Source organism: Marmota marmota, unplaced genomic scaffold (genome assembly GCF_001458135.2).
Source record: "Marmota marmota marmota unplaced genomic scaffold, marMar, whole genome shotgun sequence".
NCBI classification, from domain to species: Eukaryota; Metazoa; Chordata; class Mammalia; order Rodentia; family Sciuridae; genus Marmota; species Marmota marmota.
Window position 1 is genome coordinate 896,252 of NW_025999929.1, and position 72,089 is coordinate 968,340.

Genomic DNA, 72,089 nt, shown 5'->3' on the forward strand with positions numbered 1-72,089 from the left:
AGAGAAAGAGATTAATTTAAGTCTAATATTTTAAAATGCAGGCACCAAGAGGAGACAGGGATGTATCCATCTGAGAATCCCTTGAGCCCCTTTGAAAGTAGGTGCTTTAGAGTATTTGTTAGTTGAATAAATGAACAAATGACAAAAATGACAAAGCATATTTTAATGAAGCTCAGGGTAAGAGACTCACAGAAGAAAAGGAATGATTCCTGGGGGTAAGACAGAGCATGTGAACTCTTCTGCAGTCCTTCCTGAATTTAGAGAAGACTTGGATCCAGACATGTCCAGCTCTTGCATGGTAACAGGACACACTGAGTTGTGCCAGCTCTGGTGTGCACTCATCTTACAGTGCTATTTACTCCCAGGTGCCGGCACACCCGTGAAAGAACACCCTTCTTCCAGGACTGAGGTTCTGGGAAAATTCCACTCCAAAACGCAGCCGTCTTCCTTTAAAGACACAGCTGTTTTCATCCGTCCACCACCCAGTCCCAAGGAATGCTCATCCTGGGCAACTCATTAAGTAAAGATTTCCTCCTTATTATCTGCTCTTTGGAAAACTGAGCTCAATTTCTGCAGGAGCTTTTAGAGCATGAGGAGGGTGGGCTGGAAGCTTTTGTTTCTGCCTAAATTGATTTAAAAACCAAAAGCACATCATCTGCCAGGCCACAAGAGGACAGCAGTGGTTTGAGATCCAGGTTGCTTCTACCTACTCTGGCTTCTTCCCAGAATCAGAACGACTGTGCTGTCTTCATGATTTAAGATTTATTTTCTCACCAGATTCCAGGACTCTAATTGGAAGAGATCTTTATTAATGAATATGCTGGGAAAAAAAGTCACAGAATGATATTAGTGTGCCAAGCTAAAACTGCCCTGTTGGCTCATTATTCTAGAATATTCTGATATCACTGTGATCTCTATTACTACAAAGTTTCACTGAGAAAATACGTGAAGTGATTTACTGAAAGGGAAAAGCAGAAGCAAGTCTTAATGTGTCTCATGGCCTGAATGGTCAGAACTGGGGTTGTATTTAAGGGATCTGAAAAGGAATATGCCCCCTATTGCAGAGTTGTTATTTCTGTATATTATTCCATAGCTCTTAATCAGTGATTCAAGAAAACTTTATGAATTATAACTTCTTTGTTAAATCAATATTTTTGTCAAAAAATTATTAGCACTTGCTCAATATATATATATATATTGAGCAAGTGCTAATAATTTTTTGACAAAAATATTGATTTAACAAANATATGTAACATACGCTAGAAATTCACATATGTACCCTCCACAGTCTGGTTAAAGCACAGGCAGGAGACAGACATGGTTTGGTGAGTGCTTCATGTTGGTTGTGCAAATAGTGGGAGAGAACCAGCAAATGGGGGCTGTGCCAAAGAGCCCTGGTGGAGGTGATATCTAATTAACTAACAATTAACAGATAAAATGTTCCCTTGAGATAAAAAGTATTTAACTTTTTCCCATCTCAAAAATTTGCTCTACATGGTCTGGGGATGTAGCTTAGTGTAGATTGCTTGACTAGCATGCATGAGGCTCTGAGTTCAATTCTCAGCACTGTTAAAAAAAGAAAAAAGTACTTGCAATAATAACAATTAACATTTAAAGAAATCTTTTTGTGTGCCAGGAACTGTGTTAGTTGCTTTCTGCACATGATCTCATTTAGTTCACATAGAAGATATTATCATTCTACTGTCTTATACCTTGGACATCTAAGTGTTGGGAAAGTAAAGTGAAGTGCTCAAAGTCTCACAACTAGGAAACATGAGAGCTGAAGATGCAGTAGGGTCCTTCCCTCTGGTTTCTGGTCTGGACTCTGTGCTCCCTGATATCACTTTCTGGGCCTCTCTGGACCCAGGGTCCACTCCATCTTCTGCTTTTCCCAGTTTAGACACTAGGAACTTCCTGCCAATGAAGTTGCAGAAAGCTGCACAGATAGGAGAGAGCTTCTGGCCTCTGGTGGGGATAGATGTTGGCACACTTGGGGTTAGGTGGGTCTGAATTGAGTCCCTTTCCACTGGCTTTGTCCAGGTTAGTGGATTGTTTGGCCCTGTCTGCCACAACATCTCTTGTTACACCTGCTCTAAGCTAAGGCAGAAGCAGAGAATCACAGGTTGAAATACTATTGTGCCAAGCATGGTGCCTGGCATTTTCAACAAGAATTAATTATGAATAAATAAATAAGTAAATGAGTAACCAGGAGAATACAAGTTCTATTCATTAAAGAGCAAAACTTCTGGTCCTGCTGCTGACCTCCTAAATACCTTTCTGTAGGTGAGCCATCTATGATCCCGATCCCCCCAGATCTAGCATCTTATAAGATTAGATGTGGTTTAAAGATTCTTGGTTGCTTGTCTTTTATAGACCCACAACAAGGCTTTGTGCTTCTTGACCTAAAAAAATACAGCATTTTGATGTGTGTGTGTGTGTTTGTGTGTGTGTGGTGCTGGGGATCAAAGCTGGGGCTTCATGCATGCTACCAAGTTCTCTACCACTGAATTATACCCTAAGCCCCTCTTATTTTCTTGTGTTCCCTGCTTTTTTGATTGAATTCAATAAAACACAATTATAGACTGCAGTAACTATTTCATGGGAACTCTTTGTCTTAAAACCATTCTATTTTATGCTCACTCTTGAAATGAAAAAAAAAATCAATTCTAATTTAAATTAAAAATTCCCATTAACCTCTATAAATTTAGGCGAGCAAAAAGAGTTCCACATTTGGACACCTCCAGCCAATGCTCTCTCCTGAGGCCATGATGGGTGCCCATGAGCGTGGGCAACACAGCAGAGGCATCTATTTAATTTCCCTTATCTTGTGCCCTTTTGGCAACCAGAGTCTTTGTGGACTTTCTTGAGAAAATAGAATTGTGGATTCACCTATAGGAAATGTTGTGGGTTTGGTGGCCACGCCCTGCTGCTTTGGCCTTAGGAACTTAGGAACCTGCAAGGCCAGAAATTAACCATGTCTGAGAAGCGCAGACCAAACCCCAGCCTTTCTAGGTAAGCTAAAGGTCACGGTCGTGATAATATCACAGGGTTTTAAAAGCATAAATAATTTGTAAAGAACATTCTTTAAAAAAATATTGGAGTATTATTGTTATACAAAATAGTTGGGTCCATTTTTACAAAATCATATATGTATGGAATTTGATTTATTCCATTTCAGCCCCTGGTGCTCCTCCTTTCCTTCCCCTCATTTCTCCTCTTTACTCCTTCCTCTACGGATCTTCCTTTCCATTCATTTCTCTCCATTTATTTTTGATTGGTGCTTTATACATATACATTAAGGTGGAATTCCCTGTGGTATATTTGTATATGCCTATCAAGCAATTTTGTTAAATTCATTCCATATTTCCTCTCCTTTCCTGTCTCTTCTCCCTCCCTATCTCTTTCTTCTACTCTACTAATCATCCTATATCTTAATGATACCTGATCCTCAACCCTCTTTTCCCCTTATTTTGACCCAGTTTCTATATACGAGAGAAAACATGTAAATCTTAATTTTCTGAATTTCTGGCTTCTTTCACTTAACATGATATTCTCCAGTTCCATCCATTTACTATAATACTATAATTTCATTCTTCTTTATAGCTGAGTAAAACTCTACTGTGTCTACATACCACATGTTCTTAATCCATTCATCTATTGACAAGTAATCTGGGCTGGTTCCATAATTTGGCTATTGTGAATTACAATGCAATAAACATTGATGTGGCTGTATCACTATAGTATGTTGATTTTAGTTCTTTTGGATAAATACCAAGAAGTGGGATAGCTCTTGTTTTGAGGAATCTCTGTACTGCTTTCCAGAGTGGTTGTACTAATTTGCACTCCCACCAACAATGTATGAGCTACCTAAAGAGAGAGATTTTTAAAAGCTGCAATTGAGCTCCCGTCTGGCACAGGCTTCTGGGAAGTGTAGGGAAAAATAAATATTTCTAGTAGAAAACATGTGCTAGATTACTGTGTACTGACAAGTAAAAATCAACCACTTCTGATGTGTTCTTTTTTTTTTTTTCCTTTGTAGTAACTCAAAGAAAAAAAAATGACTTCTAATAAAGTATTATTGAAAAAAGTACCAGATAGCAACTGAAAACCTGTGCTCTATATTTGAGGTGTAGCTCAGCTGTAGAGCACATGTTTAGCATGAATGAGGCCTTGGGTTCCATCTATCTTGGGTACCAACTATCCTCTGCAAACAACCACAAAGGCACCTTCATTCTTAATGTACCAATAGGATGGATGAACCTGCAGTCTTAAACCTCTAGATCCACAGTTTTACTCTCTACTGGGCATACTGTGTGCTTTGTCCACCTTATTACGAGGAGGAAAAGATGTTATTTTTAAATACTAATTAATGAAATTTTATTTTTAAGATCTTTTCCTAAAATTCAGTTGTGTAGTTTAAGCAGTTGTATTTTTGCTACTTTGGAATATGCTTATAAAATGACATTGAAGTCCTTGATGAACAATTGCACAGGCGTTATCTCATGTGTTCTCTGCCAGGACCATGAAGCAGGATAAATATTATTTTCCTTTTCTGAGGATGAAAGGATTCATAGAGATCATCTGGCTGATTTGGGCTTCTTCTACACTGGGCTGTTTCCAACAGTTACAATTTGACATCGAATTGTCACTGACAATAAAATAAATATTATTTTCAGCATTGTATATTCATTTCATAGCATCTTCCAAGAGTCAAGTGATTCTGATGAAATCTGGTTCCCTAAAGAAAGGTATCAAGAGGCACCCAAATCTTGCTTGCATTGGCCAATCACAATTGCTGAGTAAATGTAGTTGTAATTGATCTTTCCAAATACACACAGTTAATTGATGTACACTGGCGGACATTGATAAATCTGCTAACATTCTGTAGGATCTTCATACTGTCATCTGTGGGTGTTTTGGGATGATCGTCATGGATGTTAAAGATGTTGATATTCAGGGCTGGGAATGTGGCTCAGTGGTAGAGTGATTGCCTGCTATGCACGAGGACTTGGGTTCAATTCCCAGCACAGAACAGAGTTTGCAAAATGCAAAAATCCTGGGAAAGAAAATTGTGTTCTGATTGTCATATCTTGAGCTGCTTTCATGTGCCATACCCTCCCAACACGATGTTTGTCCCACCTTGAACCTAAAGCAATGGAGCTGACCCTCTAGGCACTGAGATATATGAAACCCACTGGATAAATACAGAACAAAATAACAAGAGTTCCCAGCAAAGGAGCCAGGGTTTCTTATTAAGATTCCAGCTCTTCTGACAGCTTTATCCTCTGTCTTCTGCTTCTAGTTAATAATGCAATTTTCTGTCCCAGGGAAAAGTCATTTTAACTATAGTATTCAACACAAATATCCATATTGAAAATTGTGATCTACTTACTTCCCCGATGCTCTTCATTTCCCAGGTATTGTCTACTTTATATATATATATTTAACCAGGAGCTGATAATATTGCCTGGAAGTTTCTTTGCTCCTTATTATCAAGAATTGGATCCTGTTTTCTGTCTTGCCCATTTCCTTTCTTTAACAAATACTTATATATCTACCTTTTGTCAAGAACTCTGGTAGCTCCTGGGGAAACACCTGTCACACAGTGACTGTTAAAAAGAGGAGACAGACAACTGTTGCCCTTCTGCTCATCAAGGTGATGGAGGGTCATGGGTCTCCATCAGGGACACTTCTCCACAGGGGCTGAGAGCGCTACCCTGGGAGGGTCTGGGCAGATATTTGTGAAAAGATGGTACTTAAAATGATGCTTAAAGATGGGTAGAGTTAGGCAAGTATAGAAGAAGATGAAATGAATTCCAGATGGGGGAAAAACCTGTGCACAGGTGGCCTGAAAATAGGGAGCTCTGTGGACACATCTAAGAGCACCTGCTTAGCCTTGAGGGATAACAACATTTAGTGGCCATGTCAAGGGTAACAGACTTGCCAAAGAAACAGAGATGTAGCAGCCAGGGGGAGAACAAAAACAGAAAATATAAAAATAACCAGAATTAGGGTGTGGCAGATACTAAGGAAAAAGAGAGAGGTGGGTAGAAACAAGGAAAATGAGGACTTCATCTATCGGCCCTAAGTTATTCATGCCCCAGAGGGCTTTTTTTAATCAGAAAGTTGGTTTATTTAAAAAAAAAACCCAACTTTCAACAAAGATTAGAAGTTCAAGACTCAAATATTTTGGCCTAGTTTTTTTTTTTTTTTTAGAAATGATATGCTTTGTAAGAATTTCAGGTGAGCTTGCAGGGGACATTGGAGATGAAGTCAGGAAAGTGGGTTCTAGAATGAAAACAAGTCACATTTGCCCACTTCAAAGACAGTGTCTGGCTGTCTGTTCCTGGGGCCCTATTGGCCTGTGGGTATACCAGAAGATTAATCATGGGCCTAATGCTAATAATTTGCTTGGTGATAAGTTCCCCAAATATGAAGTTTTTGTATCTTAGTCATGGAACTTTATATTGTCTTTTGTACCTGAAGGTTGAAAGAAATCACTTTGCAGGCCCAATTCACTTATTCACTTCACTCAGGCTGTATTTACAGTTTCTATAGGGTGCATTGCTGTGAGATTCATTACTGTGGTAAAGGCAGGTGTGAGAGGAGCTATCTTCTATGGCTGTCTGTGTTCCAACTTTATTGTATGCATATTATTTTTATTATGTGGCTAAGGCATTATTAAATTGTGCACCTGGAATGGGTAGACTTTGCGAATCTCTCTGTGTGTGTTGGTGGGTGGGGGTGAGGCTTGCATTTATGAGTCATCTAGGAGCACCAGAGGGGAGGCAGAGCTCACAACCCAAGCTAGAACAAACTGTGCTGCTTAGTAAGATTCACCACTAGAAAAAAAAAATGCAAAGTTTATTCCAGAAGAGAGATGGGAAATAAATGTGAAATGGAGTTCCCATCTCAGACACAAGAAAATGTTGTGTTTCAGGCAATCAGAGTATGTCTTGGAATGGAGTCAGAAATTTAAGGTAGACCACTTAGTTACCCTGCTCCTGGAAAACAAGATAGCATTGAAAATACTGGGAGAGAGGAACTTCACAGGACATATTCATGTTAACATTTTAGACATAACATAAATGAACTTGAAGAGGATCATGGGACCCCTGTTCCCTTTGCCTAAGAAAATTCATGATTTGCTTAAAATCAGAAAACTCTTATGCTGTTTTTTATGTGTTTTTTCTTTCTTCCATCATTTACTTCTTATTAAAGTTCACTTGTGAAATGTCAGACTAAAGGAAAATATTTAGATCCATGTGTGGCCTCAGAGTCAGACAGAGGGAAGGTAGAGGAATTGAGGAAAGTTGGCTACTGGTCCATTAGTACCTCTGTTGGTTGGTTTCTCTCAAGAGCTACTTTCTCTTTGAAGAACAACTTCTTACATGGAATACATTTTATTGTTCTATGGCAAGTTCTCCAAACAAAAATAAAACTAAATATTCTATATGTTGCAGGGCATTTGGGTGAAAGTTATCACCCTGAAATAAGCCATTGCATCACGAGACCCAGAAGACCCTAAACTCCCAGGGTCAAGATTCTTTCTTACTTTTCAGGCTACTCCCAGGGCTCTGTAGGGAAAGGAATTCATTGACTCACAGTCTCTCAGAGGACATAGTATGTTCTCTCTCAACATGCCTATGGTAGAGAAGGCATAGAGAAAATAATAAGCAGTTCCTTCACCAACCTGCCACATCTTCATACAAATCTCTTCTATTTTCTAAGGAGGTGATCACATTGAAAAACTGTGCAAGAACAAGGTAAGAAATGATAAGTGAATAAAAATAATCCTTAACCTTTTTCTAAATAAAAATATACTAGGGAATATTTGCAATGATAACAGAAAAACATAAGTGGATTGAAGTACTGAACCTGTGAACTTAAAGTTTGATTATGGATAAGAGTAATTTAGTAAACACAGAGCAATTCTGTGGAACATTTTCTGTAACATGGTTTTGTACCTTAATGGACAGGGGATCATTGCATGGTTATAGAATTACTTTCAGGGCCCCTGGCTAGACTTTTTAAAATGCATGATCATGAAGTGAAATTTCATTATGATGAAGTTGTTTAAATGTTATCAGTTGCTTAAAGGGCACCAATCCCAGTGGAATTTTTCCAGGTACTTAGCAGTGTTTTCTAGTTCTAATTTTCTTCATAAGAAAGTCACAGAGAAACTGATATTTTAAGCTGTTCATAAAGAGTATGCTTAGCTTAAACAACAACAACTAACAAATATAGGGATATTTTCAAGACAAATTTTCATAAATTTCAAATATTTACAAAGTATATCCTAGCCACAGTCTATGGCTTGGTATGATGCAGTCAAATTGTAAGAGTCTTTATTAATTATTATTCCCTCCTTTTCTTATACTCAATGACAGCTGCCTGGAATTGGGATCATAATAGATTCAGAGCCAGAACTAGTCATGGGGAGATTTCACATTGGACCTTGGGGGTGAGAAAGCCCAGCTCAGTGAATGCTCCCACAGAGGATTCTGAATTCTCAGAGGCACTGGCCTCACCACCAGCCAGATGTCAGTTTCAGACTCTCCTCTGCTTCTACAGAATGGATTTTATTAATTAGCATAAAGATGCTTATTGAATGTGCACAGCACTGTGCTAGCCATGAGGAAGTTGTCAAGAATTAACACATTCTCAACCTCCAAGAAATTCCCCTTCTGTTGGTTGGAAGCAAGGCTAGAGGAATTCCCATTAAAACAAGTTAAATAAACCAGAGAATGTCTGCCATGACCAGGCGATCAAGTTCAGCATCAACAGTGATAAGTCATGCTGATAGCATGCATCCGTGACATGACGTGATAGGAAGGGCCCTTCACCTCTGTGACCTTCCTCCCAGGAACATACACCCCAACCTAGTCATTGGACCTGCAGACAAACTGCAGTTACAAAGAGAAGCAAAACCCCCAACTGAGGGAGGTTCTAAAAAAAAAATACCTGAGCAGCCTTTCTTGAAACTGGGAAGGTCACTGAAAACAAGGAAAGTTGGAGAAATTGTCACAGCCAGAATGAACTTAGTGACTACTAAAGGAATGTGGTATCCTGGATAGAATCCTAGCACAAAGTAAATGAAACAAAACAAAACAACATTCAAATAAACAAACAACAACAAAAATCCCACAGAGCCCAAGAAATGGAGGCACAGAGCAATGAAGTAACAGAAAAAGGGTCTCAGAGGTATTGAAGGTAAAGGAGGCCTAGAGCCTGGGAGGGCAGGCCCTTAGCCATGTCTTAATTCTGCTTCTCAGCATGGGAGTGAGTGCTGCAAATATGCTGCCCAGACAAGGAATAGTCAGAGGTTGGAGACATCCTACGGCATAGCTATTAGATATCCAAGCCTCTACTTCCAACCATGATGGAATCACTGTGACCAGCCAGACATACAGTAAGAAGCTAGAAAAATGGGCAAAATATATGAGCCACTGGATAGAAGGTAGTGCAGGACTGTGATCCTTAAAAGATGGAGAAAATCTACTAAGCCACACTTTCCTCCTGACCTTCTGCTTCAGTCAGCTTCCCATTAGTACAATGAAATACCTGAGTCAGCTAGTTTTATAAAGAAAAAAGGTTTATTTAATGCATAGATTTGAAGGTTCAAGTCCAAGATGGGGTGGCCCTATTGCTTAGGTCTCTGGTAAGGGAGGTAAATGGCAACGTTGAGAGTATGTTGGAGCAAGGGGTCACATTTTTGATCACAGCAGAGAGAGATGGTGAGATGGGTCTTACAATCCTCTTTGAGGCAAACCTCTTATACTCAAGGACCTCTTAATAGATACCACTTCCAAAAGAAGTTTCATTCCATCACCTCCCAATAGAGGCTTCTGATAGACCAAGCCTTTAATGCATGAACTTTGGGGGGCCACCCAATATCCAAACAACAGCACTGTCTGCCTGGGCTACTTTCTGGATTGACCCAGTGAGATGAGCACAAATAGAGCATGCCTGCTGAACTTGGAGGCAGGATGAGCTGCAAGAGGACCTGGGAAACTAGCAGCAGGTACCAAAGAAGAACTGCTAAATAGGGGTCTAGAGATCTATGCAGTTAACTGTGTGCCACTGATCCAGGGTTAGTCTGTGCTTTACACAGGTGGGACTTCAAGCAGCCTGCCAACCCAAAAGTAAGCAGCTGTTGTGAGGTCAAGGGGCTCATAGGCCCACACCATTTTCCCACAGGCAGGGAAATTCAGAGCCCAGGACCAGATGGAGGAGAGAGTGCAGAGAGCACACTAAACATTTAGCTGAGACCCCAGAGCAAGGACCTGGCCCCAGAGAAAAGTTTATAACGCAGACTAAGCACACACAACTGAATCAGGCAATGCCAGAATAAAACAAATCCATGGGGGAAGGGTTGCCAGAAATTTACCTACCATCTCCCAGAATGAAGTTTAGTACTCACTGTTATAATTTAGATATTAGGTGTTCCCCAAAAGCTCATATGTGAAACAGTGAGAGAAGGTGGAGAGGTGAAATGATTGGTTTACAAAAACCTTAATCCAATCAGTGAATTCATCCCCTGATAGAGATTAACAAAGGGGTAACTGTAGGCAGGAAGGATGTGGCTAGAGGAGGTGGGTCATTGGGGATATGCCTTTGGGATAATATTTGGTGAGCTGAGCTTAGTCTCTCTCTGCGTCCTAATGTGATGTCTTGAGCTGCTTCTCTTTACCACACCCTTCTGCTATGATGTTCTGCCTAACCCCCAGCCCCAAAGAATGGAGCTGGCTACCTGTAGACTGAGAACTCTGATACTGTGATCACCAAAATAAACTTTTCCTTCTCTAAAATTGTTGTTGTCAGGTCTTTGGTCACAGCAGTGAAAAACCAGACTAAAACACTCACCAAAGGAAGACAACATAATCCAGAATCCTCACAAAACATTGCCTACTCTACCCAGTGTTTATACACCCGTACACAAATAGACATTAGAACCAGAGTGGAAAATCTGGAACTGAAAAGTACATCTGAAATTTAAAAAGCCCTTAGGTACTTAACAGCAAATGAGAAAGAGTTGAGAAGGGGTTAACAAACTTGAAGACAATTAATACAAATGATCTCATGTGAAGAACATTGGGGAAATATATTAAAATCAACAAGGCCCATTGATAGTGGAGATCTATCATGAATATAACATAGGTCCACAGAAGACAGGCAGGGGTAGAAAAGCACTTCAAGAAATAATGACTATACACAATAGAATTTTACTCAGCATTAAAAATAAAAAAAAAAATCATGGCATTTGCAGGTAAATGGATGGCATTGGAGAAGATAATGCTAAGTGAAGTTAGCCAATCCCCAAAAAACAAATGTGGAATGTTTCCTCTGATATAAGGGGGGTGACTCATAGTGGGATAGGGAGGGAGAGCATGGGAGGATTAGATTAATTCTAGATAGGGAAGAGGGGTGGGAGGGAAAGGGAGGGGGCAGGGGATTAGCAAGAATGGTGGAATGTGATGGTCATCATTATACAAAGTACATGTATGAAGACTTGAATTGGGTGTCAACATACCTTATATACAAACAGAGATAAGAAAAATTGTGGTATATATGTGTATTAATAATTGTAATGCAAACAAAAACAAACAAAACAAAACAAAAACAAAGTACATGTATAATGGCATAAATTGGCATGAACATACTTTGTTATATACAGAGATAGGAAAAATGTGCTCTATATGTGTAATAAGAATTGTAATGCATTCCACTGTTGTCATGTATTTTAAAAATAATAATTAAAAAAAGAAATAACAACTAAAACTATCCCAAATTTATTTAAACAACATTAACTTTTCTAGGTTAAAAAGCTCATCAAAAATCACATAGGGTAAAAGCAAACAAACAAAAACTATTCAGGCACACAAACAGTCAAATTCTGAAAATGTACTATAAAAAGAAAATATCAAAGAAAGCCAGAGAAAAGCATACATTTCCTACAGGGAAAGAATGACCCAAGTGATGAATAATGTCTTATCAACATCAGTGGAGTCTAGGAAATAGTGGAATAATATCATTATGGTGCTCAAAATAAAAACAGCTAACTCAAAATCAAAACATATTCAAATATATATATATATATATATATATATATATATATATATACACACATATGTATATATAGGTGCATATATATATATACACACACACATATGTATAGTGCAACATGATTAAATTGGGTTAAATCTAGGAATATAAATTTAGTTCATTATTCAAAAGTTTATTAAAAGAGTTCAAGCCATTACAGAATAAAGGAGAAAACCAAATAATTGCATTAACGCACACAAGGAAAAATGATAGAATTAGAAACTTGTTCATATAATAAACTCTGGGCAAACCAGGGATCTAGGATAATTTCTACAACTACCATCATACTTAATGTAGATATTGAATGCTTCCTCACTGAAACCAAGAACAAGCAATTATGTCCATCTCATCAGTCAATTCAACAGTGTTCTAGAGACACTAGTTAGTGCAATAAAGCAGAAAAAAGATATAAAAGCCACAAAGTTCAGAAGGGAAGGACAAAATTATGTACATAAGGATTCATAAAAATGACTGTTCTAATACTGGATTTAGAAGACTCATAGGAAACTGACATGGATGTCAATCTATAAAACTCATTGAATTTCTATATTTTAGTAACACACAAGAAGAAAATTAAATTTAGTTGCAATAGCCTCTAAAATCTAAGAATAACAAAAGATAAGATGAGAAATAACAAGTGCTGTTGCTAGAAATTATACAAAACCTATCTGAGTGATGAAATATGCATTTGCTTTGGAAAACTCAGTGCTATTTATGTTAAGCTCCCTATATTAATCTGTAGATGCAGTATAATCCTCAATCAAGTTACTAACTTTTTTCTAAAGACAGTAGGGAGCAGATACTCAAATATATTTGGAAATGAAAAAGAATAAGCAAAACTGGTGCTCTATATGTATAATATGTATTTTAATGCATTATGCTGTCATATATAAATAAAAAATAAAAAGAATAGAAAATAGCAAATGTAACATTAATCTAAATAAATTAGAGAATGCATAAAATAAAAATGAAACTTCTTTTCTCAATTATACTGGATATCCCGACAATCCAACTGAAAACTAGGGAAAACGTGAGGAAACAATGCATTTTATAATGTTTAAACATGTATCAGTGAACTGTGAAGAATCTCACTGGCCAAAACAAAACAAGGAAGTAAAGAGAGAAAGAGTGAAAGGGGAACATAGCTTCTTGATCAGGAATTTGCAAGCTGTGTGCCCAATGGTCTGCATCGCACATATCAAGGGCTAAGTTTAGTTTTGTCTGGTTTTAAAGAATTATGACAAATTAAGAAACAAAAGAGGCATAGTCAACAGAAACCATGTGCCCTGCAGGTCTATTATCTGCAAATAAGAAATTATTTACTATGTAGACCTTGAAAGAAAAGGATCGCCATGCTTTACCCCCATAGAGTCCAGAACATAAATGAAGCCATAAATTTAGTATTCCCTCTATGGACAGTCGCCCAACTCAATACCCACGACTTGCTTTTTCAGAACCTTTCACTGCCTAGAGATGAGAAGACAAGTCCATATCTTACCCAAATTGTAGTATCAGGTGGGAGAATTCCCCAATCCAAAAGATGATGACATCAGAGTAAAGGAGTCTTAGAAACACAGATGCATATTGTACTATTGTACTGCAAGGGAATTGATCTGCCTTGAAACCTGTCAATAACCAAAGAAGGAAAAAAAAAATCCACCTAAGTATTTTAGATATTAAGTTGGCTCTCAGGTAAGTTCTCATCCTGAATCCACATAATCTGAGAATTTGAAAAATCTCAAGTTGAGAATTTGATGCAAAGGGGCCCTATTAAAGAAGAGAGATAGCAATATCCAAGCCAAAGAGACTTAAGATAGTAGAATTGTCACACAAAATATAAAATAAGTATGCTTTCTATGTTTAAATAAAGGTATGAAAAATACTACATAGAGGAAGAAGTTTAAAAGATGGCTCAGTGTAATTAATGTCGATTGACTGCTGGAAGTACCTCTGGGACTCATCTCTACTGATGTATTCCATCCTACTTGCAGAATTTGGAGCTGTATACAAATAAAATATGGAGTTGAACACACACACACACAAAAGAATGATCAAAACTTATAAATAAAATATAAGTTAGAACAGCAGATTCCTCAGGGGCAGGGAGATGGGAATGGACTAGGAAGAGGTATGATGAAATCTTCTGCAGCCCTGAAATCTTCTGTTTGTGATATAATTTGGATTAAAAGTGTTCCCCAAAGGTTCATGTGCTCAAGGTTTTGTCATCAGTGGTGCTATTGGGAGATGGTGGAATCTTTAGTAACTGGGGTCTAGTGGGAGAAAGTTAGGTCATTGGGGACGTAGCCTCAAAGTGGATATTGGGATGCTGGCCTCTTCCTACTTTTCTTTTTTTTTCTCCTGGATGCCATGAGATGAGCAATATCCTTTGCACACATCACATCAGAATGTGCTACCTTACATAGGCTGAAAGCCATCAAGCCAGTCAACTATGGGTTGAAATCTCTAGAACTGTGAGTCCAATGAAGTTTTCATCCTTAAAAATTGATTATTTCAGGTATTTTGTCACAGTCACAGAAACCTACTAACACATCATATAATTTGATGATTGGTACACAGGCATATGAGTAAACAAAAATCCATTGATTGTTACAACTAAAATAATGAACATATTTATATAAAACTCAAGACAAAACCAAACATTATTTAAATTATAATGTGATTTAAAAACATTTAGATATGTTCTACAATGAATATACTGCATAACAATACTGTGATATAAACCTAAATTAGCAATAACTAAAAGGATATTTATCATCTTAAATAGTAATGTTACAAATATTAATGAGCTCACATTCCTGTTCCATAAATTAGGGTAAGAACAACCTAATCAATCTAAAGAAATCAGAAAGAAAGAAATCACATAACAGAAATCATTGAAATAAAAAAGGAAAAAATAACATAAAGGATTAACAACTAAAAATCTGTTGCTTTAAATAAGCTTAAGATATAAATAGATCCCTGGAAAATATAATCAAGACAGAAAGATAAAGATCCATATAAAATGGGTAAGAGATGTGTAAACTCAACAGGAGATTGAAATCATGAGCAAATATAAATGAATCTTAAGCAAGTTAATTAGTTAATAGAGACCAAATGAGAAATTTCCATGGAAGAAAATAACCAGCACATTTTATAAAAAGTGAACTAGAAAGTACAAGAAGCCTGGCACTTCACTATGAAACTTGAAATGTCCCTTTTAAAATCAAGAATGAGATGTGGCTGCCCAATATGATGTTTCATATCTTAAACTATATGGTCTTGCCAATGTGAGCAAGACAAGAGAAGAAACAAGTGCTGTAAGAACTAGAAAAGAAAAAATGTGACATTGTTTCCTGAGTGCTTACAAGATAGTTCACCAAAATTGTTAAATAAAATATCAAAATTCAAAACAATAAAAAAATCCCCATATACCATCAATATCAATTTACAAATCATGGAAGAGCTAACAGGAGAAAAATCTCATTCACAATCATACCAGAATTATAACATACCAGGAAATATATAACACCTCTCTGACAGTGGGTGAAGTTATGTATAATAAATAAATCTGACAAATATCAAAAATATTTTTTTAAAATTTCTCTTCCCTATGGAAAAAAAATCCCAAAGGCCAATAGAAAAATGGGTAAAAGATATAAAAAGGAATTCAAAGGGGAAAAATTCAAACAGCCAATGAATACGAGAAGATGTCTTAAGTGAGCACAGATTAAAATGAAGCACTATCCACATCCTGTAATCAGCCAGTTAGCTTCTGATGTGGGTGTGGGCAGTGGGGGTAGGGGCGGGGCTGGGCAGTGGGGGTAGGGGCGGGGCTGGGCAGTGGGGTAGGGGTGGGGCCAGAGCTCTTGGACTTATCTAGTCTTCCTGTCCATTGTTACCATTCTGAAATCACTTGGACATTATCTAGCAAAGCTGCATTGCATATTATGCACAGCTTAGGCATTGCAATCCTGGGCATATACCTTACAGAAACCCTTGCAACCATGTACCAGGAACTTAGTGCACAAAGGTGCATATTGATGATGTTTTAATGCAATCGGTAAACTAGTTTTAAAACAATACAGCAGTTAAAAACCAATAGACTGGATCTCTATATCAACGTGGAGAAATTTTAAGGCTTAAATTAAAAAAAAAACCCACAGTTATAAAACATTATATGTCATGTTGTTTGTGTAGTATTTAAATACATAGTTTGAAGAAGAATACAGTTTTTTAACACATGCAGACACTGTAAGTCTAAAACAGATGTGGACTAACTAGTGCATGCCAACTTGAGTGGGGAAGTTATATCAGGGAGGAAAGGAAGTGGAGTTAGGTTTATCTGGATATACCTGTATTTGTGGAGCCTTATTTAAAACAAAACGTTTGCAATCATGTAATAAATTGTCAGTTACTGTTCAATCTCAGTTGAAGGTAGAGGTTGTCATGATGTTATTCTGCTTTTCTGTATGTTTGAAATGTTTCAATATAAAGAAGACTGTAATCAGGCATCATATGGGCATCATATCACCACTGTTTCATTTATCTTTGTGTTGCAGTAACCAAAAGACCTGACAAGAAAAATTAGAGGAGGAACAGTTTATTTGGGTTTACAGTTCCAGAGGTTCAGTCCAAGGTTGGTCAACTCTATAGCTGTGGGCCCAATGTGAGTCAGAATATCACGGCAGAAGGCTGTAGTGGAGAAAAGGAGCTCAAGACGTGACAGGACAGAAAGCAGAGAGAGCTCTTCTCAACAGGGACAAAATGTAAATCCCAAATTCACCCCCCCACCTACTTCCTCCAGCCACATCACACCTGCCTACAGTTACTGCCCAGTTAACCCATCAGTGAATTAATCTACTAATTAGGTTACACCTCTCATAATCTAATCTTTTCACTTCTGAAAATTCTTGTACTGTGTCACACATGAGCTTTTGGGGATTATCTGCTATCTAAACCAAAACAACAATCATCATCATCATCATTAATTAAGGAAGTGAAAGATCCTCAGGAAAAAAAGGCATAGAGACTCTTGATCACTGGAGACATATTTCTCTGCAGTCTAAATGTTTATTAATCATATATATTTTGGGGTAATAATTAAGATTGGTAATATAAATGATCCTTTTATTAACAGGATTGACAAAAGAATAATGGTCAGGATAATTTCCTATGAAATTGTGCTGTGGCTGAAAGTACTACAGTTCCTGTATATTTGGAATTTGATGCTCATCCTAATTAGAGAGCAGAATGTACAGCCAGGATTAATGTTGCCAAGATAAAATTTATTCCTGCTTCATGTTAATTTTTTGTGATGGAATGCACTAGTGGGAAGCCCTGAAAACACATTTCTCTGCACAGGGTATTGAAGCCACAAAATGATGACACTGTCCTTGTCCTTGGAACTTGGACAGGATATAAATGGACCCCACACAGAGGCAGCTGCACAGACATGCATGTCAGATCCTAAAGAGCCTTGTTTAGACAGTGCAGGGAAGGTTTTCCCAAGGAGGATGACAAATGGTTAAATTCTACAGGAAGCAGAATTGCTGGATCAGGTGTGCAAGGGAAGAGAAGGGTGTGTAGGGCTCCTTCAGATGACTGGGTGTCAGAGCCGCTCTCACCTACGTCCCACATGGGTAATGGGAATGGGGTTCCCCTCTGTGGAATGGGCTGAATGAGAAATAAAAGCTGTAAATGAAATAAAATGGCAAAAAACCCATAGAACACAAAAAGTAGTTTTAAAAGCGGGGGCAGGATGGGCAAGCTGATCAGATGGATTGAGCTTCTGGACAAAATGGAGCCTGCGCCTGTTTTATTTATATCTGGAAACATCAAAGAGATTCTATAGACTATTCTTCTCCAAAAAAAGGTTAAAGGTGGGCTGTGCAGTTCCTAATGGGTTATGCCTATCTCTGGAGCTACTATGAGGAACTTTCCTAGAAGAGCAAAGGGAAAGGTCACATGCATTGGACAATCTATTGCTGTGGGAGAGCCACAGAAAGTTCCCAATGCCAGGCCTATCTCTCCCTGGCTTCCATGCTGAGAGAAGATCCTCCTGTATCTCATGGATGGCTTCCTGAAAACCACTCAGGAAGCACTGGTACAGCACTCAGTATGCTGTGTCAGTGGCCCTGTTGGGAAGTTGGTCATGCAGGGAGTATTCTCAACTACAGACATCCTGACTTAAGATGCTAGATTTACAAATTCAACTCTACAATGGTCTGAAACCAATACCATTCAGTAGAAATGGGCTGTGAATTTTGCATTGGATCTTTTCCCAGACTAATGACCAGGAGGAGAAACAACCAGCATCCCGGAAGTGTGATATGATGCTAAGCTAGGATGTGTAGTAGATTAATTAGATATGCTAAGTGCATGATGTTTTCACCTTATGATGTTTTTACTGGGACATGATCCCACCATAGTTCAAGGAATACCTGAAGTTCTAAGACTGTCTCAGAGTAAGTTTAAAGCCAGCCTCAGCCACTTAGTGAGGTCCTAAGAAGCTTAGTAAGATCCTATCTCAAAATTTAAATAAATAAGTCTTGGAATATGACTCAGTGGTTAAGGGCCCCTAGGTTCACTCCATGGTAGCAAAGGGTGGGGGGGAATGTAATGTATACTTAACTCTGTCACTGTGCTTCTGCATTGTGGTGACTGATCAGTGGAAGGTGTGGGAGAGACTGCGACACATAGAACATCTGTGTGGCTTTTCGTTGAGGGCCTTGACTGGGGTGGTGGGTAGAAAAATATATGAGAGAATGTTTGAGGCAGAGGTAAAAAGACAGTTTTGTGTGAATTTAAAAAATGAGTCCTATCTGCATGGAAGAAGGAGGGAAACATGCCACTGTCAAATTACAAAGTACAAGATTAAACTTCAGCCTTGTTTCTTTGCTCAGTGCAAATAATGTGCAACTGTACATGACAGCCTGGAGCCAAGGCTCCTTAAACCATGCTAAGAAAATACAGTTGAATATCACATTTGTTGTCTCTCTGTGTGTGCAGTAGCTGCATAGAACCCAGAGGGACTTCCCTCAAGATTCTTGATTCTCAGACAGCCTGGATGCCCTTGAATCTTGTCCTACTGTGAGTTCTAGTGTATGACCGTCAGGAGGCCCCTTATAGGAGCTTCTGCTCCACCTCCTGGGAAGGGAGGGAGCGTGATAAGTTTATTTGCTGTCTCTGGGAGAACTATGGGAATCTGAAAAAACAAAGAAGAGAATATAAGTTTGACCTAGAGTCATTAAAAGTTGTAAAGGTGAAGAAGAATTTGACCCCTCTCTCCTTTCTCCTTTTATATAAAGCACCAAAGGAATGGGGTTCAAGGGCCTGAAAAGCAATGAATTTAGTGGATTCAGAGAGGGATCCATGTGAACAAGGTTGCTGGGTGTGAGCACAATCACATTATGTAGACTTCTGTGTGGTTCAGATTCACAAGATAACCCACTTGAAGTGTGGTCTATGGTTATTGGAAGGGGTAGCCACGCACAGCTTTGGAGAGTATATGAGGATTGGAATCAGAGGAGATGGCCATGTCTAGGGCAATTCATTCATTCACTGGAAATGATTATTTTCCCACTGAGCATCTGCTGAGTCTCAGAATCTACCCCTTGAGGGCTTGTCCGAATCCCAACATAAGAAGATCTGCCACAAAACATAATGCAGTGGTTGACAAACAACACATTGTGTCTGTGTGAGGGGAGTCTCTTTCTCTGCTAAATCTTGAGCTTCTTTCCTTCATTATACACTTCTAATATGATGTTCTGCCTCAACTCTGGCCCTGAGGAATGGAGTTGGCAGTTTATGGACTGAGACTTCTAAAAGTGTGAACCCCAAATAACTGTTTCTCTTCTACATTGTTCTTGTCAGGTCTTTTGGTCACAGCAGTGAAAAAGCTGACCAAAATAGAAATTGGTGCTAAGAAATGGGGACATTGCCATGACTAAACTGACCATGTGGTTCAGAAGCCTTTGGAGTTTTTTGGAGTTTGTGGGAGGAATTCTGGACAGTTTAGAAATTCAAAACTGGAAAAACTTTGGAATGTTATAAGTGGAGCTTAATGAGCAATTCTGATGGAAGCTCAGAAACCCAGAATGCTAATAGGACTGTGGACAGTAAAGATGGGGTTCATGAGGTTTCAGAGAAAAAAAGAGGACTCTTTTGGAAATTGGAATAGAGGTCATTCATGTTACACTCTAGTTAAGAAGTTGTCTATATTTTGCCCATGTCCTGAGATTTTCTATGAGGCTGAATTTAAAGATGGTGAACTAATTAATCTTACAGCAGATATTTCAAGACAATGCAGCCTCAGGTAGTGGCATGGATATTGCTAGAGGCTTTTAGTCAAATTTATTGTGACCATCAGGAGAAGAAAGCACAGCAAAAAAGATTTGAAAAACTTGCAGTTTGGCCAGAAAAATGTGAGTAAAACTGGGGCTAAGGGAATTGTGGTTGTTAAAGATATCATAGCCACTAAAGATATGCTGCCAAATACTTCACCCAGAAACAGTACAAAAGATGGCTTGAGGGCAACTTAGGAAATGGTAAGACCATACCCATCTCAGGCTCAAGGATATAAAAGTAAAAAATCCTTTTATAAGAGACCATAAGAGCACCCTGATTGCACAGGAAGACCTAAGGAGTTGTTTCACCATAGTTGGCTGCCCAGCCACTTAGAGGCGGCTGCAGTCCCAGTCTTGGGAGACTTGGCTGCTGCTCAAGATGATGCCTGAACTTGGTTTGAGCCACATGATGCTGGCTTTGCAGGAATGCAGGATGCTTGAGTTAGGGGGTTATGGAGGTTTCCACCAAGAGTTCAAAGGAAGGCCTGGGAGGCCACACAAAGTGCAGCAGGGTTGGAGTCCCTGTGGCTGCCCTTGAAAAGAAATCTGAAGTCTCAGTGGGGACCCCCAAGATTAAGAAAAGCCAGTAACGAATGAGGAATAACTGCTGAGGAAATCTACAGGTATTGAGCACAGACCAGCCAAGAGAGAGACTATGTGGGCTACAACCAACAAAGCCAGAGGAGTGGAGCTACACAAGCCCTTCGGAGAGACCATCACCATGCCATGTAGCCCAGATGTGGGACACGGAGCTATAAGACTGTTTGCCCAGCTGGATTTCAATCTTGCTTTGTCCTCATCCCTTCTTTCTGTGCTCCAAATTCTCCATTTTGGAGTAGAAATGTTTACTATGTGCTTTTACATACTGAATCTATAGTTTGCTTTTGATTTTTAACCAGGCCTCACACTGAGATTTTGCCTTAAGTCTCAATGGAGACTTTGGACTTCAACTTTTGGGCAGTCCTGTAACTGTTAAGACTATGAGGACTCTTGGAAATGGACTAAATATACTTTTGCATTGTGAAGATGAGCATGAGCTTTTAGGGGCCAGGGGTGACATGTTATGGTTTAGATGGGTTGTGTCCGCCAGAAGCTCATTTGTGAGACAATAGAAGAAAACTTAGAGGTGAAATGATTGGGCTCTGAGGAAAGGAGTCAGTGATTTATGGTGTGAGATCTCTGAAACCATGAGCCCCCAAATAAACTTTTTTCTTCCTTTACGTTGCTCTTGTCAGGTCTTTGGGTCACAGAAGTGAAAAAAAAAACTGACTAAAACAATGGGTTTGGACAAATGTCCACAGACATATACCCACCATTATGGTATCAGACCTTAAAAAGAATTTCAATGCCCTGAAAGTCCTCTCTGCTCTGCCTATTTATTCTCCTCTCCCCCCAATTCCCTGCAACCACTGATATTTTTAAGTGTCTTCATGGTTTTACCTTTTCCAGAGGCAAATAAAATTTCAAAAGGCAGCAAAAATAAGAAATGGAACATGGAGGGTAAGAAACGGAAGATATTTTTAGGTCTGAGAAAGGGAGAAAGGAATCACCAGAATCATCCTATGGGCAGATGAGTCCCCACTGTCATGTCCTCCTTTTCCTATTTTCTTGATCTTTTTTCTGCTTCTGGACTGTGAAGTTTGGAGATGTTGTTGTAGTGTTCTGGCACAGTGGCTGCAGGGCCACTGTAGTGTCTGACCCATGGGCCAAGGGAGTAGGTAAATGTTCAGAGATCAGTGAGACTTACACCAGAATCCCAGTTCAAAACTTTTGATGTCAACTGAGATTCCATTAGAGTTCTCTAAATTCATAGACCTCTCCTGGGTATGGATCAGCCTCCTCCCGAATGTGCACAAAATTCTCTCTCAGCTGATTTCCTGAAAACTGTTGTGGAAAAGATAGCAGGCGGAGGCCTCTGGACAGAATCCAAAGCCCATGTCTCAGCTCCAGCTTCACCGCTGCCCAGGAAATGCAAGTTACAGGTGAGAAGTTTTCTCACCTGTAAATGTGTTAATGTCTTTCTAGCTCTCCAAAGACTTTATTCACTGAAAATTCACATTTTTTTTCTCATATAGCAATCATCAAGAGTCATTCACTGAACTAGATTGGAGATAAAAATCTGAAAACAAAACAAAACAAAAAAACCCAAAAAGCAAAAAGTTCTGGCCCAAGAGCAAAGGGGACCAGATCTCTGCTGGTGTTGAGTAGGAGGTTTCTGGAAGTGAAGTATCTGTCTCATAGAGAAAACCCTTCTAGGTACATTTCTCTTGCATTCTCTTGGATTTTTAAAACACTTTTTCTTACCCTGCTCCTGTGCTCAGGTCCTATCATATTAATTTGTAACCATGGCTTTTTTTTCCCCAGTATGGATACATGTATAAAACACAGTGTGTTGACAACTGAGAAGAATCACACAAAAGGGATAGTACCTGAACCTGGGAGACATTTGAAAAAAAAATGCAATTTTAACAATGAAAGAGGCAATAGACTTGTAGTTAAAATCAATTCTTCAGGAAAAGCATGCTGGTGTGTAGAAGAATAAAAATACTCCAAACCATTTAGCTTCTCAAGCAGAAGAAGAATATCTTAAAGCCTTTTCTGTGTCTTTCTAAACATCTTTTTGGACAGGCTGTGTTCTGTGTTTATTCAGAGATAAATTAGTTCATAAGCTTATATGAAATTTATACATTGTTTAAAAATAGCTATTTATATCTGAGAACCATGGTGTCTACCTGCAAGCCCAGTGACACAGGAGGATCACAAGTTCTAGACCAGCCTGGGCAATTTAGTAAGACCCTCTCTCAAAGTAAAAAATATAAAGGGCTGGGGATGTATCTCAGTTGTACAGGACCTCCGGTTTCATTCCTAGTACCACACACACACACATACATACACACACACACAATTTATATAGTGACCATGAGTGACTATTTTATATGGGCTGTCTTCTAAGAGGATGTCACTGTGATACAATTGTGACATTTGAATTTAATCTAACAGATTGCGGGGAGGCCATACATTTTCCTGCAACCTTTTTGTTATGAAAATTTCTAAAATAGAAAATTATTGTTGAAAGCATGGGATAAGGAAAAACAATTTAACTTAAGTCTAGATTCAATAATTGTTAGTATTTTGCTATATATGTATATATACAGATATGTATATAGAGATACATGTAAATGTATCAATGTGTAACTATATAAACATAAAAATGATTATATGCATATATTCTGTGACAAATAAATCAAATATTTAAACATAATATTATTATTATAAAATATTAAATTGTAAACATATATTGACACATATTTGAAAATAAATTTAGCCACACTTTACCTTTATTTCCTTTAACATGTTTGTCTTAAGAACAATCTCCTATAAAACTAAAATATTATTATCAAACTAAGAAAATTAACAATAATTCCATAATTTCTCATGCCTTACCCATATTAAAATTTCTCCAATTGGTTCAAGAATATTTTTTAATATATTTTTTAGTTGTCAATTGACCTTTATTTTATTTATTTATATGCAGTGCAGAGGATCGAACCCAGTGCCTCACACATGCTAGGCAAGTGCTCTACCACTGAGCCACAACCCCAGCCCGAAGAATATTTTGAAATAATTCTTTGCTATTTCTTAAGCCAGGATTCAATCTAGTGCCACACATCACAATTTTCTGTCTATCTAGTCTTTTATCAGCTAAACTAGTATTGTTTAAATATGTGATTTAAAATAATCTATGCATTAATGAGTAAAAACATAAAACAGTCAAAGTCAATTTATTTAACCAAGCATATCCCAATCATGATCACAACACATAACCAATATAAGCACATACATACATAATTATATATTCCTTTCTTTTCTATGCTGTCTTTAAAATCTGGTCTGTGTTTTACATTGACTGAAGCTCTCAGTAAGAACCAGCCACATTTAGGTGCTCAATATGCATTGGAAAGTAAAGATCTTCCCACCTCTTTATTTTCATGGTAGAATCCTTGAATTTTTGACTGATGTTAATATTCTGCACTTTACTTTTTAAGGCACATCCAAGGAATAAAAGCAGTGTTCCCTTTAGTGAGATCATTGAAATCATACTTTAATTTCAAGATATGAGAAAGTTTTATGCTGGCTGTAGTTACTAATAACAGTGCATTCTGTGCAGCATTCTAAATCTTCAAATCACCAGGACTTTTCATTATACATGTACTATTTTAGGTTGAGATCATGGCAAACAAAATATGAGCCCTAAATAGGCATAATAAACAGACAGAAATTTTACTAAGCAATTGATAGTTTTTAAATGAATGCAAATTAGGAAACTTGAGGTCTCTTAGAATCAACTAAATAAAACATTTTTTTAAATTGGAATACTCTGACCTGTCAATGTTCTAATGAAAAAGGCACATTTACATGATGTCCCTGGCATTCATTTATTCAACATATAATTATTGAGAATAGGAGACTATTTAAGACACTGGAGATAAATCAGTGAATACACAAAAATCCCCGTTGCCATTTAGCTTATGTTTCAGTGGAGTGAGATGAAGGATAGAGTATGAATGAACAATTTAATAATAGGAATTTATGTGGCATGTGATATAGAGAAAGTTATGACATGTGAAAGATATACCAAGATGTGAGACAGGTGGTGTTATAATTCCAAGTAAGATGTCAAGGAAGAACTCATTGAGAATGTGACATTTCAGCAAAAATTTGAAGTAAAGAGAAAGGCTATAAACATCTGGGGGAGGAGTTCCAGGTGATGGAGCCCACATGTGCAAGGGCCCTGGGGCAGAGGTGTGCCTGGTTTGTGGCAGGAACATAAAGGTAACTGGGGCTGTGGGGATGAAGGACGGGGAGGAAGGGGACTCTCTAGGTAGAAGTCCAGCCAGATGTTTAGAGGACACAAATGTATAGCTAGTGTTGAAAGCTGGAAGATTTGATAAGACCACCAAAAGAATGAGTATATACGAAGAAATAAGGATGTCCAAAGAGGGCCTTTGGGATCTCCAATATTGAGACAGTAGGAAGATACAGTACGAGACTGAGAAGAAAATGGACAGGGGTAGGAATGGGACATTGTGGTTCAATGCTACCAAAAGCAAGTAATATGAAGACTGAATTGACTATTGTTTGGCTCTGTGAAGACTTTGAAAACGCCATTTCAGTGATGGCAATGGCTTGATAAGTGTGATTGAAAGTATAATGGGAAGAGAGGGATTTAAGACGCGGCACAGAAAACTTGAGAAGTTTTGTTCTAAATGAGAAGAATAAAGAGCTGGTAGCTAGAAAGGAAATTAAATTTAAAAAGTTAAATTTAAAAAAAATTTATTTTTTTCTTAAAAAAGAACAGCAACGAACTTCCAAATATGGAAGAACTAAAGGCCATGATCCAATAGTGAAGTTGTGATAAAAAGAGGGGATTTGCTGAAACAGCACCCCTTGAGTAGGTGAGAAGGGCTGGGAGGGGGCCTGGGTAGTGCAGATGGAACAGGTGATTCATCTAGACTGTGAGGGGAAGTGGAGCTCATAGCAAGCTGTCCTGGTGGCTGTGTAGATAGGGTGGCAGGTGCATGAGAAACTTCTTTTCTTAGCTCCTCTGTTTTGCCATTTCAATAGGAAACAAGATCTTCATCTCAATCCTAGGAAGGGAAAGGAGCCATTGGAGGCTGGCTGAGAGTAGAAGGAATGAAATTGTCACCTAACAGAAAGGATAGTGGATGGGTGAGGGACATTTAAGGGGTGGCCTAGTGGCAGTAAAGGCCTCTGGAGGTTTGTGGTCATACATTCAATGTGAGATCTGTCATCATCATTTTGTGAATTTCTCTAGTCACATTCAACTGCACAAGTACAAGTAGAACACTGGCAATGGATTGTACTTAAGCAGACTTTTTTTTCCCCCCAGAGGGAATGGGGGATGATGCAGAAGGACAAATAGGTAGAGGGATAACTCGATGGCTCAGAATTCTGGGAATCATGGAGTATACGTTGGGAAAAAAAAAGATGGATGTCAGAAGGGATTTTTCTTTGAAGCTGAGAAAGAGCATCGTGGTTCCAGAGGTAATTAGGGGAGATGGTCCTGCTTGGAGAATGAATGCTTGAACTTGAGATCATGGATGACTACAGTTACTGATATGGTGAGGTCAAGGAAAGGTCATTGGAAGAGAGAAGATCAAGAAAGTGGAGACCATGCAACTGGAAAAGGATCATCTACCTGGAAGGACCATCATGAAGAATCAGATTGGGAGTGGCTACCATTGGGAATGGGGTATGTGGTCTGCATTATGTGAAGCTCAAAGTCACATTTGCTATTTGGTTTGGTTTGCTTTGTTTTTGTAACAGAGGGAGAAAGAAATAAAAAATAGAAATGAAGGGCAAGAAGAATCCTTCAGTTCCCATGGTATGAGGGGTACCAGAGGTAAAAAAAAAAATCTACCCTTGAAAAGGTCAGAAGTAGTATCATCCTAGTGGAAGGGACCAGACTACCTTACAGTAAGGTGAAAAGAGTGTTCAGTGCAGCTTTGGAAACTGTTTTTGAAAAACAATATGATTTATTTTATTTTTATATTATTTTGTTTTACTTCTTGATGATTTTAAGTATATGCAAATAGTTGTGCAGCTGTCACTCAAAGAAGAAACACTGTACTCAAAAGGAGTCACTCCTCTCACCACCCCTGCCTCAGCCTTAATCAATTTTCTATCACTATGGATTTGCCAATTCTGGACATTTCATATAAATGGAATTAGAAAAAATTTGGTCTTTTGTGACTGGCTTTTTCTACTAAACAATCTGTTATTGAGTACAATTTTAAAACATCAATGAATTCCATTTAAATACTTATAGAGTACAATTATACACATGAACACGTGTATGCATGCACATGTAAATTTATTGTAGCATTTTTTCTAATGTCAAAAAATTACAATTGATCAGATATATTTTCCTAGATTTATTTATCCATTTCCCTGAATAAATAAATCATGATCTAACCATACAAAGACATCTTATGACTCCATTAAGTAGAATAAAGGATTTACATGTGAAAAGAACATGATAAAAGTTTCATATAAATTGTTAATAAGATGTCAGTACACGTATTGAAAAGAAAAAGTGATTTAGGAGATAAGTACAAATTGTTGACAGTGATTCCTTTTGGGAGTCTAGATCTTGGGGAATTTTCTTTTTCTCTCCTTTGTAGTTCTAAAATTTTGAAATTTTCATGATGTCCAGATAACTTTTGTGAACTGACCAAAACAAAAATAAATATAACATGGAATTGAAGAGTTAAAGATTGTTCAAATAGTTTGATTTGGTATCCTGAGGGTTTATCTTAAGTGAGGTAATTTAACAAAAAAATGGTATATGAAGATGTTTACTGTAGCATAATACATGATGGAGTACTATTGGAAAGAGTTCAAGTAAATCATGTGTTGTGATGCTACAACTCAATGGAATATTATGTAACTATAAAAATATTTTTTCAAAGATTTTAGAGTTTGGGGGAACTTGCTTGTGAGGACATAATAAAAAAAAACAGAATGCAAAATTCCATATATAATTGTAGTCACATGACACACACAAAGATACTGTCAAGGACAAAAATGGAATATGAAGAATAAAAATTGTTAATTACTTTGTATGCTGGAGTTATCTTCTGTCAAAATGAAATTTGTCAAGTCTTTCTTACATTCTCATCTTTGACTTTGAGGAACTCCAAGACTGTGTTATAATGGCCTCTTGGAGCTAATCAGATATTTATATTCCCATTCCAAATTTAATACATCTCAAACCAGTTCACTTCTGCCATTCTTGCTCCTCCTGGGTCTACCATATGCTACAAAATGGAAAAAAAAAATTGTATGACCCTTTATCTCAACCTATCCTATACAATTTTAAAAGTATAATAAAATCTAAGTTATAATGTTCCCAACATAACTACTTGGAAGATTTTTTTTTGCCTAAAAGATTCAACTATTTTGTATGATGTTGGTGTCTTCATTTTGCTGGTATTCTGTGCTTACGATTGGGTTGTGTGGTTTTTCTCCAACTTCTTCATTCAGTTTAATGGATTTTTAACTGTCTTGGGAAATCATATTTGAAAACTGGAAGAATTTTCCCTCTTGTGTTTGCCTTATTCCCTTTATTTAAACCAGTAACTAACTCAGCTCACTCTTTCTCTGAAGTCCCTGCTGGGGATGCCATAAAGGCCTATCTTAGGTAGCACAGAAACCATCCTGGGCCATGTTCTCTTCATCTCAGCCCTAGAAGACTTCTCATTCTCCTCTTTCTCCCATCTTTCCTGGTTCCAGTTCAATCTACTGTCTCAAACAATGCCACCTCTAGCATCATACTTTCTTGCTCAAGATCTTCCAGAAGTTTCTCAATTGCTTACTCCTCAAGTCCAAAGTCCCTCTTACCACTCTAGATCATCTTCAAAGCAGAACTAGCTTGCTACATCGAGTTCACCTGCCTGTTGTCCAGCATAGCCCCCTGCCCCAGGAAGTCCTCTCAAGAGTTGTCAAAGACAGAATGGCTCCCCTTGTCTCAGTTTGGCTCCTTGTTCTATTTTACTTCCATTTTTGTATTTTTAAAAATTTATTTTATCCTATTTTGATAGAACACATAATATTTCTGCAGTACAATATGATGTTTTCAATAACATGCATATGAATATGATCTATATGCATATGTAGCTAGTAATCACCTTAGGGTAATTGACATATCCAGCAACTTAAACTTCTATAATTTCTTTCTGCTGAGTACATTCAAAATCCTCTCACCCTACTATGCTATAGAACACCAGAACTTATTTCTCCTTACATTGTACCCATCAATGAACCTCTCCTAATTTTTCCTCCCAGTCTCTGGTAACTACTATTCAACTCTCAACCTCTATGAGAGTCACGGTTTTAGATTGTATATATGGAGGGAAATCATGCAGTATCTGTCTTTCTGTGTTGGCTCATTTCACTCCTTGTTTCCTTGTTACCTAGCATGATTTCTTGCCTTTCAAAATCCTGCCCATAATCTCACTTTCCATTATTCTATTTCTATATCTCTCCCTCTAATTTATTGCACAAAATACCCATTTTCTGTGTCACATTTTGGTACTTCATTCATTCATTTTTTTCATCAAGCATTAATAAACAAGCATGCCTCCAGTAGATGAAAATTTTTTCTAAATGCTCTGCTAGTTTTACATCACCATAGTTCTTTAACTGCTTAGTGTCAGTATCTTGCCTATATTCTATATATTCTTATAATAAGTTTAAGTTACATAGTTAGGCTACTTGTTTGATTATAAGGACACAATGAAACCCAAGAGGAAAGCAATTCCATGTGAAGTTTCAAAGAGGAGATACAATAAAGATCAAAGATACCTTGGTCGCCTTGGTCACATGACTATGAAATATAAGAAAGCTGTCAGCAAAAATAAATCACTTCCTTCATTATATCAGTTCAGTTCCTTCTAAGGTAGCTTGGAGCCACTGATAATAAAAACAATCATATTTTTTAAGGTTGGGAGGGAGAAACTGTACAAATCTTAATGTTAAATCTCCACAGATCATTTAATTTTATGATATTTAGGCACTGGGATATTATCCATTGATTTAGCAAATAGTGAATGAGATAATTTGTCAAGATACAGTCAGCAAATATTCACTGGTCTTGTCAATCAATAGTGGTTAACTACCATGAGAAGACATCACATTTAGACAGGAAACCTGAGGGTGGTGGCATTAGCTGGCTTTGCTCCATCCCAATACACTTTACTGTATGTGCATCTTTTCTTTTTATTTTTTATTCCAAAACTGCAGCTTATAAATATGTATTACTGCCATGAATGTGTGAACTGGGTCAATATAGAGTTCCCATTGTCAAACTATGTTGGAAGTAGTATGTTTCTTCTACAACAAAAATCAAGAAACCTCAGGGGAAAAAAAATTAAACCCTATTCTGTTAATGACTCAATTTTATTCTGTGGCTTTTATTTTTTTGCCTTAGTTTGTATTGTGTTGCGTTTCTGCATCTCTTATAAGTGCATTTACTTCATTTTTGCTCCTCTTCCATCTATGATGTAGCCACACACACACACACACACACACACATACATCTTTGTATATATGTATATATACACATATACATATATATGCACACATATATCCATTTGCTTAGAAATTGTTTTTATGTTCATCAAAGTAATTGTACTCTTTGAAAAATATATGGACAATATATAAAATAAAAAGGAAATGAAAAAAATCATATATCAGCTCTCTCTGAATGATCTATCTAAGCTTACATAGTGTCATATATTTGATTAACTTCATCATATCACATGAAACATCCAACCTAAAAAATATTTTTGAAGGATAGATTATAAAGTTAGAAACCAAATAGATATTATTTGTATTTCTAATATCAACTAAGAGGTTTGTCTCGATTTTCCAGCATACAGTATGTGCTTCAATATATCTTCTTTGCATGATTCTATATTCTGATCCATGCAGTGTTTTCTTTGTCTTGCCTAATATGTGATAGTACATATTGAACTTCATGTGCATTGTTTCACTATATTTTGAAAGAGCCCTTAAGATTTAATTGAATTTAATTGTTTAGATGGTGTTAAAACCCTTATCAATTCCACTTCTGACCTATTGCTAACCAGTAGCTGGGAAAATGAAAAGCATTAAAATGTCCTACCCAGAGGATCCCAGAACACAAATGACTAGTGTTGTTTCATGAATAAATGGCTCAGAATTGGTTGGATATTTTGCCTCTCTGTCAAAAATGTTCAATTCTCAAACATAAGAAATCAAGTCATGAATTCTTTGGAAAAACTGGAAAGATTAAGAGTTAGTGAAAGATAATATCTTCTAGAATAATAAAAAGATACATTTACAGGATAACACATGATCTTTGTAGAGGGATCTTTCTTGGTAAATTTCAAATTGTTAACCATAGATTGGTGGGACATGATTTTATTGTTATATTTGAACTTGTTTTGCAAATGCTGACCATAGTGGCTTCTATTTTGTTCTTTTTTTCTTTTTTATTATAACTCTTTTATTATATCATAAGTATTCTAGGAAGGATAAGTCATTTAACATATCACGTGTGGTATCATGGGCAGAACCAGTATGGTTTTCATTGACATGAATTCTGGTGAACAGATCAATGACTTCCTGGATACTAATATCCTTTCAAAGATTAATACCCTAAATGTATGCACCTGTCTTATCAGGTAAGTTAAACAATCTTTCTGTGTGTTAATTACTATTGAGGGTTAATATTATTTATAAAACAAAATCAATATAATCTCTCTTGCTCATTAACTGAGATATTATGGCCTCAAATATGTTTTACTTTCCAATTACTTTCTATTATTTTTTCTTATTGACTCTTGAAAAACAGCCATGGAAACGAACGTCATGGTTCTGAAAATGTCAGAGCCCCCCCCAAAAAATGTCCTAATGGAAAACCCAATGAAATTCTATGATACCTAAGTCTAGAAATAAATTCAGTAATTTGGTCATTGGAAATTATGACACTGTTTATTCTTATACATATATCCCTTATTCAGTTTTTTTTTTTTTTTGTGGGGGAGAGAAGTGAGTAAGTTAGGCAGAAGCTTTTTCTCAGTTGTGTATTATGTTGTCAGTGAATAAACCCAAAGTTTCATGGTGTTTCCAAGAAGAGCTATCAATTTGAACTAGTGAACAGGCAAACCCTCCAAAGCTGTGCAGGTGCACTTCTAGTGGCCCTCACTGCCTGGGGATAGATAGTCAGAAGTTCTGTTCTAAGTCCAGTGTTGGTCTCCCATCTTTAGGCCTTATGTTTAGCTGGCCTCGGAGATGTCCATATCTTAATATTTAGAACTTGGATCTGTCCCATTACATTGCAAAGAGACTTTGCATGTGTCTGAGAGTTAAGAATTCTGAGATGGAGATATTATCCAGGATTATATGGGTGGGCCCATGAAATCATAGAATTCTTGTAGGAAGGAAGCAGGGGGGTCAGAGAGAGAAGGAAACATGGCAACAGAAGCAGAAGGAAGCAGAGGCCAATGTATTCAAGGGATGCAGATGGCCTTTAATTAAAAAGGGAGGGAAACTGGCTCTCCCCTAGGGCCTCCAGAAGGCTGACCCTGCCAACTCTTTGATTTTAACCTATTCTGGCTCATTTTAGACTTCCAGCCTATAGGACTGTTAGATGATAAATCTGGTGTTTTAAGCCACCAGTTTTTGATGATTTGTTATAGCAGCAACAGAAACTGATATAGGGCTCGGGATGCAATGCAGATCTGAACTGAGCATTAGAGCTAGTCAGGGAAGAAACCCCTCTGGACATTAAGGAGCTGCCTATTTAGTGCCAAGGAAGAAACTGTTGCTTTTCATAACCTGACTCATAGTTTCTGAAACACACACCCAGTGTTCCAGGTCTGCACCAGGTGAACATTCTAGAACTTGCCTTTTCTTAGAGCCCTACTTAAAAACTATTCACTAATAGTAGGTAAGTATGATAAATTTTTAGGAGTAGGTTTACCTGGTCTTTAGCTAGATTTTCCTGTTCTCTTCATGGGAATTATTTTAGCTTTGACAAAGATTTTAATCAGGTGGTGATGAGGGCTGATTTTATGAAGATTTTTCTATCCACAATTTTTACCTTTCTTCGGTGAATAAGTTTGGTTTTGTTGCTAGACTAATAATGTTTTCTTCTTCAAAGAGAAACAGCTATAACTCTGTATAACAATCACAGTGTAAAAAGAAAGGAGAACAGGATTGTATTAATACATTAGGACTTCTTGGCCAAAAAGTCTCCAGGGAGAGACTTTCTCAATCATCTTATCAAAAGGGTAAATAGCCCTACAACCTGGGTAAAATGGTGACTGAGGCTTGTTTCTGTTAATGTCCTTCTGTGCAACAGCTTTGGTCTTGCTGTGGAAAAGTTAAGGTCATACAGAATTGTGGTTGAAGTGGTTCTTGGAGTGAAACTTCCACCCCAGCCAAAGTCTGTTTCAGCACTCCCAAGGACAATGGCTTCACCCACAGTGTAGGTAGCACCTTACACAGATGTAAAGTGACTGCTTCTTGTCTTCAAATTGTGTCTGTGCAGTTAGCCAGGTGTGTGACTTTGGACATGTTGCCTAATGGACTCAAGTAACAGGAATTCAGCCATAGCAGGTATTATTGTCACTTTTTTTTCCACACACAAAAAATTTAGTTTGAATTCTTCAATTGTCAGAAAATAGCTTGAAAATGCTTGTTAGTTCCATGTCAGGCACTATGATAAACATTTTCTATTTTTTCTCAATGATAATAGTTTGTTCTATTTTGATGTCCAGTTCACAGTTCTAAGAAGTGAGGCTTCAAGAGGTCAGGCAATTTGTCCAAAGTCACACAGTCAAGAATTGAAAGTGCAAGACTTTTACATGAATGGTCTTAACTATCTCCCTGTACCATGTAGAACAAGGCCTGCTCCATAGTGGACACAGACTCGTTGTTAATCTACTAATATTAATTGACATAGAAAAAGCACTGCTTTATCAGGTGCTTCTTCCTAACCACACCCTGCCTGTTTCACCTCCTCTGCCACGGGGATACATAATCATAATCATCAACCAATGGTATGCCTTTCTGAAGACAAACCCCTTGCTATGTTTTTCAAGTCAAAGAAAACAGAAAGAGAGGTGATGTAACTCCCCAGTTGCTGTTGCATCTCAACAATACCCTCCAGCCCTCACCCCCAAACCATTCCTATAACACATAACCAATTGGTGACTTTTGCTTCAGTGGTTATTTGAGCTGGAGGGATCTCAAAGAGGGCAAGGTACTGGTAACAAGATTCCTTCTCTGCTGTCCTCTACTGGAATGTACAGGCTTAGTGGATTGGAAATCTGATGTCCACCAGTCCATCTGTCTTTGGTAGAGGCAAACTTTCTTTTTATCGAATAATCCCTGTAAGCAAAAGCCTATTTCCAAGTATCTAAAGGGCCAGAAATATTCACATACATTCTCCCTAGGCTTCATCTGAGATGCTGATATTAGATAATCTGAGATGGCATAGGCTAGGTGTGGGAATTGAATCTCAATGCCCAGAACTTAGATGGTCAGTCCACTTATTTAATACTAACAACAAAGAGATACCCTATAAGTATAGGTGCCAAAAAATCAAATGTTCTGACAGAATAATTTGGGTTGGTTTGGCTTTCTGTTTTGGTAAATAACCTTAATGGTTGTCCCCCTCCCCCTCCGAATATTCTGTGGTTGGATAAGTGTCCCTTAAAAAGTTTTGTGTTAGAAGTGTGGCCTCCTGTCCATGGTACTTTGGGGAGGGGTCAGACCTTTAAGAGGCGGGGTCTAATGGAAGACCTTCAGGTCATTGGGGGCATGTCCTTGAAGGGAATTATGGAACCCTAGCCTCTTCCTATTCCTCTCCTGTGTTTCCTGGCCATGAGGTGAGAAGCTTTGCTCTGTACCTATTTCATAACAATGTGTTGCTTCGCCACAGGCTCAAAAGCACTGGAGCCAACTGACCATGAACTGGAATATCCAGAAGTGTGAACCCAATAAACCCTTTCTCTCTCTCTCTCTCTCTCTCTCTCTCTCTCTCTCTCTCTTTTTTGGTGTTAAGGATTAAACTCATGCCTTTTCATGCTAGGCAAGTGCTCTACAACTGAGCTATAACCCAAGTCCAAATATTTCTCTTTATAAGTTGATTGCCTCAGATATTTGTTATAGGTGATGAAAGGTGACTAACACAGTAAAGAAATACAAACAACGTTTTAAGGCTAATTGGTTAATTAATTAATTCATAATAGCGGCTGCCATTTATTGCTACAATTTGTCAGGCAATACTTTGTAGATGACATCTCATATTCCTAACTTCTTTATGACATAGATGTCATTTCTATATGGGTGGGAACACAGAGGGTCAGCTCATGCTGAAACTGAAAGTTGTACAATTAGTAAAGAACTTAGGTAGGATTTGAATCTTGGGTTTGCATGATAAAATAAGCTATTCCCATTGGGGCCACTTACAAATGAATTATTTTGTTCTTTGAAATTCAGAAGTTTGCAGACCTTTGTGGAACCCAGACCAATCATTTCCTGTTGATTTGATGCTTGAAGCATCACTGTGTTTTTACATCATCAATTGGAGTTTTTCCTTTAGATTCAGGGGTCTCCAGAAATAGAAGAATTCACACTGTACTCAAGTATGCAAAGAGACATAGGCACTCTTTGCTCCTTCTACAAACAGCCTAAGACCTGTAGTCACATGTACAGGGGCTTCAGGACAGTTTTCAGAGCTTCCCCTGAAATATTTCCTCTAGGAGACAACGGAAGGGGAGGAAGATCTGAAAGATCTGACTTAACCTCACAGAGACTGGGTTTTGTTTCCAAGAAGTCTAAAGCCCACAAAGTCATTGTCTCAAGTGAAGAGCTTTTAAACCATGCGTGAGTGGAACTTACCCTTCTGTAATCCATTAGACCATGATTCTACTAAGGAGAAGCATAGGAATCAAATCCTTCCATCTCAAGCTTTAATACGATTAAATATGAATGGAGGCAATCTTGCACAGGTGTTATTCCAAAGATTGCTTTACTCATGTAATTTTTTAAAAAATTTTTAATCATCATCTTTAGTTGTTTCTATGTTGATATGATGGCATCTAACTTTTCTCAAGGGTGTATGTTAAGGCATGGATCTGAAAATCTTGCTATTATTTATAGCTTAGAAATTATTGACCATTAAATTGTAGTTACATTAGAAACCTCCAATTGAAATTTGAAAGAAAATTGCACACATATCTTTCTGATCAGATATTTTGCATTGTAGTCCATCTATTTTTATATGAAAGGAATATGACAGAAAATGTCATCTCTAATTAATCATTTCCATACTTAGAACATTAACACTGTGTTGTATTTCCAAATATGGGTATGTTCTGAAGAAGTAATTAAATAATAGATTTAAAATATATTTAATCGTATCAGTCTCCTTCAATCTATTCTGGTTTTCCCCACAATAAAAATTTTAAAACAAATTGATAATTGGAATAGTAATGTAATTTGTATGCCTTTTTGGGGAGCAAATTACTGACCCAGAACTAATTAATATACATTCTGGTACCAAACTATCAGTATAGCAATATGGTAGCTATTGACAACCTTAAGTGTGGCTCATTCACATTGAGATATGTTACAAGTGTAAAATGCATACCATATTTTGAGTGTAAAACATGTTAATATTTTCTAATTGACTGAAAACTGAAATGATAATATTTTGGATATATAAATTTTTGAAATTGATTTTAATTTTTCCTCTTCGATTTTTAAAAATGTAACTACTGGAAAAAAATTCTTTTGTTTTTGTTTTTGGTGATAGAAATTGAGGCATGTAGGGCCTCTTACATGCTAAGCATAAGCTATGCCTCCAACCTACTGAAAAATTTAAAATTCACCTGTGGCATGCATTTTTATTTATTGTTCTGTTTCAACTAAATAGTGCTAGAGTCTTGATATAAATGGAAAGTCTTTTCTGTTTTTTCAGCTCTCTGAAATATCAGAGTGACTTCTTTTCGCTCAGTTTGAGTAAAAAATTCAGTGCAACCATCAGTTACTAAATTATACCCTAGTTATAAAAGAAAAAAAGCTGTTAATTCACCCTCCAAGTGGGCTCTTTTTACAATCAGGAAGTGACTTAGAAGTGACTTTAGAAAAGTTTGCTTAATAAATTTTAATTGATAGTAATTCTAATAAACTAAGGGGGGAATTAATTCACAATTATGGTTTATAAGGAACAAGTAGTAGAAAACTCTTGAGAATTATTTATACTTAAATTTATAGGTACTATAATATATACTACATGTAACTTAATACTACACTATTATAACATAAAACTTCATAATTATACATCTGTCTTCATGCTTACCTTCTTAGTTACTAGCAAATTGGCAGAGGCTTAAAATATAAACTTAGCTTCTTAACAGTGAGGCATAGTTATGAAATTCTTCCCCTATCAAATCATTAGAACACAAGTACAAGCAGCAACTTGTAAATTCGTTCTTGTTTGTTAATATGCTAGCGGGTATTTTTTTTTCTTTTCATCAGTTTCCTAGTTCAGTCTTGAAGAGCAAGTGCTCTTTGAACTGAAGTGAGGTTGGGTCTTTAATTTCCACAACCACTCTTGGTAGAATAATATAAAATTTTTTTTATTAGTACATAGTAGTTATACAGAATAATGGCTTTCATTGGGGCACATTTGTACATACTTTGATCACATCCACGCCCTCATTACCCTCCCTTACTTTACTTGACTCCTCCCTCTGTCCCTTCCTCTTCTCTAGTAGTCTCCTTTCTACTTTCATATATATATAAAATGACACATGTCTTTTTGAGTTTGACTTATTTTGCTTAATAAAATGATCTCCAGTTCCATTTATTTTTCTAAAAATGACAGGATTTCATTCTTCTTTAGGCTGAATAATACTCCATTGTGTATATATACACCACATGTTCTTTATTTATTCATCCATTGATGGGCACTTAGGCTGGTTTCATAACTTGGTTATTGTGAATTATGCTGAGGTAAACATGGGTATGTCGTTATTTCTATATTATGTTGACTTTAAATCCTTCTGGTATCTACCAAGGAATGGAACACCTGGATCATATGGTAGCTCTATTTTTAGTATTTTTGAAGAACCTCCATAATGTTTTGCATAATGGTTGTACTAATTTACATTACCACCAACAGTGTATAAGCATTCATTTCCCCGCCAATCTTGCCAACATTTTTTGGCTTTGTATTACTGATGATAGCCTTTCTGACTGGGGTGAGATGGAATCTCAATGGAGTTTTGATTTGCATTTGCCCAATGGCCAAAGATATTGAACATTTTTTTCATATAATTATTGGTCATTTGTACTTCTATTGAGTAGTGTCTGTGCAGTTCATGGACCAGGTTATTTGTTTGTTTGTTTTTGATGTTAATTTTTTTTTAAGTTCTTTGCATATCCTGGATATCAACCTTTTGTTGTAAGAGTAGCTGGCAAAGATTTTCTCCCTGAATGATATAACACTTGAAGGCCAAGTTCCTGAGTATCTGAGCCCATCCTGATACCTGGAAGGCCCAGTTTATGTGGTCTTATCATTTACTTAAGATGCTATTTTTGTTCTAAAACCAATGGTTTGTTTTCATAGGTGTACAAACCAGCAGGTGATCTTGCCAGTGACTTTCTTTAGATTCTTTTGCAAGTTTTGTTATTATAATTTATCTCTGCCCTCCGAATACTTTCCCCCCTTAACTTCATTTCCTCCCCAAAAGACAAACTTTCAAGACTGTGCTCTGTTCTCCCACAGAACATTAAATCAAAACCTAAAGAGAGGAGGGGAAAGCCTGATCAGTTTAGTAAACATGATTAGTTTAAAATTATTATAAAGTGTGAGACATTCAGTGGTTAGTTAAAAAGCAGTTTTATGAAATGACATGCTTTACTGATTAATACAACCATAAAATGCTCCATTAAACAGTAGCTATTTTCATTAGAGACTAGAAACATTTTGGGAACGGATTAGGTTTATTTACAAATTTAGATTTTATTATTTTATTTTTTTGGCTCATTAAAAAATTCATGTTTGAAGTAGTCGGAACATTGTCCATGCTGCTTATACCCCAGAGTGACTGCCAGACAGGATGTCATGTTTTCAGGTCAGCAGGACCGAACTGACCAAGCTGTACTTCTCTGTTTCTGTTGGAAAGAGACAGGCATAGACACGACTTTTCTAGATATGGAATCAACAATACAGTGTTCTAGAAGGCCCTTGGCCTAGAGCCAAGCGCTTTTGAAGTATTAAACTGGTCAACAGCCCCAAAAGTTTCACTAAAATGCTTCAGAGGACCTGAGTCCCTTTCAGAAGGAAAAAAGCAACAACTGGTTAACACAAGGACTTGGTAGGAGTCGGCCTCATTTACCCCCACAGGTGTGATGTCTTAGGCTTGGTACACACAGGGCTTCAGCACCTCCACCTGTCAGGTGAGCTACCCTATCTCTTCTTGCTCTTTTTGGCTGACTGTTTGCAAGGCTTTTGACATATCCATGTGGAGAAGCTGCCCAAGGAGCTGTACTCAGCAGGAAATGAAGGCACCTGTACTTTAGCATGTCCCCCAGGATGCTAGACTCTACTGTGCCCCTGAGCCAGAGGCCACCTGGGCTTTGCCAGTACCAACTGAGGTTTCCAAGGAGGCTCTTTCATGGGCTGTGAGGGGCATTCCAGATACAAATGGAAACTTCCAGCAGAAAATCCCTAGCTGGGATGGTTCATTTGAGAAGGGAGAGGCTGGAAAGACATGCTCTGATCATTAGCTCTGATGATTTTCTGATGTTGCCTGACTTTTCTTTCATACTTTTCAAACTCTGGGTTGTGCATTTTGGCACACAAGCTGCACTTCACCTGTCAACTTTGTTTACCAACTCCGTCTCTTACATCTCCTTTTCCAATCAGGAGGTGGTAATATTTCAATTTTCCTCACTTTTTATTGGTGCATTACAGTTGTACATACTGATGGGATTTGTTGTTACATATTCGTACATTCACACAATGTAATTTGGCCAATGCCACTCCCCAGCATTCTACCCCACATTTCTCTCACCCCTTGGTCCCTTTTCTCTACTGATCTCCCTTTGATTTTTAGGAGATCTACCTCCACTTTGTTTTCCATTTTCCTCTCTAGCTTCTTCATATGATAGAAAACATACAACTTATTTTGCTTAACATGATGGTGTCTAATTCCATTTATTTTCCTACAAATGTCATAATTTCTTTTTCTTTATGGCCAAATAAAACTCTATTGTATATGTATACCATATTTTCTTTATCCACTCATCTATTGATGGACACTTTGGCTTGTTACATAGTTGGTTATTGTGCATTGGGCTGCTATAAACATGGGTATACTTGTATCACTGTAGTAAGATGCCTTTAATTCTTCAGGGTAAATACTGAGAAGTGGTACAACTGGGTCATACAATGATTCCATTCCTAGTCTTTTGAGGAGCCTCCCTACTGATTTCCATAGCAGTTGTGCTAATTTGCCATGTTACTAACAGTGTAAAAAGTGTTCCTTTTAGTCCATATTCTCTCTAGCATTTATTATTACTTGTATATTGATGGCTGTTATTCTGACTGGGGTAAGATGAAATCCCAGTGTAGTTTTGATTTGCATTTCCATAATTGCTAATGATTCTGAACATTTTTTTCTTATATTTCATGACCATATGTTTTTCTTCTTTTGAGAAGTGTCTATTTAGTTCATTTGCCCATTTATTAATTGGGTTATTTGATTTGGAGGGGGGAAATTTTTTTGAGCTCTTTATATATTCTAGATATCATATACTCTGTCAGAAGAATGGCTAGCAAAGATTTTCTCACCTGAGGGTTGGTTCTCTATTCACATTCCTAATTGTTATATTTCGTTTTTCACTGCAGGATAATAACTGACACCTTATTTACCTTTCTTATCTCCCCAACTTCAAGTTGAATCAATTGCCGAATCTTGCAGATTTGCACTTAACCTTTCTGCTTCCTCTGCCATCACTTGGTTGGACCAGAGGCCTTATCATTTTAAGCATTACAATTCCTCCTGACTCTTAATCCCTACCTTCCTACAGGTCACTGCCCAAATCCATCCTGTATCCCTCTGTTCAACTAACCTTCCTATGGCCCACCACCATCATGTCATTGAATTCCTGCTGAGTTGGTTCTATCTTGACAATCAAAGTTATCCAGGCTCGGCTTTAGTCCTCATTCTCTCACCTCCACAAGTGAAGTCTGCATTACACCCTCTTGTCTCTCTTTCTTGGGCCTGGGCTTCCCTTTTCACACTGTGCTTACTGGCTGAAATGCTGTTCCCTGATTTTTGCCCATGGCTTCTTCATGCATGATGAAGGCCTACATTTTCCATGAAGCTTCCTGGATGATTTAAGCCTGTAATGATGTCTTCTTACTTTTAACTTGTGGCTGTTAGTGATTCCACACTTCTTTAGCAAATAGTTGGGTACTGATCTCTGATTCCTCTTTTAATTTTGTCTTGAGAAGTTTCGTTATTTCACTTATGTATCATTCATTTAGTGTTCACCTCCATAGTCTTTCTTCTGCACAAGATTATGTACTCGCAGGGGAAATTTCTTGAGGTTCATAGATTCAGGGATCTGTATTTCAAGTGGCCAAGTCTCCCCCTGTGAGCATCTATGACACCCTCCCTCTGATGCTTTTGTGTGTTTCTTAGCTTTCTTCATTCCTTCTTCAGACACCAAAAATTGTTTGTTCAACGAACAGATGTGATTTGCATAATGTTCCAGTAAAGTAGTCAAAATTTCTCCTAGTCCCTTTTTTTGTGTGTAAAAGTTTTTTTTAACATTTTTTTTTATTGGCTATTATTTTTTTGCTCCATTGTGCCAAGTACTTTCCAAAGAGAATGGATCCTATTAATTGAAAGGGCATGGTGTCCCTGGGCATCTTGAAGGAATTCTGTTTATAATTGGGGGTGGGGAGTAACTGAGAGAGCAGATTGTTCCATGTGGCACAGAGAAAGGAGGAAGGGAAGAGAGAAAAGAAAAGAGCCCGTGAGGATGGGTGTAGAAGAGGGAAAGTTCAGCTGTGAAGAGTGATACGGCATTAGGGGATTGCTTTAGTCAGCTTTTTCACTGCAATGACCCAAATCTGACAAGAATCATTAGAGGAGTCAAAGTTTATTGGGGTCTAGTGATTTCAGAGGTCTTCATAGAGGGCAGTTTCATTGTGGTGATAGGGTGGGGCAGAGGAAAGCAGCTCAGGAAATGACAAACAGGAAACAGAGAGTGCATTCCTCACTAGGGACAAAATATATATACCCCAAAGGCATACCCCCGCTGATCCGCCTCCTCCAGCCACAGCCTACCTGCCTACAGTTACCACCCAGTTAATCCCTACTAGTGGACTAACACACTGATTAGGTGAAGTCTCTCAGAACCCAATCATTTCACCTTTGAATATGTTCACACTGAGAGCTTTTGGGGGACACCTCATATGTAAACATAACAAGGACAGAAGTGCCACAGGATTTGTTAGACTGCTGGAAGTTGAGTGTGTGGCTCACCTTCATCTTTACAACAAAGATCTTCAATAAAGGTGGCATGGTTTCCTGATGGTCTTGGACAAAGGAATTCAAAGGAAACTTGACATTCACATCTAGGTCAACAGAGTACAAAGACTGGGAAGGCTATTCTGTGCTCTGGGTGTATTGAAGGTTTTCAGTGCTGGTAACTCCTAAAGCTCTTCCTGGTCTTCAGTTGAGAGACCACTCACATTGATAGGGCATTTCACAGCTTACAGATATCCTCTTCCTAAAAGAAACTGAGTTGCAAGTGATATAGACTTTATTCATTCCATATTACACACTTAAAAAAATAAAATTCAGAAAAGTTAACTTATACTTTAATAAGCAAACAATTTAAGGCCATGATCTGCTTTGTTAATTTAAAGTCTAGTGCTACCTCAATAGCTTTGATTTCTTTCTCCTCCTCCTCCTCCTTTTGCTATAATTTATCTAGGGTGCATAACTTGTTCTATAATTAATGACATCATTCTTTCTGTTTATTGTTTGGTTTCAGAAAAATGATTGTTCTGCTTTTCTATTGCATATGAACTTTTGCCCTGATTCATTAAAATGTTTGGTTATCTGGTCACCCTCTAGGTTTCATGATATACGTCATCAAAGTTTAAAACATTTGCTCAAAATTGTCCACACATGATTGCTCACATTTTGCCTCTTGTTAAGTCCTGTCCTTTGGTCTCTCATTACTTGTAATTTTCCATCATTGTTTTCCTTTATCTTCTTATCAAATACACATTTTACAAACAATTGTGATATTATCTGCTTTTTGAATCTCATTCCATCATATTGGCTTATTGATTATTATTTTTCTTCTGTGTCATTTCTGTTGATGCCGCTGTCAGTTTTTCTCTCCCAAGCCTTTGGGAATCTCATATCTGTCATTCCCAACATCCTATTTATAGCTCCACCTTGAAATGCATTATTAGATAAAGATATTAAAAATTTTTTTCTTTACACAATTTAATTATTTTGGCTAGTTGCTATGATTAATCTCATCATTGGAGGTTGCCAGTTATATTTCTAAACAGAAATCATTATAGTTGAGTGTCTTTTAATGATGGGGATATGTTCTGACAAATGAGTCCTTAAGCAATTGCCTTGTTTTGCAAATATTGTTGAGTGTACTAAAACAAACATAGATGGTATAGCCCACTACACACCACTGATGCACCTCCTCCAGCCACAGCCTACCTGCCAACAGTTACCATCCAGTGAATCCCTACTAGTGGATTAACACACGGATTAGGTTAAGGCTCTCATAACCCAATCATTTCACCTTTGAATGTGTTCACACTGAGAGCTTTTGGGGGACACCTCACATGTAAACATAACAGGGACAGAAATGCCACAGGATTTGTTAGACTGCTGGAAGTTGAGTGTGTGGCTCACCTTCATCTTTACAACAAGGATCTTCAATAAAGATGGGCTGTGTGGTACAGCCACCATTGTATATGTGGTTCAGTATTAACTGAAATGTTATGTGGCATATTTCTCTTTTTTTTTCCTTCAAGTATGCTAGAGAGGATCAGAAAATGAATCTTTAGCTATTTCAGTCTCCATCAAAGAGTAAAATAAATGTGCTTTAAAATTAATACAAAAAGGATCACTATAATTGGTAGCAGAAGAATCTATAAGAACTGAAATGCTCCTTGACTTCTAGGGCAATTGCTAAGTTAAATAAGTCTATAGTTAAAGGTCTTAAAGCATACAATGAAGAGTAATTTGGCAATGTTGAAACTGTTTCATCTATGAATCCTAGCTCTAAGAATCTATTCCATGGAAGTTATATGGGCAAGGATTTTCCAGACCATGATTTATAAAGATAAAAAATTGGAAAGAGATTAAAGGATAATTGTGCCATTAAATGCTATGCAGCCATAAAATCCTGTTTTTCATGTTTTTGAAGATAAGGTTTAGTAAAATTTGCTCATGATGCAATGCTGAATGAAAGATTTCAGGATACAAAAATATATTGGTACCAAGTTCTTTTTTATTCTCAATAATTATTTTTAAGTCAGTATGAAACAAACTACTCCCCTATTATATAGGATTCTTATTTTGCTTAAAGTGAGAAGCACAATATCATTATATTCTTCTGACTTTTATTTTTAACATATTAATATAAATGGCTTCTGTTTTTATAGCATTTATTAAAACACAGAAAAGTATACAAAAAAAGAAATTCTGACTGTACTATCCTGCAATAAATCCCCTAAACAAACAGAGAGTAGATTAAAAAATGCAGAGGGAATAGGGTTATTTGGGTCAGTGATACATTTATGCTAAAATGGCCCCAACCCCTCTGGACTCATGTGCCAATTAACATTCACTGGTGAGCAGGTGTGTGATCTTAGTGGAAATGGGAAAGGCAGTTGGTCAAAACCAAGTGTTCTAAAAAGATCCTGATTCTGCCGACCCTTTCATTGTGAGGTGTTTCAGAGAAGGGTGTGGAAGGCTTAACCAGAGATTTAAAAGACTTCTTGCACTTAGTTTCTACCAAAGAGAATTTTGAATAGGGAAGCCAACGAAACAGAAACAGATGGCTCAAATTTTCTTTGAAACCTAGACAGATTGAAGAGGAAGGAGTTTGGCAAAGATACATTTGGGGTTTGGCCAGAGTGAAAACATTTAAGAAATGGGATGAAACACTGGAAAAACATTAGGGCTCCCAAAACACTCACATTAAGTTTAATGTGATGGGTACACAAAAAGAAATGGAGCTTATAAAGACAAGGCCACTACTTCTGGTCAGCCATCACTGCGATCATTTTGTTCTGAGGGAGTATGGACACTGATGGTTAGTAGTTCTATCTCAGTTACTGAAACTACCTGTGAAACGGAAACTTGTGGAACTATAATTACCTGCATAACTGAAACGCACTGTGCAAACTCAATGACCCATATGACTGACAGTACCCATGTAATGCTCTGTGTGGCTTCAAATGACCTGTGGGATTATAAGGACCTGTAAAACCGAAATGACCTGTGCAACTATAACTGTCTGTGAGAGTGAAATGAACTGTAGAACTACCTGTGAGAGTGAGCAACCTATGCAACTCTGCCTGCCTGTGGGACTGAAATGACTTGTGCGACTGAATCTATCTACATGACAAAAACTACCTGGGCACCTGTAACAGTGTGGCTGAGATGACCTGTTAGGCTGTGAAAATCTGTGCAGCTAAAGTGACTTGTGCAACTGTGACTACCTATTGAAATAAAAGGTCCTGCGCGATTGAATAAGCCTGTTGTTGTTCAACTGTAACAACCAGTGTGGCTGAAATGATTCATACAACTGTAGCTACCTGTACAACTGAAATGACTTGTGTGACTGAGATACCCCATGTGACAAAACTACCTGTTGTGTGACTGTAATGATTTGTGTCACTGTGACTACCTGTGGGACTACAAGGATCTGTGGGACTATAATGACCTAAGAAATAGAAACAACCTGTGAGACCTACAGAACAGAAGCAATCCGCTTCTCTGTAATGAATCCATGTGACTTTTACAAACTGCGTGACTGACTATAACGACCTGTTGACATACCTGGGTAAATGACATGACCTGTGTGACTGCAACTTCCTGGGTCCCCTATCGTAGTTCTAACTTGCAGGTATTGGAGAAGATGATCTAACATTCTTTGACAGAACAAGTGCCCTACCTATTACTGTGTCTCTTTTCCTTCCTTTGGGAATGTGAAATATTTAAGCTGCCTTATTGAGGAGAGCAAGAAACATTCCTGAGATAAATATTTGCCTGAGAGCTTCAAAATCTTTGATCTCAGATGTGTTTAGCCAGTTTTCCATCAGCCTTTCTGTAGTAGGATCTAAATGCAACAGTGCTATTTGTGGGGCTATGCTAATGGTCAGGTAAAAAAAGGAAACAGTACTCCGAGATGAAGGGCAGGGAAATATAAATTTCAGCTTAGATTTCCAAGAAACTGATCTTTGTATTGAAAAGTCTGAGTTGGTGTCATTTGAATGGATGCATTTGAATCGGTTTGGGAAGAAGAGAAAAATGCCATTGTGGATTGAATAATGACCATAAGTTGGAATGACCCTCAGGTACCTAGGAAAGCACGTGGAATGCAGCGAAAGGAAAGAAGATCCCTGTGATATAAATTTTTTTAAAAAAATTTTTACATTGAGGCTATTTCCCCCGGAATTTATCAGGCTTTTTTTGGGAGTGGGTAAAACATTATAAATAAGCACAAGAAGTTTCAGGGTCAGCAGGCATTCATTCTGCTCTCCAACTTCTATTAAGCCATAGAAAAGAGACAGAAGCACAAGAGGACAGTCAAAATGGGAAATAATAAGAGAAGCCGAGTCAAGGAAGCTGGGGTTGACAGAGAAGAGGTAACTGGCTTCATAGCCCTGAGACGGGGCAAGCCTGAGATGGCAGTGTGCCACCTGAGAGGAAGGAAATCTAGCAAGACTCTAGAGCCCTGGAAGAGGGATGAAGGGGTGGGTGGGTAAAATAAGAAAGGATTATATGCCTCATTACCAACTGGACATGACTCTCTCTCTCTTGACTGGAATGTATTTTGGAGGTTTTTTTTCTCTGAAGAATTTTTTCTTCTCTGTTCTGAGATGGGGGCCTCACTATGATGTCAAAGCTAGTCTTGAACTCCTGGCCACAAGAGATCCTCCTGCCTCAGCCTCACAGTAGTTGACTGGGACTATACATGCCCACCACGGGTCCCAGCTTCTCTGAAGAGTTTAAAGATGAAGTTCCTGGTCTAGGGCTCTAGGAACAGTTATATTATACCCAAAGCACAGAAATGAACCGATGACAAGGCTTAAAAAATATTCATATAATTTAGCGAAAAACATGAGCCATACTTTTATTTCAAATTCATTCTAAGGAAAAAGACCTGAAACAGGCGTACATAAATAAATTTTGCTAGTGTTACAAACTAAACAAAATATCTGAGACCAGATAAATATAACAAAGTTCATTTGGAGTAAAAAATAAATAAATAGATAACTCAATAGATAAGTTACTAAATAAATAAAAGTTCTTAGTTCTTGAACCAGACACCGTTCCAGACCAAAGATGATACAGACGGTACCTACTCCAACTACTGAGCTATATTTATCATCGGAAAACAGACAGTGAGCTGGGCGCAATGACACAGGTCTATAATCTCAGTGGTTTAGGAGGCTGAGACAGGAGGATCAGAGTTCAAAGCCAGCCTCACCAAAATCGAGGCACTAAGCAACTCAGTGAGACACTGTCTCTAAATAAAGTACAAAATAGGGTTGGGGATGTGGCTCAGTAGTCGAATGCTCCTGTGTTCAATCCCCAGTGCCAAAGGAAAAAAGAAAATAGGCAGTGAGACAGATTATCTGATATAGTTCAACATTTACCTTATTTGGGCATAATTTTGCAATTTTTTAGCCTTGGCTTGGCTGAGGGTTTAGCCATTATGATTGGCTAAAACTCAGTTGCTTAGCTATGAGTGTGAGAAACTAGGTTAAGTTACAACTCCTTTAGACCTCAAGCTACCACACAGTTCACTATATAGAGAGGCCACTTTGGGCCACAATTTATCACCCAGGTAGGGAGACAAGATTTAGGCCAAACTTAATCCAATTTAATAGTAGTAACATTTTAGAGACCAAAAGAAAGTTGTACATCACTCATCCTGACTGTGAAGTAAAGAATGTCTGATCATTAACAGTCCTGACAGAGAGCTTATTAGAAGGCAGTGTCCTAGCAGAGATCTCAGTACCATTAAGCTTTATCGGCTAATTGCTTAAACACTTGATCAGGAATCATAACTTCTTCCAGAAAGAAGTTGTGATTTACACCATCTAAAAAGTTCTGTCCCAGACCAGATTTGGGATAATTTATCCTTATCAGTGTCTAAACTGAGTGATATAGGATGAGACCCCCAACTCCCTGTTCTCACTTGGCCTACAGACATCTGGTGATGTGATTTCCATTCTCTAGACAGGACTTTTCTCTGGGGAAACCTGACCAGCTGACCAGTTAAAGAGGTACAGTCAAACCATTACCATCAGGCTTTCCCTAAAAACCCAAGAGGATGTTAGATCTGGGTCCAGGGTGTAGCTCAGTGGGAATGCACTTGACTAGCATGCCCTATCCCTGTATTCACTCCTCAATACAACACCCACACATACACATGCAAACATGCAAACATGCACACACACACACACACACAATATTGGATCTACTTCAACAAAACAGAATGCTGAAGGTAATTTTTGCCCAATAAACGTATGATTTTGAAAATTAAAAATAAGCTAGAAGAAATGAGAAAATAAAGTAATAGGATGTTCTGGAAGGTGGTAATGGGAAAGCCCTAGGAATCCTCCTCCCCACAACAATTGCAGTGGCACAATCTGTCCCATGTGGCTGTTGGAGTTCTGGAGTCTATTCATTCAAAGGCTTCCAACTTCCTGAGTAAGGTTGGTCAAATTCAGCTCTTAACTTGGCTATCCATCTCCCACCCTTTGGCACCATAGCAGACAGCCATGTGTGCATTCCTTTTAAACATTGGCCCTGTAATTTTCTTAACATTTCTCTCTCTTTTTACATCTCTTTGTCATTTGCTTGACTTTTAATGTATTTTACCTCCAACATGATTTCATTGTTTAAGCTTCCTATTACTTTTAAAACAAATTCTTTCCTACAGCTCAACCTTCTCTCCTCACCACCCTACCCTGGGGATTCTGGAGTCTTGAGATTCAATCCCCATTGCTCTGTAGGACAATGAACCATGTCAGCCTCCACAGAGAAATATGTTGGCTACTTTGCCTTTTGTTTTGGATATTCATGTTTTCTCTTCTTATTTCTTGTTCCTGTTATTTCATAGAATGACTTCAGTTTTATTCTTTTTTTAGTAACAAATAGGTGGAGAGTATATTTCTGGTTCACAGCTTTCCCCAACCGTACTCCAAGGGTACCCAGTGTCTTATGCATGCTTCCAGAGATGTCCCATTTATAGATGATCCCAACTTACAATGGTTCAACTGAATGATTTTTCCTCCAGCTTTATAATAGTGCAAAAACATACCCATACAACCATCCTGTTTTTAACTTTCAATATAGTATTTAATAATCATGTGTGATTTTAAATGATATATTATAAATAAGCTGTGTGCTAGATGATTTTGGCCAACTAAATAGGTTAATGCAACTGTTCTGAGCATATTTAAGGTATTATAGCTTAAGCTGTGATGTTTGGAAGGACAGGTGTTTACATTAAGTGAATTCAATGAATTTTTGGCTTAACAATACTTACAGCTTATGAGGTGTTTATATGGATGCAACACCATTGTTTCTTTTCATAGTCTCTGACACTTTATAGAAATAATTGCTCACCTCCTGTATTTTCTCTCTTAATTCATTGCTTAGATTTTTTAGTTCATTAATCATTTTTATAATCAATTTTTGTAGTCTTCCTCTAGAATTTCATTCTCTTTAATGTCTCAGGGCTCTTTGTTGGAGGACTGTAAATTTTTGAGGGGAGACTTGTTTGCCTGTTTCCTCATGTTTTCAGAGGTCTTAGACTTGTGCATCTGTTGAGATGGACTCCTCTTCCTCTTTTATGAGGAGTCTTTTCATGCTGTCCTGTGCTATCAGTATATCTTAACTTTAACACATTAGGCTTGGTGTAATTGAAGTAATAATGTCAACCTTCAATGCCTTTCAATTTGCCTTTGCAGAACTGCTAATTTAATTCCCTCATGGAGAGCTGCTGCAACACTGTGAATGCCCCTGAGCTACCATCTTGGATCTTCAGGTGTCTTACAAATTCTAGTCTTTGCCTTTATCCTGTGGTCTCTTGGGCTGCAGTGAAGGATGGCAGTAATCAAGGACTTCTCAGAGGCATCAAGAACTACAAGCTCTTCAGGTCAGAAGAGAGGTGAGGGCAGCATCCACACCCACTGCCCAAAGCACCACATCTGATATAACTCCATTGTACGCCAAAGATCATCTCTCTATATAAACAATGTTATCTTGTCCTGATAGATTTGAGTTTTCCTCCTCATTGCTGTCTGTAAGGAGGAGAAAGCTCTTGCCAACAGAAGGTATCCAGTGTCTGTGTAACTACTCAGATTAGGAAAATATTTTTGTCTTTCCATTTGGACCCAGCTACATGCTATCATCTTTTTGAACTTGATCAATAGAACAGATGGTTCCATTAACTTCTATCATGTCATGTTTTCAGCCTGCAGGTTGGCAAACAATAAAGATTCCTGAATATTCTTCAATCTCAAATATTTGAACTACTCCATCTGAATTACTTGCTCTTCATTCCTATATAGCAGTCACCATCCCCACATACTATCCTTATTGACAGTTGTTTAATCACATTCTGGCCTCAGATCTCATGTTTTCTAAGTTTTGTTTTGTTAGTTGATTGGCCTTATTTTGTGCAACACTTTTTAAGAAAGTGTCTGAAAAGATGCTGTTCTACATTCTCACTCAAGTTGATAGTTTGGCTGGGAATAGAGTTTTTGGTTGAAAATCATTTTCCTTCAGAATTTTGAAAGCACTGTTTTTTCTCTATCTTCCAGTGTTGCTATCGGGAAAAGACAAAGATAAAATCTAATTCTCATTCCTTTCTTTTGACCGGTTGATATCATTGCTACAATTGTAGCTTTCTTTCAGAAAACTATGGTATCTTACTTATGTTATATTCACTCTTTTAAATTTTCAAAATGACTTGAGTTGATATGGAACTATTTTTATTCATAATTTTGGGCTTACTGTCTCTATTAATCAAGAAACTCACACACTTCTATTCTCTGAAATTATTAAAATTCCAGTACTGATGCTTTATCTATATTTTCTCATTCTGATTTTTTGGAAATCAAGACAGTTAGGAATTTGAGGCAGGAATTAATGAGCAAAAAGTAATCAATAAAATCTACTACCAGTGTACAGCCTTTCAGATTGCTTTCTACTTATGATACGTTTTTTTTTTTTCCCAAATGGGGTTGTAATAAGTTTCTTAAAAAAAAAAACCCACATTTTTTCCTTACATGTATATGACCAACTTATAGGGAAACCTTTTATTTGTCTATTTATTTACTAATTGGTTATGGGGATTAAATCTAGGTATTGGGAAATACATTTAACTTTTGATAAAATGATATGATTTTCATTAGGAAATTTGCATTACATTCCAGTATAATATTATTCAGTAAAAACTCCTAAAAGAAACCTCAGTTAATACTTTTTTGTCAGTTAGAAGCCATGTGGGACAAAACAAGGCAGATAAATTGTAATTAAATGAATGACATATATAAAATAATTTGTAAGCAATCACACAGTGCCTCAGGGGTAAACATGTTCCAAACTGAGTACTGAACAGTTCAATGTGGGGATGGTGATATACAGAAAGTCTGTATTTTCATTTCTAATTGACATCACATGGAAGTAAGTATTTGAAATTGGAAAACACAATAATACATATGGTATAGGTTCTGGAAAAGAAAAAAAAAAGAAACATCTGATTTCTATTTAAGAAAGCATGTTCCAGAAACCATGCTCTCTAAAGTAGGAAAAAAGTATGTGTCTATGAGTCCAAATTTTTGCTATTATAAACACAAATAAAATGATAAAAATTTTTAAAACAAATAGGTACTCCTTTGTTAGGGCTGCCATAACAAATACCACAGACTGAGCATCTTAAACAACAGAAATTAAATTTCTCACAATTCTGGAAGCTGGCAGTCCTAGATCAATAAGCAGGCAGGGCTGGTTTCAACTGAGACCTCTCTCCTGACTTAGAGGAGGCTGCTCTGTCTTGACCTGGTCTTCCCTGTGTCCTGATTTCTTCTTCTTATGAGAACTCTAGTCAGTTTGGATTAGAGCTCACCCTAATAACCTCAATGTAACTTGGTTAACTTCTTAAATGCAATCAGATTCTGAGGTGATGATAGTGGAGGAGGACCTCAACATACAAATTTTGAGAAACACAATTCATCTCATAGCACAATGAATCAATTGTGAAACTATGGGGGAAACCAGATAAGAAATAAAACTCCTAGGAAATTATTAGCAAGGTTTGCATTTCCTATAAAGGTGATTTGGGATTTCATGGTTTGATGAGAATAAGGCAAATATGCCCAGAATGAGTGTCTGGGCTTGCCTGGGTTTTCCTGAGCAACAAAAGCAAGCCCAGGGAAGAGTCTTGGTGATATTTGCTGACCTTAAAATGTGTGTGTGTGTGTGTGTGTGTGTGTGTGTGTGTGTGTGTGTAGAGGACCCTCCTTGCATGGAAACCACGAGATTGTGACCCAAGGCCTTCTCACAGCTGGTGACATGCCTAGGCCAGATGAAATCAAGACTTAGATGTCTGGTTTTTCTGAAAAATTTTTCTTCCTCACAATTGTGTTACAAGAAATAACACCTTATTTGGATTTTACTATTCAGTTACTATCAGATAATAGGACAGATACTCTCCAACTCTGCACCGTCATTCTCTAACTTGGTTGTGTCTTGGAATCACCTGTGTGTTCAAAATTCCCTGCTGCCTACGTTCTAACCTCAGTTTGGGTTGTGGCCTGGACGCTGGGGTGTTTTAAAGCTCTCAGGCTGATTCAAATGAGTTTAAAAACACTGTCAATGGCTAATCTACATGGATTTCCTGCCACAGATTAGAGAATATTTACTTCATGGCACTCACTATCCTTTTATGACGGGTTTACTGATCTTCTTACTCACCATACTGTAACCTTTCAGTACAAAAAAGAAGTACGTGGATTGAATCTATATTCTTCTTTTTTGAACATGTAGCACCTTACATTGTATCCATCCTGCATAAGATATGAGAATAATTATGATGAAGAAATTTGTCCCCAGACTCATCTTTCATAGGCAGAGGAGGTGGATCTTGGTCCCAAGTGGGTGCTTGACTCCAAAGCAGAAATATTCATCATTTCATCTGACCTTTAAAAAGATCCTTTAGCCGTTTAAAGTTGGCCTACCAATATTTTGATATGCTTAGTGGGAGGGAAATGGCACAAAATTAGAAATTATTAGATCTGTGGATATTTGTTGAAAATCTTAACCATCACAGAGTGTGGCACTCATTTATAAACACGATTCTAAGGTATATATTTTAGAAGTACACCTGCTTCTTTCTCAATAATCAAAATCAGAGCAAACTTAGGATCTTGCTCATTAGAATATTCATTGGGGTTTTCCTTCATCCAACATTCTCCCCACTTTTTTTTTTCAAAAAATTTAAAAAAATATCTCCTGCCCCACAATTTTGAAAATGAAGTACAACCATTTCCCTGTGAGTAGTTCCATTCATTCATGCCAAGCTGCCTTGATGAATTTGGGAGTAGACTTGTTTCTTCAATAAACCTGCTACAACTGGAAAGTTTGTGCTATTTTTCTCTTTGTTTACTTGATCCCACAAGGCAATTCTTTACTTTCACACAGCTATTATTCAGTAAATGAAAACATGTGAATGTTGTGTATAAGGAAAATCATCCTGGAGGATGTCCATTGGAGAATGCAGTACAGTTCTGATGGGCAGGCACTCTACCCCTCTCCCCAGGCTTGAAGGCCAAGGTGCAATTTGTGCTGCTTCTGGACAGAGAATAAGGACTGAATCCATCTAGGGAGTTTTTCCAGATCCGAGAGTAGCCTGAGGGAGACTGTAGTCAGGGTCTTGACAAGAACAAGAATAGAAGACAAGCAATGTAGGACGTGTCTCTAGCACAGCCTGGAGGAAAGCGTTAGGCAAGCGATGATAGCTGTGTATGGAGCCTCTTATAGTTATGATCTGGAAGGTCCCCTAAAGGCCCATATATTACAAACTTGGTCTTCAATGCAGTAATATTTAGAGGTTAGGCTTCTCGGGAAAGATTGGACTATGGGAATTCTATCTCATCAATGGAGAGATGGAGAATCCATAAATGTATTCATAATTTGATGACATTATCGGGAGGTGCTGGAAAATTTAGGAGGTGGGGTGTAGTTGGAAGAAGTAGGTTATTGGAGACCAATCCTTGATGAGTATATCAGGGTCCCAAACCCTTCCTCGTGCTTCTAGCTGCCCTGAGGTGAACAGCCTTGCTCTGCCACACCCTTCTGCCATGATATTCTGCCTTACCACAGGTACTCCTTCTATAGCAATGGAGTCAGCCAACCCTGGACTGAAAGCCAAAATAAATCTTTGGCTCTGAACCAAAATAAATCCTGAAAAAGAAGATTTTCAGTTGTTTATGTCAGAAATTTAGTCACAACAATGGAAAGTTTACTAACACAGAGTCTGACTTGGATGTCTATGGAGGATGAAAACAGATAATGCAATTGCCTTACCCTACCCCAACTCTAAACTCTTCCACTCTTGGAAGCAGGCAAAACTATGTGTACAGATGAAACTATGCTCTCAAGTTGGATTGACTTGTTTTGATACATATGTGCTGTAAAAGGAAGGTTGAAAGAGAAGAGAATTCTCTATTCTTCAGTTAATGTTTCAGAGTGTCATCAACAGTTATTATATTACTAATAACTAACAAACTATTAATTAGTTCCATACTATTCTAAATATTTGTACTCCAGACACACCAATTTTTATTAGTATTGTGTGTGTGTGTATGTGTGTGTGTGTGTGTGTCGGGGGTGAGGGGTGCTATAGCAAATAATCTTGCTGTATTTTAATCACAAAGTTGGCTGGGCTTACATAGGTTATTAGACTATAGGTTCTCTGAGGAAATTAATCATATTTCATTCATTTCTGTATTTCACACACAGGCCACCATGATGTTGGGCATGAGTGAAAGTGAAATGATTTTATTGAATGGAGTGTCAGATTAGCATTACGTAAAAAAAGAAAATGATCTCACATCTCATTAATACACCTATCAGATGTGTTTTTAAGTCGCTTCACATGGTAAAGTAAAATAAAATGTCAGATGTACATACAACCCTGACCTGGGGCTTCTACTTATTTAAGATGAGATCAAACTATGCTGAATTCACATTTTAAGTATTTAAAGGATCAAGACATAGAAGGACATACTAATTTTTTGAGGAGACATTTTGCTTAAAAACTTTGAATTGGTGGAATTAAAAAACAATTGTGTTTTAAGCTCCCCTAACTTCTTAAAGAAAATGCATTTAAAAGATTATTTTTCTCTTTAAGTTACCTCTATTCCCATAATTTAAAAAAATATATAATTGTTTCCCTGTGAATGAATATTTTCATCCATCACCCACTCAGGTTGCTATGATCAGCAACAGGCAAAACCATATAATTTAAATAAATTATTAAAGCCAAGTTAGATATCCAACTTCAGTACTTACTATAATAATTAAGGTCATGAGGGGAAAGGAAGAGACAGTTTGAAAAATAGAGGAGAATAGAGAAATCAGAAATAGACCCACACAAATACATGTACAGATGGTCTTAATGTTTTTCAGTTTTATGATGGTGCAAAAACAACAGGAGTTCAGTGGAAACCATATTTCATTCAAGTTTTGATCTCTTCCCAGGCTATCAATATGTGGAATGACTCTCTGTAATATGCAACAGTAAAAATCCTAAAAGATAGCAAAAGAAAAAATCTAAGTGATCATGGCGTTGGCAATGAGTTTTTATTTTATTTATTTATTTATTATTTATTTGTTTTAATTAGTTACACATGACAGTACAATGACCTTGACATATCATACATTTGAATCAGATGGGATGTAATTTCTCATTTTTCTGAGTATACAGGTTGCAGAATCACACTGGTCATGCAGTCATATATATATATATATATATTCAGTAATAATAATGTCTGTTTCATTCTACTATCCTTCTATCTCCCCAACCCCTCCCCTCCCCTCCCATTACTTCTCTCTACCTAATCTAAGGTAGCGCTATTCTTTTTTTTCCCTCATATCTTCATACGTGTATTTTGTATAACAATGAGGGTCTCCTTCCACCATCCATGCAATTCCCTTTCTCACTCCCTTTCCCTCCCACCCCTCTTCCCTATGTAGAGGTAATCTTCCCATGCTCTTCCTCTATTCTCCTTTTTGAGTCACTCCCCTTATATCAGAGAAGACATTCAGCATTTGTTTTTTGGGATTGGCTAACTTCACTTAGCATAATCTGCTCTAATGCCATCCATTTCTCTGCAAATGCCATTATCTTATTATTTTTTAGTACTGAGTAATATTCCACTGTATATATACATATACCACATTTTTTTTATCCATTCATCCACTGAAGGGCATCTAGGTTGGCTCCACTGTCTAGCTATTGTGAATTGTGCTGCTATAAACATTGATGTGGCTGCGTCCCTGTAGTTTGCTGTTTTTAGGTCTTTTGGGTATAGTCTGAGAAGAGGAATAGCTGGGTCAAATGGTGGTTCCATTCCCAGCTTTCCAAGGAATCTTCATACTGCTTTCCAAATTGACTGCACCAATTTGCAGTCTCATCAGCAGTGTATGAGTGTACCTTTTTCCCTGCATTCTCGCCAGCACTTGTTGTTGTTTGTCTTCATCACGCTGGCAACAAGTTTTTAGATGCATCACCAAAAGCATAACTGTGAAAGAAGAAAAAATGATAAGTGGGATTTTGGTAAAATTAAAAACTTCTGATTCCGCAAAGGGATAATTAAAAGCATGGAAATCCCAAATATTCAAGAACTCTTAACATTCTACTGTCAAAAGGCAACTAACCAAATTTTTAAAATGGCCTGAAGATCTGAACAAACACTTGAACGAGAAAAGACACACAGATGGCAAACAAGCATATTAAAAGATGGTCAACATCACATATCGTTAGGTAATGACAAATTAAAGCCGTGAGGTGTCACCACACACTTGTTAGAATACCTAAAATCCAAAACACTAACACAACCAAATGTTGGAGAAGGTAAGCAGCAGGAAAAAGCTCTCAGTCGTTGCTGGTGGGAACGCACAATGGGACAGTGACAAGTGGTCTTATTATTAGATTCAGCAATCAGTTCTACTCAAATAAGTGAAAACTTATGTCTACACAAAATCCTGCATAGGGATGTTTATGGCAGTTTTATTCATAATTGCCAAAAAACCCTAGAAGTAATCTAGATGTCCTTCTGTAGATGAATGGATGAACTATGGTACATCCAGATAAGGGAATACTATTTAGTTCTAGGAAGAAATCAGTCATCAAGTCTGAAAAAAAAAAGAGGAATCTTAAACACACAGTACTAGGTGAAAGAAGCCAGGGTGAAAATATTGTATGATTTCATATGTATTCTAGAAATAGAAAAACACTACAGCGACAGTCAAAAAAATCAGTGATTTCTAGACACTCCGCCAGATGAATAGGCGGAGTACACAGGGCAATGGAACTATTCTGTAAGATACAGTGATCTTGGTTACAGGACATCATGTATTTACCAAAACTCATAGAACTGTACAATAGCAAGAGTGAGTCCTAATGTTAACTGTAAACTCTAGTTAAAAATGTGTCAATGTTGGGCTGGGGATGTGGCTCAAGCGGTAACACTCTTGCCTGGCATGCAGGGGGCACTGGGTTCGATCCTCTGCACCACATACAAATAAAATAAAAGATGTTATGTCCACCGAAAACTGAAAAATAAATATTTAAAAATTCTCTCTCTCTCTCTCTCTCTCTCTCTCTCTCTTAAAAAATGTGTTAATGTTGATTCATCATTTGTAACAAAGGTACCATGTTAATGCAAGAGATGTTAATAATCAGTGAAACTGTGGGAAAGGGGATCACAAGGGAATGTGGGAGTCACCTATACCTAAAACATATAAAAGCTTATTGCTTAACAATAGCTAGCATAACTCACTTGCTTTATTTTTGGAAGTAGCTCAGATAGGTACCCTACCTAAAAGTAATTTAACTTTCACTCTTATACAGAATTAAAAATAATTATATTAAATACTCCCCGTTTGGGTTGTGAAATTAGAGTGGATTTTAACCCTAAATATCTCTGGCATGAATCATACACTTCTTACTGTTTCAGCATAAGTCTGAAATGTTGGCCCAAATATCTTCTTTTATTTCCAGCCCTCAGTTTAATTTTTATGTATATATTAATTTTCCAGCATGAAAAGACATACTATATACACTTAGTAGAAACCTCAAGGTTTGTCAATTAATGTATAGGTGATGAGTGTTTAATAGAGAGTAAGCCTTGGCAGGTTGAGGCTGGAATTATTATTTTCCTTATCACCAAGATTTCTTAAGTGGGTTAAAAAGAGATCATGCACGTGATCTACTTAGCATAGTACCTGGGTTCCTAGGAGGAGTTTAAGGAAAACCATAGAGTTTTACACTGAATCACATGTGCACATGGGATTTGGGTTTCTTCTTTGGGTCTCTTCATTGCTCTCAATTAATGAGGTACACGCTATTTTCTGCATTTCACTGTAAATGGGCCTAGTGCTCTTTGGGGATTAGTTCTGCGTCTTTTGTGGTCTATTAAAAGTTTTTCCTTTTCAGAAGTCTCTTTTGGAATTTCACATGTTCCAGGAAAACCATCCATTTCATATCATTCAGTTTTTTCATATTTATTTGCAGAGTCATATTTTATAATTTTCTGAAGGATTTTTTAAAAGAAGATAATTATTAGGGTCTGTTCCCCATTCATCAGCTATAAAATGAAATACTGTACAAAACCAATTCTTCTAATATAGCCCCTCAAACACTTGAGTATTTGCTGTCAGCAGTTTATTTTGTAACCTTACAAAAATAATCTATATAGTTGGTTTGTGATCCATAAATATTATCTCGGGTCAATGGGTGGTGTTCAGAATGTATACTCACTTTATTATTCTTTCTTAATGAAGTTACTAATCCATAAAGCAATTGTGTGTTTGCTTTGCCCTGCAAAACAATCAAACAAAAAAATACTTCCTTGCTCCTGTTCACCAAGTAACCAGCTCCTTGGTTTGATCTTGGATTCAAACTCATATGACAATTGGATTGAATCTCATATGACAATTTAGGGAAATTAAGAAAGTAGACACTTCCTTAACTAATGCAATTATATTTAATCTGCTCAAATGTATTTTGCACTGAAAGTTTAGAAAAACTAAAGCACTTCCACATTATGTAACATTTTGTGGTGGCACTGTGAATCTTCTGAACGGTTTTGCTTAGTTAGGTACATTGCCTGCATAGACCACATAGGAAAGTTCCTCTCAAGACACATTTGGGAGACAGCATTAACTATGAGTAGGGTTATATGGCAGGGTTGGATGGTAAAAAGCTAAAAAGAATAGGCTTATTCGTTTCTTAACATTAATGAAAAATATTATTGATATTTAAATGGAATAAATGGGCTTAAATAGACTAGTAGCAGGCAAAATTATAAGTTGTTAATCCTTTGGCCAAACAAATGTTTCTCAAAAAATTTAATATTGAAGGAAGAAGAAAAAATAAACAGAGGAGAAGGATGTACTAAAACAAGATTCCTCAACAGTAGTGAAAGTTAGGATCTGATATTTTCTGCTTATGAATATTGGACACATAATGAATTCACCTGAGCTAGAGATTCCAAATCATTCACATTCAGGAGATTTGAGAGTCAAAGGCTTCAAAAGGTAATAGTTTAAATTTAATGCATCTTAATACATTTGAATTGAAGTAAAGAAATAAGAGAATTGGAGAATAAAGATTCTCAAGAAAGACTAGAAAAGATTTCATTGTTTTTGATCAATTCTTGAAGACTATGACTTCTTAGAGCTTTAATGGACTTACCTGGTAATTCAAATAATTCCAAAAGTGTCCTTCAAATTTTTTTTCAGAAGCAATATTTATAATAATTACAACGATATTGCTTTACTGTGAATGTATTATACACATTAGGATAAAGCAAAAAAAAAAGCAATTAGTTTAATGTCATTAAGTAACAAGACTTTCAGAACAAGACAAGAGATCCAAATGTAAATTGAAATGCTGGTACACATCTGTAATCCCAGTCTCCAGAGGCTGAGAAAAGAGAACCACAAGTTCAAGGCCAGCCTCAGCAACTTACTGAGGCCCCAAGAAACTTAGCAAGACTCTGTCTCAAAATTTTATTTATTTATTTTTATTGATTTTTTAAAAAAATAAATGACAGCCGAATGCATTACAATTCTTATTACACATATACAGCACAATTTTTCATATCTCTGGTTGTATTTAAAGTATGTTGACACCAATTTGTGTCTTCATACATGTACTTTGAATGATGATGTCCATTACATTCCACCATCTTTGCTAACCCCCTGCCCCCTCTCTTTCCCTCCCATCCTGTGCCCTATCTAGAATTTTTGATCTTAGGTTAATTGTTTATCCTTGATTTTTTAAAAACTGCAAGTGTTCTGTGACAAATTGGGAAATATATCACATTGAGTATTTGATTTATAAAAAAAAATTTTTGAAGGGGTACATTTTTAAGGAAAGCAGCAATTATGTGTCTAGTTTTGGTGATGGACCTCTTGGTGCACATGTTAATTATTTTCTATAGACCTCTTTACAATCCTCTTCTGTGTACTTCAAGCATTGTGAAATATCTTTGGATGCCCCTCTCCTCATCACTGGAATGAGACATTGAATATGCCCTGAGTGTCTGGAAATGTAGCTCAGCGGTGAGTGCTGGCCTAGCATGATGAAGCCTTAGGTCCAATCCCTAGAATTGCAAAAAATAAAAATAAATTTAAATTTAAAAAGGAATGAATATGATCTGTTTTCTACCTGAAATATCAACTTTTCTTCTCTTTATGTAAATAGTGCATAAATAATTTTACACATGTTTAAGTTACCCGTGAATCTGGCAATATGTTTCAAAACTTCTTGACTATCTAGAATTTGAAAAGTTGACCTTGGGCCAGCTCCACAAATGAAGAATCTCATTCCTTTTGCTATTCTCTGTAGCTCTTTGGTATCAAACCAAATTGTACATGGCTTCATATATGAAATACCTATTTTTAATGTTTATCATTTTAAAAATTATATAGGTAATTTAAAAAGTTATAAAACAATGTAATAATGGAAAGGCTCCCTCCAAACTCCACCCCCACCAACCAGGCCCTTTCTGTGTGTGAAATCCCACAGTGCCCCTTGGATCCTACATAAGTCACCCAGAATGATTTTGTAAATCACACTAAGATCCTGGGCTACCATTGGAAACTAGGTATTCTTACATCCATATTTTCCTGTAGGGCTGTGATCAGAAGCATCTGTATGACTTTAAAAATAGTCACCACTGCATAGATTGAAACAGGCCTGGGCATATCATAGAGATTCAGCTGAAAAACTTTGCACAGTGTCAAATCTCCTAAAAACCCAGAGTCCAAAATGGCTTGTGATACAAGTGAGGGACCATGATGTACCGTGAGTGCGGTCTCGGTGTGTCCAGAGGTGACCATTTAGAATATGCATTTGGCCTGTAGCTGACCAGTATCTTACCAGTCATATAAACTTTTCTCAAAGAAAAACAACAATGACCACACACACAGAATATATCATATATATTTGTGATTATAATTGTTTATAATGCACTAATTAAAACAATAACAACAATTACATATAATTATAATGCACTCATAAAATAACAATAACAGTAATAGAAGGGGGATCAGTAGAGCACAGCAAGGGGACTGGGTGGGAAGAGGGAGGGAAAGGAAAGATACTGGGGAATGAAATTGATAAACTTATGGTATCTGCATATATGAATATGGCATGATGAATCCTACTACCATGAGTAAATATAATTCATTAATTTAGAAAAGATTATATGGATAGAGAGTAAAACTTTCAGTCTAAACTAAAAGAGAATGTAAAAATTTAAAAGAGAATATAAAAATACAAAGGAAAACTGAAGGGAAAATTTTTTGAAAAGCAATTTGTAAAAAGAAGATATAATACCCGAAGACTAATGAAACAAGACTGAAGATGCCACAGGCCACACACCCCTTGTGTCCCACCCACAGCTGGGGTACAGAATCACATGACTAGAGAAAAGCATGCAGCTTAGTGCTTTACCTCCTCTCACCCCTGGGTTTTTACCTGTGAGCACAGGTGCCTGCATGCACTGTGATTAGCAATGCCAGCGGCAGCTTTTGATGCTGTCTTCCATATCTTGATCTCTCTCTGTCGATGAGTTTATCTGGCTCTTACCAAGCTACAATCACCCTGGTAACTTGACTTAATTCAATATTTTGGTGTTTTTTTTTTAAACACACAAAACATGTTCCAACAGCATAAATTCATGATTCAGTGACTCTGCCCCAAAGCCTTGGGCTAACTTTTACAGGTAGGACAAGGCAGCATGGGAGATGGGTGGGGCTGGTAGGTAAAATCTAATTAGGTATGCTTTATGGAGTAGCTTCCTTTTGTTTAAGGACAGGGTTTTAGGCCAGATGATAATGACAGCAATCTAGTCAACTTATATGGAAAGCAATTCAGATGATATTAATAGACTTAAGCAATGCCTACAACTTATATTTGGGGTACAGTCCCTATGGAAACACAGTGTTCAGCAGAAAACTCCTACTGCTCATCGACTTCCACCTGGATCCAAAATGCAATCCAGTACTCCAGTTATACTTTGGCAACGTGAATGTTTATATTCCATGGCAGCATTTTAGCGTTTCCTAGGGTTTTAATTGTTTTACTTTTTAGAGTGTTGAATAAACTCAAGCCATCATATTTATAGTATGAAGTTAAACATTGCCTTCCTATGCCTCAGTATCACATGCCCACTCGCCCCAGAATGTTACAGAAGCTGTGGAAGTGATGTGTAGCCGAAGTTCTAAATTCCGTGGTACAAATATGAAGAGCACACACCTTACTCTCTGGCATGAAGTAGATACTCAATGGCTAAGTGTTGAAGGGACAGAATCGAAACCAGCTGTCAACCTCTCAATCCCCTAATAATTTGCTACATTCATTTTCTCCCAAGGAATTTACTTGTTTGTACAATTTTAACTAGTTCTCCTGAATTTCCACCATTTTTCTCTGATATGGCCTATGTGGTTATCTGCAGCAGGAAGGGTTCTCCACAAGCAGGCTGGGTTAGCATGGCAGAGCAGGTCTTAGGTCCCTGGGCATGTGTTCTTGAAGGAAGATGTTGGGGCATGGTTGCTTCCTTTCTGTTTTGCATGCTGCCATGAGATGAATAGATCTCCACCAAGCACTCCCACCATGATGGACTGAGTTGCTACAAGCCCAAAGCCATGGGCCAATCATTCATAGACTGAAATCTCCAAATGCATTTGCCAAAATAAACCTTTCATCTTTTTAAGTTGATTATCTCAAGTATTCTTTTTACAGTAAGGAAAAGTTGACTAATATAGTATAGATAGGCCAGCGTATCATTCCTCAGTTGATGGACATTTGAATTGTTTCCTTCTTTTGGCTATTGTGAATAATGCTATGATAAGCATTCATCTATAAGTTTTGTATGAGCATATGTTTTTATTTTTCTTGGGTTTATATCTAAGAATGAATTTCGTGGGCCATATGATATCTCTCTGTTTATCCTTCTGAGGGAATGCCAGATTCTTTTCCAAAATGATAATGCCATTTAAAATTCATATCAGTGGAGTATTCAGGTTATGATTTCTCTGTATTCTTACCCACATTTGTTATTATCTGACTTTTTGATTCTAACAACCGTAGGAGGTATAAAAGATTATCTCATTGAGGTTTTTAAGGTGTTTTTCTAACAAATGATGTTGAATATCTTTCATATGCTTATTGGACATTTGCACATCTTTCCTGGAGAAATATTTATTCATATTTTTGCCCACTTTAAATTGACTTATATGTCTTCTGATGATTGAATTGTAACTGTTCTATGTAACCTGAATGTTAATACCAGGATGTTAATACTTTCTACCACTTTGTGGGTTTTCCTTTCACTTTCTTGATGGTATTCTTTGGAACCCAAATGTTTTTTAAAGTTCAACTTGTATATTTTTATTGTTGTTTATGTACTTGGCATCACATGGAAAAGTCCTTTGCCAAATTCAAGGTAATAGGAATTTAACTTTATGTTTTCTTCAAATGATCCAGCCCGACTCCGGAGAATGTTCCTCAGATCTTGGCAATTGATTCTTTCTATATGCAGCTTCCTGCGTTCTGGCTTTTAGCTTCAGAAATTCTAATTGCTTAAAGGGGAAGAATAAATCTGGTCGCTGTTACTCCGCCATGAATGAAAACAGAAATATCTAAAATGTGGTTTCATTTCATTCTATAGTGGAACACTGTGAATTCTTACAGAAAGAATGAGAAGTTTTCAGTAGACCTGCTCAACCACCTCTAGGTCTAGTCTACCATGTAAGAAGGCAGATTTTGTTAGAATTCAGCACAGAAGTACATGGAAATAGATTTTCATGTTTTCTTGTGTTTACATATTCTTGAAGTTCATAGAAGAATTATTAAAGTGGTTTTCTGGATACATAGGCAGGGAAATGGGTTGTGAGGCAGAATAAAGAATTTTCAGTTAGGTAATTTGACATTTCTCTGATTCGTTGATCTATGTAAATACATTATCAACTAAAACAATTTTAAATATTAATGTTGCTAGTGGTCCAAATGAGGGAAAAGTGAATTTCTCTATAATACCACTCATAAAAATGAATTTCAGATAGAATAAATAAATACAAAAAAAACCTAAAATGTTCAGATGATTATGTAGAAAAATTTCTTTACAAATTTAGAACAGGAACAGATGGCAATAACATAAAAATGTTAAGGACAACATTTTATAAATTATACCACATTAAAATTTAAGAATTTAATTTTTACTTAAATAACTAGTTTAATTTAGCATATTTATCAAAAGACAACAGAAAAGGGGATAAAAAGATAAAACATGGGAAAAAATATTTTGTCACTGCAAATTAATAATTTGTGTACTAAATATTTGAATTACTTCTATGAATTATAATAAAAAGTCAAATAGCTCAATAGAATTTTATGGGATCATTGAATTCTCACTTAAAAGAGGAGAAAATGTAAATGGCCAATAATCAAATAAAAAGATGCTTTTCATTGTTGGTAATGAGTGGCATTCCATTCCATTTCCTCCTAAATTGGCAGGGTATTAAGGTCAGGTGGAACTGTGTGTTAGTGAGGGTGTGCAGAGATGCAGACTCTCATCTGCTATGTGTGAGAGTGTGAATTAGGACAAACACTTGGGAAGGGTCTGGAATGACTTGTCAGAGTGAATGTGCTTATATCCCATGCACTAGGATCTTTATTCCTACATACATTCCTAGAGAAAAGGTGGCACACGTGTGTCCAGAGACATGAGTGCAGTGCTAATGGTAACACTGTAAAAATTTGGAATAAACACACTTTGTGAAAAGAACATAGTTATCAAGAAACTGGAATCCACCCAAATGTCTGACAACAGTACAATGTATACATAAATCGTGGTGTAATCATATGTGGAGTACTATACAGTGATGAAAGCCAACGGTACCAACAATAATTTAGTAAAAAAGCAAATCATGTATATTTGTGTAATATAAAACCCGAGTTAAATAAAATACAGAAAAACAAAAACTTAAAAACTGCACTAAGCGTGTGCATCTCTCTCTGTTTCTCCTCTTTCATCTCATTTGCTGTCACCTCTATTCTTTCTTTCTATCTATCTATCTATCTATCTATCTATCTATCTGTCTGTCTGTCTATCATCTTTAAGATAATTATCACCAAATGATTCAGGACCACAGTGAATATACTGCCAAAGAACTTCAATCGATGTTATTGTCTATGTTCTAATTCTTATGTTGTGTGGAAGATATGATAGTATTTGTCTGACTATTATTTAAATAGAACATATATGCTATATTTACTCTTCTGTATAAAAATAAATTTTATAAGAAATAAATAATAGACTATATGCAGGTAAGCTTGCTGATAAAGCTAGTTTGTTTGGTTGTTCCCTTTGGGGTTTTGTACCACCAGTTATTTTATAAGGAAATGTTTTAATTAAATATAAAAATTCATGGATTAAAAAAACCTGAATATTTAAAAAGTAAAAAGTCTAATTTGGTCCCCAAGATAGTAGAGTAGCAAAAATATAAATTAATAATTTTGCCTAAGTAGTCATGAATAATTTTATGAGGCAAGTTTTTCTTTCCAAATTATAAATGCTTTTTAGTCAACATCTGTGTGAGTCAGATTTCCATTGCTATTACAAAATACCTGAGAACACCAACTTAGAAGGAGGAAAAATTTAGTTTGGCTTATGGTTCCCATAGTCTCTGGTCTTGTTACTTTGGGCCTATGTTGAGGAAGAACATCATGGCTGGTAGTGCAATAGTTGAGCAATGCTGCTTGCCTCATGGCTGTGAGGAGCCAGAAGGGGTCGGGAGGAAGGGTCAGGTCCCAATATCTCCTTGAAGAGTAGGTGTGCAATGATCTAACTTCCTTCCACTGGGCCCCATTTCTTAAAGGTTCTACCATCATCCAGTAGCACCAAAGCCTGGGGACCAAGCTTTAACACATAAGCCTTTGGGGGATACTTAAAATCTAAACCATAACAACATCTTTCAATAAGTTCATGCTCTTACGTTGCTGTTGCAGATCAGATTTCCTGGGGAGCACACTTTGTTATGGGGATTTATTTGGAAACATTCTCAGGGCCAACACCTGTGAGAAAGAGAAGGAAGTGTATAAGCAGGAGAAGTTGGTCTCCCTTGCAGTCTCACGTGGTTCTCCTTTTTCTCCATGGGAGGATCTCTGGAGCAGGAAAGCACTCTGAAGTCGTGCCAAATCTTGAAGAGGGCAAGGCTTTTCTATCATGATGCCATTGGATCTGAGGAGATTCCTTTGCTCTCAGAGGCTCACAGGTGTCACCTGTGTTCTGTGTGTTGCCATGTTGCACAGGTGAAATTTGGCACAACCTCATCACAACCCTCACTACTAGTCTCCAAATTTACGGGTCTACCTTCCTATGCTGGAGCACCAAGCCCCCATGGCACTGCCTGGCATGGGGTGGGGACCCCAATAAATTATTGCAGAGGGGATCAATAAATCCCGCCATCTCAGCATCCTAGTGAGTCACATTTCCCACATGCTTCAGTGGATACTGCTGACAAACACTGATGTGGTCTGCAGGCCAATAGCATGTGTGCAGAAAAAGAGGAATACTATTGATAACCCAGGCTAGCACTGACTGTAGGTGTTTTCTGTGCCTGTTAACTTATCACCTATCCCATTGATACAAAAGCTATTTTACCTATTGGAATATACAATAGAAACCTTGTATACCATATAATGCTGGTTTGGAGATCTCCCGTTTACTACACACCAGATGTGCATAATCTTGTTTAAAGTTTACAACACACAAGAAACATTTTCAAGCACTCTGGGTTCTATAGCCAGTAAGTGTCAGGAGCCGGATAGTCCCACCTCTCTCTCTAGTTTGGAAGGAAGGGCACACATTTCTCATTTTGCTGATGGCTTTTGTTCACGTTCCATGTGCTTTTGATCACAGGTGTCTTAGCACTCCACCAGGGGCTTCCAGTGTACCTGGGTATACCTGTGCTGTGCCATTCACATGCAGCCTGTCTCTACCACATTTGGTTCTTCTATCAGGCCCTGGGAAGAGGACCACCTGTCTTCTTATCTCTATGACCTTTATTTTCTCTTTCCTTCCTAACTTCACCTATTCGAAGAGTTAAATGGCTCTGGGCCTAGGATCCAAGCCAGGCTACACCATGATGATCTTCATATTGTCTTTTCTCTATGCATTTCTGTCTCTGTCCAGATGTTACATTTTTAGAAGTATAGCAATCATAATGGATGGCCTCATTTTAACCTGATTGACATTTTAAAGGTAATCAAGTTTCCTACAAATAAAGTCACATTCTGAGGAATCTTATTTCTAGATAACTTATGATAAGTAATACACTGTAAAGGCTATGTAAGTAGTTATTATTCTGTATCGTTTAAGGAATAATGATAAGAAAAAAAAGTGTGTGCATGGTCATTATAGGTGCAATTTTTTTTTTCTTTTGAAAAAAAAATATTTGGGAAGTGGGCACTGGGGATGGAGTCCAGGGGCACTTCACCACTGACATACATCCCCAGGCTTTTTAATTTTTATTTTGAGACAGGGTCTTGCTAAGTTGCTGAGTATCTCACTAAGTTGCTGAGGCTGGCCTCAAACTTGCAATCCTCCTGCTTCAGCCTCCTGAATTGCTGGGATTACAGGCATGCACCGCTGTGCTTGACTTCTCAAATATTTTTGGTCCATGGTTGGTTGATTCCATGGATGCAGTATCTGAGGATTTGGAGGGCTGATTGTATTTGAAAAAACAGTACAAGCATCAAGAAGCATCCAAGCTGGGTGAAGTCAAACAACTCGTAGATCTGAGCCATCCATGATGGAAGAGTCATGATTTGTTCATCTGTGAGACTTCCTCTGTTTCTTACAGAAGTTACCCATTTCTTCCTTGGGAAGCCTGAGAGGAGCTTTCAATGCGCCATTTCATGAAACTCTAACCTAACTTCATCATAGAGAAACCTGACCTCTTAGGACATTCTCTGTCTTCCCTGTATGCAGTGGAGTCAGAAACATTTATTAGCAAGATTTTCTAAATTCTGTCCACAGAAAAGCCATGCAGAATATCTTTTATGCTGTGTTTGTAGACTGTTTTGTACTGTTTTATGGGAATATGTCCACTAGCAATGGAATTATTTCAGAGAAATGGTTAAAGGAATCATCTCTGAGGTCAAGGTCTTCAAGTCTGAGCAGCAATAATAGAGTTCCAAGTCTATGCTATTGTAGGAAACTAAATAATGCTATGTCCTCTGTCATTAGCTCTTAATTCTGATCTTATTTACTGTTCCAAAACAAGCACTTGACATGATGGTAGGAATCAAAACTTCTTATGTTGATAGAAAAAAAAAATCCATATTTTAGGGACGGGAAGAAACACTTGCTGAGCATATGTGATTCCCTGGGTTTGGTCCCCTGAAGTGCAAAAAATGATTTTTAAAAATCCACATTTTTCAATGACTTTTTAGGCTGTATGGTTCTATACTGGCAACCTGAATTGTTAAATTTTTGAAACCATGTCTTCAGAAATGTAATCCCCAAAATACCGAAGTCTGGAGGGAAGAAGCTGAGAGCAAAATTCCCCTGGGTGGATCTCAGGGCTCATGAATTGCTTTGCTTTTCAGTTTTATGCATAAGATAATTTTTGGAACTTTGATCTTTTTCTGCTTTTGTAAACCTGGATTGTGGAGGGTGGAGTGAGATTCAGAAGCCTGCGAGGAAGGTTCATGCCCTTGAAATGTGGTGCCTGTTCTTGTCTGATGAGCTTTTTGAGACACTGCTAAAAATGTGCCTAAGTTTCATAGAAAAAAAACATAAAAAGACATATAGCCTATGCCCTCATAATTGGTTCTATAAACGTCTGTGACACTTTTTTTGATTTAAAAAGAATCCATATTGATCACTTTTGGAAATAAGTCTTTGTAAAAACAGGGTAAGTTTGTTTTACCTTATGTCACAGGGAATATATGAAACTTATCATTCATCTGTCTTCTGTGTACCCAGTCAGTCTCTCTCCCATCCTTCTGGAAAACAATAAACCCTTAAAACCATGCAGAAAGTGTTCTGTGATGTGTTAGCCTCCCTACCCACCCCCCACTCCCACTCCTCAATAGAACACGTATCAGGATATTCCCACATTGGCATCTTCAGCATTTCTTTCTGCAGTTCCAGTCACTCTGGTCAACTACGGTGGGAAGATATTAAATGGAAAACTCCAGAAATAAACAATTTAAAAGTTTTAAATAACTTTTATTACAATAAACTGTTATAGTTATTCTTATTCTGACTTAGCTTTGGTTACTATTGTGGATTCTTACTGTGTCTAATTTATAAATTAAACTTGAGCATAGGTGTGTCTATCTAGGAAAACCCTGAGTTCACTATCATCTGTGGTTTCAGACATGCCTTGGGGATCTTGCAATGTATCCCCTGCAGATAAAGAGGGGAGCTAATGTATTATGTTGCAAGCCTTTTTTTTTTTTTTTTGGTAGCATACCGGTGTTATTTCAAGGTTAAAAAAAAAAAAGAAAAAGAATTCTCCATTCTATGAGTTTGATATGGGTAGAAGTTTCGTGGGGCAGCTCTAGACCGACATTTGAACTCCTACCCATGAGGTGTACTTGGTCGTCAGATGTCCTCTATGAACCAGGGAGGGGTCCTCTTCTGGGTTTCACCTCTGATGAGAGGTGAGCGATGTGAAGTGATGTGAAGAGACAAAGCCCAGGTTGGCATTCCCATGGCCTCCTGGTCGCCTCAAGCTGTTTGCTTTCTGCAATTCAGACGGCTCTGTATTCGTGAGCCTGTTTCTTGACAATCTGTAGGTTCTCTCAATACCAATCCTTACCTGATCTGGCCTCAGTATATTAACAATTTTGTCAAAGAAGGAATTCCAAAATAATTCTTAAAAACAAAACCCCACAAGCTTGTTAAACAAAACACAAACATAAGCCATTAGGCTCCAGTTGGAGATAGAAAAGGTTAAATGGAGGATGATGCTCCCAGATAATCTCTTTCTGCAGAGTAGAGGACTACCCTACTTGGAAGGGCAGGCATTGTGCCAAATGGAATCCACATTAGGACCAGTATCAATTCAGAATGCTTCACATGGCCATTCAGATACTTTGTTGCACCAAAATTTGGTTGTGCGAAAAAACAAAAACAAAAAACAAAACAAAAAAATACCTGTTTAAACCAACTAGGTGACTAGAGGTTGAGATATCTTTTGTCAAATGCAGACATTATTTCATTTTTGTACTGGGAGATGACCCATAAGGTTCATGTTCGTGGTGGCAAAGTGCATTGGGAGGACCACCATGATTTCCCCTCAATCCTGGTGTTCAGGGATCACTTGAAGCTTTGAAAACATACAGATTTCTTCTGAGGTCAAAAATGAGCAAAATCAAAGCACTCTGAAGTGGTCTCTGCTGCTGTTTTCAAAAGATCACAAAGGAGAAATCTTGTGTTCATGGAAGGTTTCCATTTTAATCTGGTAGACCAATGATGCTGGCATAAGCATCAGAGAGTAAGAATGGTTTGTTGGACCAGCTTCTGCCTCACACAGAATCTTCTGATGTTCACTTAATCTCCACTAACCATGGTAGGGAACACACTAATATAAACTCCATGATGAAACCCAAACAAGCAGGGGTTGGGGATGCAGAACAGAGCACTGGGCCAAGAACCTAAAGAGCAAGTTGTGTGGCTCAATAATCCATGAGTTACTGAGTAAGCTTGATCTTAGTTCAACCATCTGAGAAGGAAGACAACAGAACAGCTCAGACACAGGCTTTGTAGCTGTGGCAGTTTAACCTCAAATCCCTCTCAAAACAGTATGGTTCTTCCCCATGTTGATGTGAATTTAAGTTCAGCTCCTGAGAACTGCATGGAACAATGGTTCTATAGGCCACAAACAATCATTACTTCCAAGTTTACAGCAAATTTTGCCTCCCATAATAATCTGC